General features: G+C 49.4%; 3 protein-coding genes across 3 annotated transcripts; all 3 read left to right on the top strand.

Annotated features, from left to right (window-relative positions):
- The first annotated feature begins 16628 nt into the window (after positions 1-16628).
- Positions 16629-23315, top strand: LOC115324235 (nicotinamide N-methyltransferase). The gene is made up of 3 exons (XM_040214737.3): positions 16629-16758; positions 20553-20763; positions 22860-23315. The coding sequence occupies exons 1-3, from the start codon at positions 16629-16631 to the stop codon at positions 23290-23292; spliced, it is 774 nt and encodes a 257-aa protein (XP_040070671.1). The 3' UTR covers positions 23293-23315.
- Positions 23316-31794: 8479 nt separating this feature from the next.
- Positions 31795-45494, top strand: LOC115324228 (nicotinamide N-methyltransferase-like). Its single transcript, XM_040214732.3, has 3 exons — positions 31795-31924; positions 42216-42429; positions 45062-45494. The coding sequence occupies exons 1-3, from the start codon at positions 31795-31797 to the stop codon at positions 45492-45494; spliced, it is 777 nt and encodes a 258-aa protein (XP_040070666.1).
- Positions 45495-50522: 5028 nt separating this feature from the next.
- Positions 50523-64554, top strand: LOC115332991 (nicotinamide N-methyltransferase-like). The gene is made up of 3 exons (XM_029995500.2): positions 50523-50652; positions 61270-61483; positions 64122-64554. The coding sequence occupies exons 1-3, from the start codon at positions 50523-50525 to the stop codon at positions 64552-64554; spliced, it is 777 nt and encodes a 258-aa protein (XP_029851360.2).
- Positions 64555-70617: the final 6063 nt, after the last annotated feature.

Here is a 70617-nt window from a genome sequence, read left to right as displayed (position 1 = left end):
CGCCGCGCTCGTCCAGCAGGCGCCGCGCTCGTCAGCAGCCGCCGCGCTCGTCAGCAGCCGCCGCGCTCGTCAGCAGCCGCCGCGCTCGTCAGCAGCCGCCGCGCTCGTCAGCAGCCGCCGCGCTCGTCCAGCAGGCGCCGCGCTCGTCAGCAGCCGCCGCGCTCGTCAGCAGCCGCCGCGCTCGTCAGCAGCCGCCGCGCTCGTTAGCAGCCGCCGCGCTCGTCAGCAGCCGCCGCGCTCGTCCAGCAGGCGCCGCGCTCGTGAGCAGCCGCCGCGCTCGTCAGCAGCCGCCGCGCTCGTCCAGCAGGCGCCGCGCTCGTGAGCAGCCGCCGCGCTCGTCAGCAGCCGCCGCGCTCGTCCAGCAGCCGCCGCGCTCGTCAGCAGCCGCCGCGCTCGTCCAGCAGCCGCCGCGCTCGTCAGCAGCCGCCGCGCTCGTCCAGCAGGCGCCGCGCTCGTCAGCAACCGCCGCGCTCGTCCAGCAGCCGCCGCGCTCGTCCAGCAGCCGCCGCGCTCGTCCAGCAGCCGCCGCGCTCGTCAGCAGCCGCCGCGCTCGTCCAGCAGGCGCCGCGCTCGTCAGCAACCGCCGCGCTCGTCCAGCAGCCGCCGCGCTCGTCAGCAGCCGCCGCGCTCGTCCAGCAGGCGCCGCGCTCGTCAGCAGCCGCCGCGCTCGTCAGCAGCCGCCGCGCTCGTCCAGCAGGCGCCGCGCTCGTCAGCAGCCGCCGCGCTCGTCAGCAGCCGCCGCGCTCGTCAGCAGCCGCCGCGCTCGTCCAGCAGGCGCCGCGCTCGTCAGCAGCCGCCGCGCTCGTCCAGCAGGCGCCGCGCTCGTCAGCAGCCACCGCGCTCGTCCAGCAGCCGCCGCGCTCGTCAGCAGCCGCCGCGCTCGTCCAGCAGGCGCCGCGCTCGTCAGCAGCCGCCGCGCTCGTCAGCAGCCGCCGCGCTCGTCCAGCAGGCGCCGCGCTCGTCAGCAGCCGCCGCGCTCGTCGGCAGCCGCCGCGCTCGTCCAGCAGCCGCCGCGCTCGTCAGCAGCCGCCGCGCTCGTCCAGCAGGCGCCGCGCTCGTCCAGCAGGCGCCGCGCTCGTCAGCAGCCGCCGCGCTCGTCAGCAGCCACCGCGCTCGTCCAGCAGGCGCCGCGCTCGTCCAGCAGGCGCCGCGCTCGTCAGCAGCCGCCGCGCTCGTCCAGCAGGCGCCGCGCTCGTCCAGCAGGCGCCGCGCTCGTCAGCAGCCGCCGCGCTCGTCAGCAGCCGCCGCGCTCGTCCAGCAGCCGCCGCGCTCGTCCAGCAGGCGCCGCGCTCGTCAGCAGCCGCCGTGCTCGTCCAGCAGGCGCCGCGCTCGTCAGCAGCCGCCGCGCTCGTCCAGCAGGCGCCGCGCTCGTCAGCAGCCGCCGCGCTCGTCAGCAGCCGCCGCGCTCGTCCAGCAGGCGCCGCGCTCGTCAGCAGCCGCAGCGCTCGTCCAGCAGCCGCCGCGCTCGTCAGCAGCCGCCGCGCTCGTCAGCAGCCGCCGCGCTCGTCCAGCAGGCGCCGCGCTCGTCCAGCAGGCGCCGCGCTCGTCAGCAGCCGCCGCGCTCGTCAGCAGCCGCCGCGCTCGTCAGCAGCCGCCGCGCTCGTCAGCAGCCGCCGCGCTCGTCAGCAGCCGCCGCGCTCGTCCAGCAGCCGCCGCGCTCGTCAGCAGCCGCCGCGCTCGTCCAGCAGCCGCCGCGCTCGTCAGCAGCCGCCGCGCTCGTCAGCAGCCGCCGCGCTCGTCAGCAGCCGCCGCGCTCGTCAGCAGCCGCCGCGCTCGTCAGCAGCCGCCGCGCTCGTCCAGCAGCCGCCGCGCTCGTCAGCAGCCGCCGCGCTCGTCCAGCAGCCGCCGCGCTCGTCAGCAGCCGCCGCGCTCGTCAGCAGCCGCCGCGCTCGTCAGCAGCCGCCGCGCTCGTCAGCAGCCGCCGCGCTCGTCAGCAGCCGCCGCGCTCGTCCAGCAGCCGCCGCGCTCGTCAGCAGCCGCCGCGCTCGTCAGCAGCCGCCGCGCTCGTCCAGCAGCCGCCGCGCTCGTCAGCAGCCGCCGCGCTCGTCCAGCAGGCGCCGCGCTCGTCAGCAGCCGCCGCGCTCGTCAGCAGCCGCCGCGCTCGTCAGCAGCCGCCGCGCTCGTCCAGCAGGCGCCGCGCTCGTCAGCAGCCGCCGCGCTCGTCCAGCAGGCGCCGCGCTCGTCAGCAGCCGCCGCGCTCGTCAGCAGCCGCCGCGCTCGTCAGCAGCCGCCGCGCTCGTCCAGCAGGCGCCGCGCTCGTCAGCAGCCGCCGCACTCGTCCAGCAGGCGCCGCGCTCGTCAGCAGCCGCCGCGCTCGTCAGCAGGCGCCGCGCTCGTCAGCAGCCGCCGCGCTCGTCAGCAGCCGCCGCGCTCGTCAGCAGCCGCCGCGCTCGTCAGCAGCCGCCGCGCTCGTCAGCAGCCGCCGCGCTCGTCAGCAGGCGCCGCGCTCGTCAGCAGCCGCCGCGCTCGTCAGCAGCCGCCGCGCTCGTCAGCAGCCGCCGCGCTCGTCAGCAGCCGCCGCGCTCGTCAGCAGGCGCCGCGCTCGTCAGCAGGCGCCGCGCTCGTCAGCAGCCGCCGCGCTCGTCAGCAGCCGCCGCGCTCGTCAGCAGCCGCCGCGCTCGTCAGCAGGCGCCGCGCTCGTCAGCAGGCGCCGCGCTCGTCAGCAGCCGCCGCGCTCGTCAGCAGCCGCCGCGCTCGTCAGCAGCCGCCGCGCTCGTCAGCAGCCGCCGCGCTCGTCAGCAGCCGCCGCGCTCGTCAGCAGCCGCCGCGCTCGTCAGCAGCCGCCGCGCTCGTCAGCAGCCGCCGCGCTCGTCAGCAGCCGCCGCGCTCGTCAGCAGCCGCCGCGCTCGTCAGCAGCCGCCGCGCTCGTCCAGCAGGCGCCGGCCGGACTTACAACGTCAGTCCGCCCAACAACCCCATCCACCCCTGACGGCCACAACGTCTCCGTCATCGACATGCCGGACGAAGCGTGAGGGGGGGGGAAGTGTGGGCACCCTGGCGGCTCCCAAGCCAAGTTGCCCGACTGCGAGGCTCAAGCCGAACTTTTCCCGCGTGGCGGCGACGTCACGCCAGCCACGCGCACATCGGATGTGCCGCCTTGATAAGGCAGATCAGAGGCGGCGCACGGAGAGTCGCTGCCTGGACTCCGGCAGCACCGGTAGCAATGTTAATCGTCTTGTCCATGTCCAATTAAATGTAGTTTCTTGTTGTTGAAACCGTTGGCTCCGTGTTATTCCTCCGGGTCGGGTATGCAGCAAGGCAAACCGACCACACCCTTTCAGATGTGAGTGGCATGACCGATGACCTTGGGCGTTTTATTTTGTGTGACTTTAATTTGATGGAAGAGCAGTAGAGAGTAATCTACATCTGTGCCCCTTGTAAAGTTAGTCAACGGGAGGCATTCTTCAGAGGGATTTGACATTACATTAAATGTGATCGGACCACTATACTTCTAGGCGACTTTAATTGCATTTGTGAAACAAGGGACAGAACTCCATTCACGCACGTGATTCCAGTGCGAATGTCCTGAGTGAAATAATCGCTGAGAATAATTTGGAAGATGTTTTTTTCATTTCAAAAAGTATAAAAAAATTCAGTTCACACATTTTCAGAAATCCTCTCACGCACGCCTTGACCGCATTTATTTTTCTAGCGACATGGTAAATAACATTGGATCTTATCACGTAAAACCTGTGTTCTTTAGTGACCACTGTCTCGTAAATGTTACAGTTGGAGAAAAGCAAACCCCTAGGTCAAAGTTTAACTGGCGATTGTGGAAGTTGAACGCAGGCCTACTTAAAGACAAGTCATTTGAAGCTGCAGTGGACGATCTCCTTGATAAACTGGTTGAGCAAAGCGGGATGTGCCCCTTAGAACGGTGGGAGCGGTTCAAAGAGGAGGTTAAAATGTCGGCAATCGAAAGATCGAGCACGCTCAAGTTTTACGCCAGGGCAGAAGAGCGAAAACTGGAGCACAATTTAGAGGCCCTAAGTGAAGCAGAATGCATACTAACCCTGGTCGAGGAGTAAAAGACAGGAAGTATTAAAGCACAACTCGAACACTTTCACAAAGCGCGATATAAAGGCGCTGTGGTGCGCGCAAGAACGCAAAAATTTCTTTGCGGCGATCAACCTACCAAGCAAGGTTTGATAGCTGAAAAAAGATATGCAATGTCCAAAGAAATAACCGAAATCGAGAGGAAAGGCACCCTCACCGCGGATAGCACAAACATCGAGGAAGCGTTTGTAGGACATTACCAACGGATATTTTCACTGACTTCAGGAAGGCACGATTGTGAAATGAAAAACCTTTTGTCTCTTATGCCGAGGCTAGACGACAACACGCGGGAATGGCTGGAGGAACCCATCAGCGTTGAAGAAGTAAAAAGAGCAATAAGCGACTTGCCCGGGGGTAAAACGCCAGGCCCTGACGGACTTTGTTCAACTTTTTACAAAAAATTTAAAAGTCGGCTCTGTCCCATTTTGCTCGCTTTCATCAAAGAATCTTATAAAAGAAAAGTATTGCCGCTGTCTTTCATGAGAACTCACACGGTTTTAATTCCTAAATCTGAGGATATCGCCAAATTGCGTCGTGTAGAGGGCTATAAGCCAATAAGCCTCTGCAATGTATAATTATAAAATATTTGCAAAAAATCTCAATAGAAGGCTGCAGCATGCAATATGCCAATTGGTAGGCGATCATCAAACATGTGGTATAAAGGGTAGAACAATACAAACAAATATTTACGTAGCCAGAAGCATTCAAGACTGTTGCGTACCGATAGAGAAGATCAGATTGCCATGCTACAGATTGACCTCGTGAAGGCATTCGACCGTGTGCACCATAAATTCCCCTGGGCCGATTTGCGACATGTTAATATTGGACACGTTTTATATGACGGAGTGCGAATGGCATATCAGAACTGTTCTACACGACTGAGAGTAAACCGCAACGTAACTGAGAGCATTCCCGTACTGTCTTCAGTGCGACAGGGTTGCCCCCTCTCACCATTGTTTTTCGCACCTTATTTGGAACCTCTGTGTTTGAGCCTCGCGAACAACGCGAATGCACAAGTTTTTCTGTTCAACGCGCTCGAAGTCAAGGTATTGGCGTACGCCGACGATGTTGCAGTTTTCTGCAGCGATAAAAAAAGTGTGACCAACGCTATCGCATTGGTTAAACACTTTTGCGACTTTAGCGGTGCGGCTGTAAATCTAGAAAAATGCTATGGTTTTTGGCACGGCTCATGGGCTACAAAGCCATTGAAGTTTGAAGGAATCAAATGGGGCTTGACGCCTACAAGATACCTTGGTGTACCACCCCAGCATATGCACAATCCTAGTGTTTACTGGTCCGAAGCAACAGCCGAACTGAAACGGAAAGTATCACGCTGGCCGAACCGTGACTTGTCAATTTTGGCGAGGGCAACGGCCTGTAACATCTTCCTTGTCGCCAAGCTCATGTATCTGCTTCAAGTGTTGCAATGTGCTCGAAGTAGTATGCAAAAAGTCCATAGAATCAGTGCTATGTTTATCTGGAAATCAAGCTGGGAGCCGATGAGAAGGGATAACCTTTTCCGTCGCATCCCTTTCGAGGGACTGGGCCTTGCACACCTGTTCGTACGAAAACTTGTGTCACGATTCTTTTTTCTACGAGATATCGAACAACCATTTATGCGCACTGTCATTCAAACAAAATTGACGTGGCACTTGCCTACTTTTTGGTCTCAAGCTGCGGGGAGAAACCATCCAAAACAGGAGGGTTTCTCAAGGAGCTTGTCGATACGTACAATTTTTTGTCAGTTCGCTTTTCTAGGGACTTTTTGTCATCTGTAAATAGGAAGGGCCTGTCCAATGCCCCTTATGACACCCTTTTCCCAGAGCCCTTGTATCGTATTGTATCTTTGTCGTGTTAAGAAAATGGCGATCCCGCCGCGTGCAAAAGGTTTCTTCTTTAAACTTCACACCTCGACCCTCCCAGTGAAAGCATGGCTCCACGAGAAAGGTATTTTTGTTCCTTGGACCACCAACGGCCTACTGTGTAAAACACCTGACACCATAGAGCATGTATTTATTTTTTTGTTGGGACGCCCTTTTGTTTTGGGACGTGTTACAGAGGACATTGAAAAAGGACTTAGAAATAACGTCACAATCGATTCGTTTTCTTCCAATTACTTCTCATGAACTTGTGCTGTACGACCTCATAATGCTAGTTGGTCTATACAGTATTTGGTGCTCGAGGATGGTAGTTAGAAACGCAGACCTTAATCCACGGCCAGTTGAAGCATACTTCGTGGAATTTGTAACACAAATACGCTTTACCTCCACAGATCAAGATGACCTACCTCCGCGGGTAAAGAAATGTGAAAAACTATGTGAAAACTCTAAACCTTCCTAATGATATGTGCTAAGCAAATGCATATGTAGCCTGAACATGTCATTGGTGAATAAAACTGTTATAAAGACAAAAAAAATTTGGAGTGTAGCGTCGTGGCTAAGACGTCTGCCTCGTAAGCAAGCGGTCCTGAGCGGACCCCGTGCGGGCGTACGTACTTTTTTTTTATTTTTTTATTAAGTGGGCCGATTCCGGAGGCAATGCAATCGATGTGAGCACGGACGCCGGATGAATGGACAAGGCTATACCCTAAGGAGCTTCGCCCTTAAAAATCATTTGGCATGAAGCAAACAAATACAAAATCCGCCTAAAATATTGCATTCAAGAGAAAAAAGAAACTCAAGTCTGCGACTAAAGCGTCCAGGTCATAAGCTTCTAACACTAGAATATTTCCTACTTACCAGCGTCGTTCTCAGGAAATGTAGCTAGGCAGACAACGTAAAAAATGGTAACCGTGCAGGCTTTGAACGGGTCTCCTGGCTTGATATTTGCTGACATCGTAAAGATGAAACAGTTCAGGAAGCGATACATAGCAGGAGAAGCACTGCCCCTTGCGTAGCGCGATAAGAAAATATTCACTGGAAAGTTTCGCATATTCCCCGATGCAGCTGGCAGAAAGCTGCTGCTGACGGACAAAGCACACTGTTAAGAAAGCATTTTCATCAGAAGCCCGTTTCACCTTAAGTCAAACTTGTTTATTTTTTTTAGGCTTGCCCTACTGAAAAAATTAATATCCCACATGTCCTATAATACCACATGTAAGAACAATACGACATATTATACGCATTTTTGCTCTATAAGGAACGTATAGGTAAATGGAATACTTGGCTATGATTGTTTACCGTACTCTTCCAATGAGATGGCACATACATGACATTGTTTTCTTTCGCCTGTCTTTGGTCATTTTCCATGTAGCGGTGTTTCGACGAAATAGATGCGGCGCAGGCCACCGACGACAACATCTTGTGTGTATTCGGACGGCTGAGGGTGTTGGTGCGTACTTAATGAAAAAGAAAGATGGACATAGAAGACATATTATTTTGTGAGCGACGTCCCTTTTTCGCTTTTATAATTTTATGTATAATTGTATGTATGTACCACCCAAAAAAAAAAAATACAGGATATTATTATTACTTATCTTTTTTAAAAAAATAAAGTACGCATCTTCGAACGCTGATTTTCCGCTCAAATGTGTCGCTAGCTTTTCGAAACAAATGCTAATGTTACAAGACCAACTCTTATCTCATTGGAAAGTTATGCTATTTTCTAAAATATTCAGTGGAAAAATTACGGCCAAAGGAACTTTCGAATATTTGGAGCTGGAGGGCGCCATGCCGTTACTCAAAAACGAAAGAAAACGAACCCTATTTTTTCATTACATGAAAAAAAAAAAAAAAAATCACTCACCGCTTCTGAATAAAGGTTGAACCTGAAACTTTGGCATCTAATTTGAACTGCTAGGACTACATTTGGGCGGAGATTAAGCATTCGGTAATGCGTTGTTTATTTTTGTGACAAAAAGCTGTTTTTTTTTAAAGCACGCTGTATATTACGACATGGAAATAACGACCTTGTGAACCTCCTCACCCTCTAATACTAATCCCGTCTTGTGTGGTCAATCAACACTGAAACTCTTCCGTTTTTCTTCACTACGCATTAATGTGCTCACAGATCTTTTCTCCTGCAGTCCTATCATTTCGATTTTTTTTTTCCATCATCCACTGCACTCAGGCCCTACCAATCTTGGCCGGGATAAGAGTAGATGCCTCTCCTCGTCTTTCCTGAAACATATTCCGTTTCGATACTACGCCAGCGAGTGTGTTCCCCCTTTTCTTCGTCCAGCTGTGTTCCCTTAAGGTTTCTTGTCGCCCTGCTATGGTTGCCTTAACTTCACTGTCCCACCAGCTTTTCGGTGTGTGTTTCCTTCTCTTTCTTCCTCTTTGTTCGATTTTTAACTTCTCTAACTCTCTTTTAAAAGTTCTTACTAAATCGTCATATGTCCGTTCTGTCCCCAGTGGTCTGGATACAATAGTCTCAATTCGTTCTGATACTTCTTGTAGTTGGGCATGGTTTAGCATTGTCGCCAGACCTAAAAGTTGAGAATTGTTTTTTCCGGGCGAAAAAAAAAACGTTTTTAGGTTTATTTTTATCTCATACTGACACAGGTTTTCCCAGATAAGTTGATATTCTGCAAGATAATTGTATCGGTGTCGTCTTTGCGTGTTTACTGGCAACTTTACAGCGACCTTTTTCAAAAGTGGTGCGACAACAAAGTTGGGTGGTAGCAGGGTAGCGTGCACAGTCACGATACGTGAGTTTCGGTTTTGAGGCCTCATCAGCTCAAGCCTGCAAGGGTGTACATACATTTCTGAAATGAATGCGGTAACACTGTGTTCTAACTTTTCCTGCGAGTCACCGTTTCGTGCACAAAGATGAATGCAACGGCTGCTGGGCCTTCACCAGAATAAATAACAATGTTATTGTAAATACGCTTGTTTTTGTTTTTCGTGTTTGAGCCACTTCAACTTTTGCACGAAAGTGCGCGTCTCATATTCGAAACGTCTTTTTAACTTTTAAAATTCGGTTTCTGATGTTAGGACACACGAGGACGTTTAGGAGTTGGGAATGTCTCCGCTACCGTCCTCTCCATTCTTCCCTTTCAATTTCCCTATTTGTCTTTTTTGCGCTCATCGGTCATTCTTTCTCTCTGAACTGAACGCCTAAGAAACAAGGACAGGATGAAGCAGAGATAACAGGTTGGCGTTTTCTCCCTTCTTCTTGCTCTTTCGCTCCCTCAGACGCGCGGAGCGCGATGCAATACCCAAGGCTACAGCTGCGCCGCCCGGTCCCGTGACTTTGAACACCGCAGGAATGGATGCAGGTTGCAGGATAGAAAAAGAAAAACAAAAATAAAGTGGATTCGAACGAGATGATGCAAAAGGGCTCCTGTACGTGTTTGTGCAGTTGGTAGAGTTTATGCGTTCCGTTAGAGAAACATCCGGCAGCGATAGAGACAAGGTTGAAGCCAACCCACCAAGTAGGTATGGTTTATTCGTCGAATCCTACAAGAGCGCTGAGTAACCTCAGTACGACAAAATTTCACAAAATAATTAAGCGTTTTTAATATAATCTTTTGATAACTCTATCCAATTGATTATCTTTTCTTGCAATTATTTTAACCCAAAAAAATACTATTTTGTTTGACCTTCAAAGAGCAACTCCACTTCGTTTTTGTTTTTGAAAGAAACAATGCAGTCCTCTTCAGTATGACCTGGGAAGACTACAGGTCAAATATCGCGAGGTAGTTCTATTTAAATGTTTCTTAAACGGTCCGGCAAAGTTTGCAAATCGGCTGACTCGAGCGGGCAAACTGAGGTGCAGCAACCAACAGCGCACTCGAGGCTACGGCGTGGGCGATACCAACATAGGCCTCCTGCGCTGAAGCTTTGAACGAACTGTGGCTCCCTCATTTTGTGTAGTAGAAGCTCACCTGATAGGGCTTCGCCTAGGGAGCCTTCATGTGCGCTTTGCTAGCGTGATGCCACCCTTTGTAATACCACTCGCCGACAAACCAGCAGCCATTTTGTTCCTCGGCGATAATCCGTGGGGCTTATAACCCTCCCGGAAACAAGCACCTTATCTCAGAAGTTCGGAGCAGCGTTGTGGAACCCACGGAGAGAGGATTAGCATTTTCCCCCTCGGATGGGATTACCGATGGACACAAAGGCCACTTTCCGGCGCACGGGGAAACAATGAGAGAAAAAAAATGGCGGTGGAAGAGGGTGTGGGAAAGGGAAACAGGCAGTTGGCATCACTCTATGCGAAGCGCACATGAAGGCACTCTACGTACGCCACATTCGTAGAGCTTTTTCCTTTCTCCGTAGAGCTCAACGAGGTAGAGGGACTTAGAGTGATAAACCGGAAGCTCTGAAGCGGCACCGTGCCGGTTGCCGCCATGTTGTACGCAAATCTGACCACTCGTCACGTGACCTCACAAGAACCGTGACGTCATCGGTAAGATGGCGGCGCCCAGAGCAGGCGGAGGCGAGTTTGTTCGGTGCGCGGTAGCCGTGATGTGCAGCTGCTTTCCGACGACTTCGGGCTTTTTCGTGCTTGCTGACGCAGGTATAATGTGAAAACATGAAGGAATCAAACTTTATACCCTTTTTTAGCAAGATCGCTCTTGATCATCTGGATACTAACCAGGGACGGCGCCAGGCTTTTCTTAGTGAGGGGGCAGTAGGGAGGCGCACGGCATTTTTGGGGAGGCATGAGCTTTCGATCCGACTAAAAGAACAAACATCCAGGGACGATAACTTGGCACTTAGGGAGTTTTTAATAGAAATCAGCTCAGTTTATTTCATTATTTTACAGCCTATGTACAACTCTGGTTAATGTAGCATTTCACCTGCAAAATATTCAGGCATGTTTACATTCCGCAATACTAAATAAGCACGCTCACGCTTGTCGTGACTCATCATCTGCTCTTTAGGCAGTCCCCTAAAACCGGAGCACGTCAGCGATCATGCAGATGTAGTGACGATTCTCCCTTCTTTGCTGAATACGCCTGGCAAAGGTACACGGCGACTGTTTAGCCGCGCCACTTTTCTTCATCTCCTTGAAGGAAGCCGATATGTTTGGGACATCTTGCGTGCCGCACTGTTGGAGTGGCATCGTAGTCCTCCTTCCATCTGAAGAGCTTTCTTCCAGTTTCGATAGCCCTCTGTCAAAACACAGCACTTCCACTGTTTTCCTCCGTCCCTCCCTACCTCCCTCTCTCCCCCCCTCTCTCTCTTTCTCTCTCCTCCCCCCCCCCCCCCCCCCCACACACACACACACACACAATACAGAAACACTTTCAGCTTTCCTCCAACCTCGAGGGATCGTCCATCGAAGGGACTCCGTGCCTGCCCCAGGGTCACTAATGATGGGAGCATGGCAGTTCTCGAACCGCCAGGCTCACCAAAGTTGCTTCAAGGACCCCATAGAGACTTGAAATAAGCAGGATGACCTAGACACATCAAAGCCGCCCCTTGGGAACCCGCATTCGGCCCGAGCGTGTCAGGACTTTGGGAGATTTCCTCAGTCAGAACATGAACAGTGCCCTTGAGTTCCTTTGTCTGGCAGGTACGAAGCGACGGTGCAGTGCAGATGGGATTTCAAGCCTCTCGGAGTAATCACTTGGGTGAAGCTACTTTCAGAAAGTCTTTTTTTGGTTGGCGACAGAGAAAATGAGTGGTCGACGACGCTTCTTAGCTTCGGCAGGCCATACCGATATTCATGCATCGTTCTTCACGGGGTACGGAAAGAAAATAAAGTGGACGGCACGAAAAAGTTGAAAACGTCCGGTGTGAGGCCCCTTTAGGCTGGCTATCCTTCAAGCCAATGCTATTTCCATGGGACGAGGAAATAAGGAAAATGACGAGCCATGTAGCGTATGCGGGTCTGCGCGCGAAAATTAAGGTGAGGGGGGGGGGGGGGGGGGGGAGGGTGTAAAGGCTGGCATATTTTTGGGGTGGCAGGACAAATTTTAGGGGAGGCGCCCGCCACCCCTCGCCTCCCTTTGGCGCCGTCCCTGATACTAACGCTTGTGAGACAGCATCAGCCGTATCGCCGTACCGGTGCTCGGATTCCCGGACGTGTTCGAGGATCGATAGAACTTTGAGTGCTTTTGGCATAAAATCTTCGCATTCTCTTAGCTTTGTTTAAACGTTGGAATGCCTTAGAATCCACGCGAGGTGTATGCGTCGGACGTAGGGCCTAGGGGAGTTCGTTTCGGCCCTAGGTAACTGCATAATCACAGCCAACTTTAGCGAGGAAGCTCCTGCGATCTTTACGTTTTGTATTTGTCAACAATTTTACGATATAACTCCTAGCATAAAATATTCGCATTTTTCTAGCTTCGTTTGAACGTCTGAGGATCGAAGCGAAAGGTACACGTCGCGTTAGGGCCTAGGCGAAGTGCCCTGCGCAGGGCGAAGTGCCTTCAGCCCTGCGTCACCGAATAACCATAGAAACCTTTGGCGAGGAAGCTCCTGCAATCTTTAACCTTTTGTGCTAATCGACGATTCTACATTCGATCGCTTTTCTTCCTTTTTTTGTGAGTGCGAAGTGCACACTTATTTTCAGCTGCGAGGATGGCGTTTTATTGAGTGTGGGGATGACTAAATCGTTGCAGGCACCTACTTCAAAGCTATTCGTCTTGCTATAAGAACAACCGTTTTGGTGTACGCATAGCTTAACTGCACATTTTTCTCTTTCGTAGGATTTATTGCAGCAATGCTTTTTTTTTTTCATCAAGAGTACATTGTATCAGTCGATCAATTATTTACTTGTTTTAATTACCTGGACAAGATTACTCATATTTGTGTTTATCCCTTGTCCGAAGAGCAGTCTTGCTGAAAAATTTTGACTATTTTGAAAAAGTCTATTGATTTTGAAATTTTAAAAAAGTCTATTGAAAAGACCTTTCGGTCTTTTCAATAGACTTTTTTTCAAAGTATGGGGCTGCCTATGCTACGTATTACCGTAACTTGTAAAATGGCAACGGCCACAGCCCCCTCGTGCCAATCAGAGAGACGGAGTGAAGGTGTGTGAAAAATCTGTGCTGACGAGCACTCTTATATGTTGTCATGTGCCTCTCTCCAACGTGAATATTGACTCACCGAGACTGTAGCCTTTGCTGTTTGCCAAATTGTGATGGAACGAATTACAGCAGCTGCTACTCTAATTGCCCAAGGCCTTCATACTTTGGGAATTTGTTCAACAAGAGCGTTATGTCCGCCATCACTGTGAACTCGGCTAAACGCCTATTGGACTCAAATTCTGCATTAGCGTTCGACGTGAACTGGGGCCCGTTCGTGTGCTTTACGCCGAAAAAAAATGGCGACAGTCGTGTGGCTTGATGGGGTTTTCAAATGGTCTATTGTGTCATATGTATAGGAAGTTTCCTGATATAAAAGAATGCATCAACACATACTGTTAAACTAGATGCTCAGAGGTGTGTTTGTTTTTGCAATTAACAAGTTACAGCAGTGTGCTTTAATGTTATTATCATGTGTGTAGTTTTAAGTATCCTCTTTGGAATGCCTACAAAGGCCCCTGGAGGGAATAAATTAATAAATAACATTTTCACATCACTGGAGTTGGCTTTCGGATGTGCCACATGTTCGGGAGAATTGGAACGAGTGCAGCCCAATGCAACCAGTCTGCCAGTCTGGTATCTCTCATTAATTAATATTGAGGGGTCAGAGATGCGAGTGTCCTCAAAAGGTCCAGCACGCGCGGTGAACACAATTCTTAGTGTATAGACTTTGAAGGCGCAAAAACGAGCGGAAATATGTTTGTTTGGTTAGTGTATTAAATATGTTTATTTCCACTTAATTGCATAATTATTGGTTCTTTGCAAATGGTTTCATAACGAGTTCTTTCTGAGACAGTCTTGTGTCAGGTGTTCAGTCGTAGTACCTGTGGTCTTTGTTCTCGGATGACGCTCCTGGCACATCGGTGTTCAGTTTGGTCGAGTGACAACGTTGACCGATTGATGCCGTCTTGTAATCATACCGTATACGTCATGCGCGGCCACTGATATCTGACGCACTGAAGCTGCAGGGCTGGCTTCTAATCCGCAAATTTTCCTGGTAGTTTTCTGCATCAATGCAGCAAGCTCGGGCATGTATGAATGCTTCGGCGGTGGGTTGTCTCGTTGAATTGGCATTGAATAGTAACGGGTGGCTGGTGGCGGTCTTAGTGACTTTGTGGCATAAGTCGCCCTCGGTTCGTCAGATGCCGCTTCGCTCGAAGAAGTATCCCGTTGAAATGCCTGTCGAACTTGTTCCGAAACAATCTCGGCAGTCAAAATAAAAGCCGGGCAACTGATGGCAGGAAGTAGCTTCCTGATCTCCTCCCCGACAACGTTGTGGATGATGTCGCGGAAGCCTGGGAGGCTGGCGTCGAAGTTGCAGCTGGACGACTCGAGTATCGAGAGGATGGGGAGCTGTTGATATTGGCAGGCTTGGGCCTGCAGTGTGCATTCAATGTTGGAAGCCTCGGTATTATGAACCCTTCGACTGTTGTAACTTGTCCTGTAGTTGCGGATAAGGGTGCCGAAGGTGTTGTCCCTCACATGAGGGACATGGGATTCTTAGCTTTTAGTCTTCTGCAGCATCAGGGTTGGCATGGGTGCTCGATCAGGCGCAAAACATCCTCCACGAAGGCGGCAATGCTCTCGTTGGGGCCGTGTCCTGGACAGAATAAGGAATTCGGTACTCTCTCATCAATGCTGGTTGATGAACGTGCACTTCAGCTCGATCTTGCAAACTTTTCACGACGTTAAGCAGGATGCGTGGTTCTCAAACCAGTGCCTGGCAGTTTCTTCCATGAGAAGTATAGGTTCTGCAGGAGCTGGTTGTCTGTCTACCCACTGTGGCGAGCGACACGGTCGTATATTTCAATCCAGCCCTCGGCGTCTTCATACACCTTGCGTGAAAGGGCACCGGAGTGCGAGGTGCGACGGGCATGCAAACGATGGCGGGAGCGGACGCAGTCTGCTCAGGTTTGTCATTGTTGGCTTAGTCAGCTTTGGTTTTTCTGGCAAAAGACCAAATTCCAATGGTTATTGCTGGTATAGCAGCGACTGGCTCGGATTTCAGGTTCTTCGTTGTCTGTTTCCGAGGTCCGCCCTTGTGGTACTCACTCGTCTTGCGGTTTTTCTGCCGGGCTCGGGATAGGACTTGGTTCCCGGCTCGCCGGGGGTTTAAGACGCGGGATAACCTGCCACCCGTGTCTTGTTATCGGGCAACTCGGCTGAGGAGCCACCAGGGTCCACACAAAGTGAAGGGCTATAAGTAAGGTGCGCAGCACCTCCACCAGGACATACAATGACAGGTGAGCATGACCTGCAACTTTTCAGAATAGTAAATATTGATAGAAAATAGGACTGGAGCAAGCATCCGTGACAATATAACAAAACAGACAGAAGAGAGTCTATCCTGATTACTAAAGAAGCTGCACTGCTTTATACTGGCATTCTGTCCGAATGAATCGTCTCCTTCGGGGTTTGGCGACTGCTGTGGACGAGCTGAACTGAAATGGATGTGGGATCACTTTTCTGGTAATGAGCCGCTGCAGACTGTTGTCGCAAAGCGGCGTGAACGGGTGGACTGGCTCGGTTACACGCGCGATGAAATGTCCATACAGCTTGCAATTCGCGTAACGAGTGTTGATGAAACTTTTGTATCGACGAAACGTGCGACAGACCAGCGGAATCAATACCAACTGCAACACCTGTGCTCCGTGAAAGTGAAAGTGCACGTCTACACCGGAACAATTTGGGAAGCAGCACAGCATCATTTGGCACGGCACGGGGACTACCAGCTTCAAGGCAGCTCTCCGGTTCACCGCACAACCAAAGTGAGCCTTCGGTTATTTGAACGAAACGGCACCACGATTGCACACTGCCAAGCACGACTCACGTAATTTCCGTAGCTAAACTGTGCATCCAGATACATGGCACACGCTTCACGGCAGACCTCGAAGATTCCGATGGTCAACGAGAGCACAGGAACGTCGCCTTGAAATTCATCCTAATGGTATCCGAATCAATCAGAGGTCCGAGCAACGTAGGGCCGATTGTCTCTTTCCTGGCAATATCCCCGCCGGTCACCAGCGAAATGCACACCGTTCCTTCGTATTTTTACGTTATACCTACGTCATACGCCACGCTGAACTCTGGAGTCGTTTTCAGCCGGCCTCATATAAGGGCTTCCGCGTCTGAAATCAACTCGCCGAGACGAACGACAACCAACAAAGCATCCAACAAGCTCCGGCCCAGCTGGGGCCAGGCACTGCATGGTAGCTGCCATCTTTCCTGTGACGTCACGTATTTGGTTTGGTCATGTGACGAGTGGTCAACTTTGCGTACAATGACAGCCGCCTTATGGGGGTCACTTTCGAGTGCAGACCGGAACCCCGGTTTATCGCTCTAAGCCCCTCTACCTCGTTGGTTCGTGTAGACATCAACACACTGCTGCGGTGGCGCTGCTCGGTTTCACTTTCCACAATACAAAGGAACTGCGCGTCTAGAAGCAAAAACTGTTTCAAAACGTTCGCCGATATTTTTTTCTTTCTTTTTGCTCTTTTTTGTTGTTGTTGCAACTGTTCTATTGATCCGTTTGCGTTTCAGGTTGAAACAGGAATTGACCGCTAAACGTTATTTCGACGGGACCAGAGGCACCATGAGCAACGAGGAAATCAGAGAACGGTACGTCCGAGACTTCCTGCCTCGAGTTTCCGTGAAGAAGCTAGGAGGTCGCACTGGTGTCCGCTCATTCTACCAGAGGGAGCTTCATTCTATCTTTGCTTCTCGTAAGTACGCAGATGTCGAGTTTACTCCCCTATCAGAAATCGGTTGGCTCCAATGATAGGTTTATCGGAGCAGTACAAGTTTAAAACGTTTATGTAATTGTATGTGGCATTTGTTTCATGCACAGCAAACTTTCAAGGCACGGCCCACTTAGAGCACTATATAGCTCCTGCGGAGCAGAGTAGCGCAATCCTTTGAACCCCGTGTTTTGCCGACAACATGGCCGACAGAGCGGCTCGGCGCGAGTCACGTGGTACTCAGGGTTCCAGGAGGCGGCCCGCCCTATGGGAGAATACATGGAGATCGACACAACACGGCTGATTAAAAAATGAACGGCGAGTTCACGCTTTTCAAAACTAGTCTGTCGTGAAGTTAGTAAAGCACTTAACACTTTATCAAAGTTTTAATAATATCGGATGCGTGTGAAAGTTTTGAGAAAGCAATCTCCAAGGCAATGGCGTTTGAAGCAGACGATTTTTGCTCGCTGCGGAGATGGGCTTTTCGGGTTGGCCGGAGTGGGTCACGTGAATGGTGTGCCGTCGCCGTGTCGTCTGCTGCATGATGCTGCTCAGGCGATTTTTAAAAAAAAAGTTTCGTCCTTGCGTGAAACAAAACTTAGCGCAAATTATTCTAAAATGTTCCATTATTATGTCAAAAACGATTGCCATTCCGTACATCCCCACAATACTGAAGAAACAACGATTTTCTCAAATTCTCCATGCATTTCTGACCGCAGTTGGAACCTCCGGGCGTTCGCCGCTAGTCGCCGAGAGACGGCGTTCTAGATTGCGCTACTCTGCTCCGAAGGAGCTATATAGTGCTCTAGGCCCACTTAGCTCGAACGCAACATTGACAATTCTTCACATTTCACTAGGACGAGAACAATGTTAGTGCAAAGTTAATATTCCGGACGAGTATACATATTTCATCAGGTTAGGGTCCGTTGCACGCTCGGACTAGCAGGACAAGCCCGCCCACAAAGTTCTCTCCTTGCCGTAATTGGTGGTTTCCTCCTCTCCGTTCGCCTCCTCTTCAGCCTTCGCTCCATTAATCTGGAGAAAGTTTAGGGCTTGGCAGGAGGAGCTTGCTCGCTATTTGCAGCCTGCAATAGACTATTAATAGTCTCTATGACACCTCCGCAGTTGCGGCCAAAAAGACGGATATTCCTCGTTCGGGCTAAACGCACGACGCCCAACGCGAATCGGCAACTTTTTTGTCGAGCAAGGCAGAAAAACGTCAAAATTAGTGCTTCGTCATAGAAAACAAGAAGTTCAAAAACATGTCAAGGAGCTCCAGGGAGACACATTAGAACAGATGGTTCATGTTTGACTTTTAGCCCGCATGTTGCAACGCTGTTACCTAAACTTCTTTTCTGTAAGCCTAGATGTGCAAATGAAGTATAAAGTCACGCTATGATGAAAAAGCTACAGTGAGGCTACGAGGCAAGGGAAGGCACTGAAAAACACGAGGGAGAGGTCAGGCTCTTGAACCCTTGCCGTCATATACGAGTTGGAACAGAGAGGGTGTTGGCACGCTCTCGGTAATGTCCTAACGGTACGACATGACAATAGACCGATATCACCAGCCAGTTTCGCTACGCCACCGCTGCCGCAATGCATCGTGGGAACTTTAGCCTTTTAGCACGTGGGACAACCTCGCTAAAGCACTGCGCGTGCCGAGCATGACACGGCACGAGGCGTCTCGAGAACATGCCGCCGGCCTCCCATTGAACTAAAGTTATGGCGGCGTCACGCCTACGCCAAACACTCGGTGAGCCTCGGTTTATTGATTTCGCTTTCAAACGTTCCATTCTCCAATTTTCGCGCGCTGCATGCGGAGCGATCGTAAAATATCAGCCCAGCCTCGCGCATTGTTTCGCGTAGCAAGAAAGGTAGTCATCTTTTTATTTTGCGTCACGTTCGCCCCTTTTAATAAACCTTCGAGAACTTGAAGGACAACTGTTTTTGCACTCTCGGTAAATACCACCTAAGATTATACTTCGACATTCATCACCAATTAAACACACGTCAGTTTTTTTGTTTTTTTTTCTGCGAAATAAAAGTTGCAGAACAAAAGTCGGTAGAAACGTGAAGCGTTCAACTTCACCACCTGAACTAACAGCCCGAACAAGCGGCCGCGTGATCTGCAGCCGATCATATTATATGATACTATATGCCGCCAATAATAAAAATACTACTACTAATAATAATATTAATAATTTTTATACTTTTTAGCAATACAGAAAATCGGGTCCGTCAAAGCTTAAGCCTACAGGCTTGTACGACGTGGCCCCGCAGCCGCGAATAGTAATCTAAACAACGCTGCCATTTCCGTTGAAAAAGAAACAAAATAACAATACACCAATGACAGTGAAAAGACGGTGAGAGTGCAGGCGAGCTGGTAGTAGCTAATCATGTCGTATTACACCTGAGACTGCGGTGGAAGAAATCGGAAGAACTTTCAGTAGAAGGAACAGACACAGAGAACGTCTTTGAGACGTTCTCTGTGTCTGTTCCTTCTACTGAAAGTTCTTCCGATTTCTTCCACCGCAGTCTCAGGTGTAATACGACATGATTACCAATGACAGGTTGACTCATTTTGGAAATATACATATTAAAGCAACAAAAAAAGGATACTTTGTTTCTTTTATTATCAGAACCAAACAGTTGATATACAAAAAATCACGCCCGCCGAAAAAAACAGGAACGTTCTCTTTTTATCACAACCAAACAATAAAACGACAACTTTTAACCGTAAGCGTTTAGAGCAAAACAATTCTGCCTCGCAATACAACAGATTTAGGCGACACATATAAGGTGAAGTGATTTATGAAAGAGAACATCAAAGTATATAAAAATGTTTACATTTTATTTTGCAAACACTGTTATGAATTTGTTTTTTAACTTCTTTAAAAGAGTGCTAGACTAATGAGTTCTGGTATCTCACTGATAATATAAGGAACATTAAAACTTCTCATTCTTTTTCCGTAATGCGTATGTATCCTTGGCAAAGGATATCTGTCTATATTTCTGAGAGGCCGTTTCTGTACCGGATGTTTGTATTCTGTTCTGGAGAAGTAATTTGTTGTTATGGCTATATATTTAAATAAAGCACTCAAAGGCATTATACTAAATGCTTCGAGTTTGTTGATCAGGTCTAAATGTTGAACTTGTGTATCATATGCAATATTGTTTACTCTACTATATATTACTTTATTAATTTACATTTTACAGTTTAATTATTCTTTATAATTTTAACTTTATCATTTTATTTTACAATTCATTATTTCAATTTATAAATTTATGTTTATCATAGTCACGCGCTGTGGTTGGCAAAGCACTGGGCGCGGGCTGAGTTTGCCGATTCTTTCACACAGTCAGCGGGCACGAGTCCTGAATGCATGTCAAGGCATTGATTATTACGAGCCCAAATCGAAATCTCACGCAGTTCACTGCATCGGCCGCGTTCAAATATCGTCACCGCGGCAATCGCAAAGTTTGATAAGAAAATCATGGGGATCGCATTGTTAACAGCGCTAAGGATGCCATCCCAACCGCTTCGTCATCCAGTTTTCGCAAGCGTAAGATAAAAAAAAAGTCCTGTTTTATACTTAAAATTAAGTAGCGACAAATAAGATTCTTGGCCAGTGAGGTTGCGTTCGAGTATACTTGGGTCCCCCTATATAGTGCCACTAAGCTTGCGTAAAATGAGAAACATTCCGAGTAAATACCGTTGCACGGTCCCTCTAAAATAATCAGCGGCTTTGATTATGATGGCACCCGTCTTCTTTGTACAGCGGTGTCCGAGTCCTGGCGAACGCTTCTGGAAGTTGGCTGTGGGCCCACGGTTGCCAACATCTTTCCGGCGACGAGAAAGATCCGTAGCATTGTCCTCAGTGACCTGGTACCAAGAAACATAGAGGAAGTAGAGAAGTGGGTTGAGAAGGCACCGGATGCCATGGACTTGTCCTTCATGAGCGAACCATTGGCCATCTTGGAAGGATACAAGTGAGAAGGGTTTTCACGAATTTGTTCATAAACAGTTGACCCTTGACATGGAGATTCCTTTGTCTCTAGTTTTTTTGAACTAGGGCGTACCTTATCAATTTACATAAAAATTGTTTCATTATTCTAATCAAGTAGCAAAATGGGCTCCACGCGCCAGTTACCCGCCCGCGCTTATCGTCGTCTTTATTTCATTTTTACCAGTGAGATCGGTCATCCCTCCAGCCTGTAACTGCTCGGCGCTCGCTTTCCTCCTTGGCTGAACGGAATAAATTCCGATGATTGGTGTTTCAAAGGCGTCCTGGTACTAAGCTTTCAGCGACCTCTGAAAATGAAATTATCGTCTGCCTTCGTGCGAGGACATAGCTTTCTGTAGCAAAGCACGATCGATAGATGGATATGGCTGAACCCCTTTAACCGGGCGGCTGCTTGCACCATTTAGTGAAATATTTTAATTTCGAATAAAAAGCAAACACTAAGATTAAGCCTTTAAACGGTATAATAAATTTAAATTTTAAATTAGTGGAGCAAGGTAAGGAGTCTCATATCGCTCCTAAGCACGATCATTCTCTTGCCATTCTCCACTGCTAAAAGTGACATCCCGTGTGACCGTGGAGCCTCTTCACAAGCTGGTGCGCGCACGCGGTGGTCCAGTCGGCGCCGTCTGAGAGCACGTCCAGTCAATGGCGAGGCGTATAAAATTAAAAAAAAAAAAACCTCGACTCGTAAACGCGATTTACAACGAAACAATGAGCAAGCGGGGAATCGAGTACCTTTAATATTGTCCCTGACAGTGAGTACTTTCTTCACGTCAAATTATGTGTTAGAAACATCCTTATCTGGTCACGCTTTATTGACCACAATATATAGCCCCATACGAATTTCATAGAAACGTATGGGCGACTGAAAGCTTTTGAAACGCTAGGCATGGCTTACAATGTTCGAAATCTACTTTCTAATTCGTTCGTCAGCGTTGCTATCAGCCAATGTCTCAATCTCATCGGTGTGATGATAAGATAGTCAGAACTCGCCAGAAAATGTGTTTCATAGCAGTGGGTGAGTGTCGAGTCATGACAATAATCGTTTATTTGGGGCTACCGCGCCTTCGTTGGGCTGTGGATCGCGTCCCAATCATGGCAATCTCTCACTTCGGAGAACCCTTGTGTTGCGAGGCGTGTAGAGCCCTGAAAATGTGTGACAGCGCACTTTTTTTGGGGTTCCGAGCGCTGGACAGCATGTTCTCTCCACGCGCAGGCATTCCTAGGACTGTGGGAGTGCCGCTGCTCTATCCGTTCAGTATATATACTGAAAAACTACGAACGTGTCACGGATTAGTTTTAGTTATGCCCGAGTCCCACTCGAGCGATAAACAGAAACAAACGACAGCGACAAGCCTCTAACACGAGTCGTTCGCAATTTGACAGGCTTTGTAGAATAAAGGAGGCTATGTACTACGCTCAAACATGAGCATCAGGCTCGTGAGGATATATTTTTGGCAGGCTTGCAATGACTAGTGCTTACTTCACGACCACCGAACAACGAAACGACTGCCAAAGGTTCCATCGCGAGCACGTTGCATATTTTTTAGGCTTGTCGACTTCGTTTGGTTCTGTTTGTCGCTCTAGTGGAACTCGGGCATAACTCTACAGTGCCTGGCGTGCGTCTCTGACTGGTGTTTTGAACGGGTCCACAAACGTAGTTCCTAGATCTCCGCCTGATGATATGAAACAAAGTGTCATGCTCTCGCCCGTCGCGATCCTGACGGTGTTACAGCAGCAGAGGGATTGCGGAAGATTCCCCTTTTTCTGCAGGTTGCTCTATTTCCAGAGAGTCGATAGAAATCAAAAGCAGAATGTAGTTGGGACGCCGCGCTTACAGCGATCCTTGTTTCCGATCGGCTTTCTAGACAACATTTTTTTTTTTGTTTACAACCAACCGCCATTGTGGAGACATCCGATAGCATGACACACAGGCCCCTGCGACGCAATTGGTTGTTCCTTTAGAAGCGCTTTAGATGCACGGGTGGTATAGGAAGGTAAACACGCCAGTCGAGAACTCGTTCCAGGCATCGTGCTAAAAACACCAACCCTTTGACGCAGGGACGCGAAAATAGGAGTCGAGGACATCGAAGAAAGGACGCGTGCGGCCGTCAAGAAAGTGATTTCCTGCGACGTGCTGAACCCGAGTGTCCTTCCAGAAGGACACAGGGAAGCCTTCGATGTCGTCCTATCGAGCCTGTGCCTCCAGTCTGCAAGTCAAGACGAAACCAGCTATCAAAGGGCCACTCGTAACGTCTCAAGCCTGATCCGCAAGAGAGGGCACCTGATACTGTGCGGCATTGCCGGATCGACAGACTACACTGTTGGCGACGTTACCTTCCCCGAAGTTTGCCTTTCTAAAGCCATGGTGGAGGATGCACTGAGCAGGTCGGGGCTTGAGATCAAACGCTGGAGCTCACTTGACAACCCGGTCTCATCTGAGAGTCAGAAAAGATGGGACTTCGCGTTTGTCGTCCTAGCCGAAAAGCTTTAAAAAGCCGTGACGAGAATATAAAGGAGGGGAATTGTGCTGTATTTTTGTTTTTCCAGCCAGAAGTCAGTCTCTCATCTGATGATGGGAAGTTTCGCAAGTGCAATACAATAGCGATGGCGTTAAACACCCCAGGCTAGCTCTCTGATTGTCCTGAGAGGTGGTTTCCTCTCCTCCAAGCTTGACCAAGGTCAAGTGCGGAGTCGGCCAATCACGGCGGCCAGATTTCTCGCCGACGTTTTCGCCAGGTGTCCCGATTAGGGCCCCAACTCGCGTACGGCTGCTTCTGGACTTGGAATAAAACCAATATTTTCTCTGTCGAAGCTTGTTTTAACATCTCTGGAGGACTCAAAAGAGTTCTTTTGTGTGTGTGTGTGTGTGATTTTAGTTAAAGTATTAAATTACAGGCAACAATGATTTTAAGCGCAAGGGTGACTAACGTATCATCGTTCAAAAGCGTTGCATATATTTAGTGGCTCTAGTTTCTACTCTCGACACCACAGAAGACGAACTTAACCGTTTCTACAATGGGCACAGTCGATGTTAAGAACAAAATATCGCTCAAGTCGCTGTCACGGTGCATCACACAAAAGCCAGTTTGAAGACACTGTCCGAGGCGAGCTTCATCCATATATGGCGGTCCTCTAATACAATAACTGCATTCAGACATGTTCGAACATGCCTACGAATGAAGGAACAATACGTCGAGCTATATATGCTTCAGGCGTCTCCGCGGAAAACTCTGTCATCGTCTCTGCAGAGAACTCCGCGGGTCTTCCGTGTGATGCACGAGGAGTGAGGCCGCGGCTTTCAGACTCAGAGTATCGGCACTCGATGCTCCGAGTTTCTTGTGGGCGACGCCATTTTGTGTGACGAGTCCTGAGCGGGTGCAGTTGGTGGTCGTTGCTCTTTAAAAATACGAGTGCCAGGAGTTTAGTGTTGGCGTCAAGAAGCCGCAAGCGATATCGTTCTGTCTCTGTCGCGAACTGTTTTTCACATTTCTGGAGGTGGGAAAGCCGTTTTCTCGTGCGATTTCAAACGAGGCTTACTTCAGATCAGAGCCACAGTGATTTCAAGCACCAAGATGGCTGTAATATCGTTCCGGTGAAGCGTAGCTGCATTTAGTGTCGCTACGTTGAAACTCCGATGAACGGCATTAAGCGGGTTATTTGCCGTCAAGAGATGTGTTTTTTATGACTGACATTTAATGGCCCGTTTTGTCCCGTGGGGCAAAATGGAGCACTTGACGACAAAAAGGGATTTGCGCCCAATATTGTTCCAAATTATATTGTGCGCCGAAATCACCACGATGAACACACACAAAAACAGAAATAAACAATTAAGATATATACAAACGAAAGTCCTTCTTCTGAGCCTTTTGGTCGGGCATTGTGAAAATGTTTTTTTGTGGATTCTTTAGGTCCTATTCGTTTCCCTCGGCTCCACTCCCGCAGCACTTCCGCTCCAATGCCCTTGGATATGAAAGATCTTCGTATCTGCCATTAACGTATAAATGTATTTTCCTTCAATCTGAAACTTAGAGCAATCCTTTTTGTGGTGCATTTGTGTCCGGTTTTTCAAACTGTAGACCGTTCTCACCAGCCAGTTTGACTACGCCAGCGCTGCCGCAATGCATCTAGGGAACTTTAGTTTTTCTGCACGTGCGACAACCTCGCTGGAGCTCTGCGCGTGAGGAGCACCAGACGGCACAAGCCCCCTCGTGCACTGCAGCCCGACTCCTGTGAACTAAAGTTATGGCGGCGTCACGCATGCGCAGAACGCTTGGTGAGATCGGTCTATTGGGGGGAACTAAGCCCGCCCGTGGCCTCCGCAGCCCTGCGCCTACCGGCCACGATCCATGCTTTGGTCAGCACGAGCACCGTCTGCGTCGCCCGGAGAAATGGCGCCGTAGATTGAAACAGGTGGTCTATTTTTTTTTTGCTCTTTTTTGAACGAAACAAATATATTGGTTGTTATTTTACCTTATGCGTGCACCACCTCGGGCCAGACAATGGAGAGTTTTAGTAGATCGTTCCGATACCTCCGATAGCCCCGATAACGATACTATGCATGCGCAAGGGAGGCGGTGGCGGAGTATCGGGATATCGTTATCGGAGTCATGGGAACGATCTACTAAAACTCTCTAGTAGGGCAGCACGCCTTGCGATTTCTATACTGTCTGCGACTAGCTATGCGGAGCGCAAGTGTGTCTGCTTCCTGCGCCGGGGTTGCGGTGACGTCAGAACGCCGAGCTCTGATTGGCTCGATTGGAAGGATAATAGGTAGACATCAAGGCAGCTAACATTAGAGAGTTTTAGTAGATCGTTCCGATACCTCCGATAGTCCCGATAACGATACTATGCATGCGCAAGGGAGGTGGTGGCGGAGTATCGGGTATCGTTATCGGAGTCATGGGAACGATCTACTAAAACTCTCTATTGAGGTCTACCCACTATCCTTCCAATCCGAGCCAATCGAAACTTGGCTTTTTGACGTTCCCTCAATCCCTGAGCAAGAAGCAGACGAACTTGCGCTCAGCATATAGTATCATACAGTTATATCCATTCAACTCAACTCAATTTAATGTTGATTTACCATTTTATAACGGAATGGCCTGGTAGAACAAAGCCGTGAAAACAGCTCGACGGCCTCTGACATACAGAGTGAAGTTCTGCGTGTATTCTGTCACTCTGTGGGTATGTCCATCGCTGACATACATGAAGTAGATTTCTGTGCTCGGCGGGCAGACTTTGAGCACCGCAATAGCCGCGTCGCACTAGGGCGACAGACAGCAACAAACGACAGCGACACACGACAACGAGCGATAGACGACACCGACAGACAGCCTGTTTGTCGGAGCCCGCCGTCCCACTTGGCGGACACGACGCAGATTTGCAGAACACGGGGACAAGGAAACTTCGCTCTCAAGAAGTTTGGGACGCTTCCTTGGGACGCTTCCTCCCGGAACGAAAAGCCAAGGGCTTCTCCTTTCGGGAGGAAGGGTCGAATGGTGGGAATAGAGTGCCTTCATGTGCGCGCACATGAAGGCTCCCTAGGTGGGAAGGGAGGCAACACAAGGCACAAGCGGGCGAGGAGGATAAGTCTGCCTCCGAGAGACGCTCCTCAGTGGGACTGCTTCCTGCGCTTCAAGTCTAACGACAGACAAGAATTCGTCCGTTGTCCATAGTTTGTCGTCGCATGTCGCGGTGATTGTCGCGGGTGTTGGTCGATGCAGTAGGACAGCATCGGCGACACGGAACTTTGTGGTGTCGCCGGACAAAAACCGGTGTTTGTCGCTCTAGGGGGACGAGGTTACAACCATCTTTTGGTGCCTGTCGAGAAACAACTGCTTTCGCGTGGGTGTCCGAGACATTTGAGTTCCCATTTGACATTGGATAATCCGGCCCTGGCCTTACAAGTACTTTGTCGCCAACGCGACCTTGACCACGTGTCCGTACGCCCTTGGCAACGTTTAAGGACGATCCATCGTCACAGTTGTCGTAACCAAGTCACGTGATGTCAAGCACCGCTGGAACGGATGCAGGATGCGGGATAAAAAAAAAGTGGGGTCAAAGGAGGTCATAAATTACGATTCCCGGATGTGTTTTTGTAGCGAGTTCAAACGACCAGAAACAACATCTGGTAGCGATACAGAGAAGACGTCAGCTCTCCCGGTAAGTAGAGCTGATACGTTGAGTTATACTTCTGCACCATCGAACGCAGCGATCGGAGTGTCCTGAAGAGTTGATACTCCGGGTGGCTACATCGTGTTTTGCTAAAGCTACGGTGCGTTGAACGGGTCTTCGACTGTTGCCGGCCAACTGAATAGCTGGGTAACTCTGTTTATTTTTATTTAAATATAAAGTGAAAAAAATATATAGACGCTTTTAGGTGGTTACGCACGGGCTCCACCATTACCGACTTTTAGTTTTTGTTTCCTCTTATTCCGTTTGCTTTACTTCATCATTGCCACAGTAGGACAAGTTATAGCCTCTTTAGGTGCTACTGTGTCCTCCCTTGCATAGACCTTTGTAGAGGCTCGTCAATGCTCGCTTCAGTGGCTCGGAATCTCGGTCAGACAGGAGAAGGTTGGCAATGGCGGTTCAATTTGGCGCGTGTTTAAAGCTTCTATAGCCACCACCTATAGACGCTATAGACACAAAGCGTCTATAGCGTCTATAGACCAGTAAAAATAATGGACAGCGACACAGATTGCTTCAAACCGAAGCTTCGTTTTTAACTTAGAAAACCTAAGTTTATATACAAGAGAAACCTCTTTGATGGTTACAAATCAGTAACTCAGGATTTGGGAGTTAGTTCGCCAGGTTGCCTAAGTATTTTACCACGCCCAGCCAGAACTGAATGAATAGCCCCGCCAAGATGAATCTTTTTCAACTAACGGAGAAGGGAACCTAAATTGTAGCACTACATAGTGTTGGGCACACTACGTTATGACGTCTTTGTTTCTTCGCTTCGTCTTCGTCGTTTGAGCTGTTTTTAATCATGTATTACGTTTTCCAGCTCGCCCAATTCACCCCGTAAGTGTTGACGTCACAACATAGCTCTCCGCTCCAAACAAACAGCTGCTAGGGCCGTTCTAATGGAAAAATGCATAGGCGCTCTACGTAAGGTTAGAAATTGTCTGCTGGAAAATGAAAGACGTTTACAATTCCCTGTATTGCCGAATCAGAGCACAGCTCTTGAGAAGGAGGAGGGGGGGTACGGAGAGGAGGGTATGCCCCTCCTCCTCCTCCGTGCCCTCTCATTTTCCCCTTCTCCTTTGATAATAATAGTTTATTTCCATGAAGCATGGTGGAGCGAAGGGTAAAAACCTCCAAACAATGGCATTAAAGTAAAAAAAAAGCGCACGAAATTACAAGACAGCTATTAATCACCTAAACAGTTGCATGCACAGTCCGTGCAAACGAGGAATCAGAAAAAAAATGAGTGCATTTTATGTAGCCTAAACGAATTTAAAAAATCCATTGAGTGGGCGGAGATAAATCACTGCTACAGATAAAAAGAACGCAAAGACTTAAAGGACATAGTGTCAATGCAAACTTAATTTTTTTAAGGAAATGTAACAGTTTTGGTATGCTGTATTGCAACGTTGGCCTACCATAGTTAGTAGAACACTAGACAACCTTCCAATATTCCATGTGTCTAGTTAAATGACCATGTTGATTTGGTGTCATGGCCGCCAGGGTTGACAACGATTTATTATGTTTCATTTTTTTTTCTAATTTTGAGCTCTGGGTCAATCTGTATTCATAAAGACTATACATTTTTAATAAGCTAAATCTTTTAAACAAACTGCCTGTATGGAAATCATAAGGCAGGTTGCACATTATTCTCCTCCTCCCACTCTCCTCCCTTGTGACGGGACTCGTGAAGGCCTCGTGAAGGTCGTGACCTTCACTGTGAAGGTTGTGAGCTTCGTCGTGACCTTCACAAGTGACCTTCGTGACGTCACTTGGGACCCTCGTGACGTCATACGTCACGTCACGTGTGACGTTATTATGTGAAACATCCCATAATGCAATGCGCGGTTACGCCGATGGCGACGGGGATGCCGTTCAAGCCGGTAACGGGCGTCTAAGAGCTGAGCTCTAAAAGTAAATCATTGTTTGTACGCATACTGTCTTTTCAATATCTAGTCATTAAGACTTTTTCTATCGTCCCAGTACCACAAAGCGATCACAAAAGGTCACAATAAAGTTTTACAGCCGGTTTTGCCTTGCTAGCAGACAACAGGGGCTTCGCGGGTTCAATGGTCCTTTCTGAGGGAGTAGGCGACCGCGTTGAATGAAGTTGGTGATGATTGACGAAACTTCTATTCTCGGGGTCAACTTCTCTGGGATCTTTGGAAGCGAAGAGTGCCCGGCACAGCTTCGACCAACGCTCGAAGCGCACGAAAGCCCTTCCGTGGACCTGACTTTCGCAATATTTGAAAAGGTGAAGACACCGTGAAGCCGAATTGACCGAATCACGTACGACGATGACGTTGAGTGAATCAAGGTCGAAGTGCAGGACCAGCACACGCTTTAAGGATTTCTGACAGCAGAGTTGCTTCAGTGCACACAATGCTGCCAACCTTAGGGATGTTCCCTGGATCTAGGGATTTCCATCGTCGTCTAGGGGCAAAGAGAAATTTGTTCGAATCTAGGGATTGTTTTTTAATGGGCTTCAGAGGGCTTTAGAGACACGTTCCTTCCCTTTTTCTTCCTCGTTCCGGCCGACTGCAGGGGGGGAAAAGGCTTCTTTGTATATTGTCGGGGCCAGACATTATCTACAATGGTAACAACAACGATTTTACGGGGCCACACAATGCCAAAGTAACAACGTTTAATTATCTAGAAAGGTTTTAGCGACGCAAATTTAGCACTTAAATGTCCACCCAACTAAGGGAATCTATTCTTAAAGGGGCACTGACACATCAAAATTGTAATTTATTTTATTATCCGAACCGATTGAAAATGATGCCGGGACATTACCCTCAAAATTCGAAACTTGGGAATTCAGTATTTGTGAACTAAAAAAACAATTTCCAAATGCCGAATTTGAAGTTCCCGCGCGATCCGCGCCAGCGCAGTGAGTCAAATTTTGCGGTCTCCTGCGACTCGACTTTCTTTCGGACCTCCGCGCCACGCTGTGAAGCAAAGCGCCGTTGCTACCGCGACCCGAAGCGAGGAAAAGGTGAGGAGCGGGATAGAAGGGTGCCGGCGCGGGGAAAACCGGTTTCTTCCCCGACTCGGCGATAAGCCTCTGCTCGAGCGCCGCCAAGTTTTCCGAGGGAGAACACAAATCCAGGAAGCGACATCACACCGAAATCTGATTTTTGGTATTTCAAAAAGAAAGGCCGTAGTGCGTTCGTCATTGCGTTAAAAAACATGTTTTACGATTGCCGTTATTAAATGTTATAGAAATGTCGCCTACAAAGCTTCTAAATTTCCTGATTTTTGACTTCACCGATCAAAAGAAGCAAGGAGGTAAGCGCGGGAAATATAAACGCCCAAAAATAAAAAGGCGCGCGCCCGCGCGGAGAAATTTTTTTCCCGATGCGTTTTTTTTTTTGCGTGTCTATGACTTCAACTTGCATCGTTTTAGACAATAAAAAAGAGTACGACCTTTGGGGTGTCAGTGCCCCTTTAAAGGGTAACTGCAAAAAACAAAAAAAGAAGTGTTTTTAAACAGTCTTATTGGGACAAGCATGTCACAAAACAAATCTTCCGCGAAAAAAACAAACATTTTTTTAGCAATATTTACGCCACTGGACGTAATTTAGTCGGAGTCACAATTTCTCCACATTTCAAACTCCCGCTCTTTCTACGCGCGCGGAGTGGCTGTTAGACGTGACTCCGTGACGTATAGCAGCTACTCCGTGACGTATGATACCAACTTTGTGGCGTGCCATTTAAAACGGACGAAAAAGCCGCAAACTAAAAGTAGTCTCGCACAAAAAAAAATGTAAACAATTGTTTTTCGCGGAACATTTGTTCTGTGACATGCTTGTCCCAACTAGGCTGTTTAAGATTACACTTTTTTTTCTTTGCAGTTACCCCTTAAGCTAGCCCATAAGGATATTCTCAATATTGACGTAACTGAACACATCTTCTGAAGAGCTAGGGAGATCTAGGGAATTTGCCGATCAAATTCGGGGAAGAAACGACTGAGGAGGTTGGCAACTCAGTGCACATCTTTGTTGTCAAACGAACTTTCTGTAACAGATATAGATTATCGCAGATGGAAGCGGACCCGGAAGCTTTAAACAAAAAAAAAAAAAATTAAGATTTTTTTGTTCTTTTGTTTTTCGAGTTCTCTCCGAACGCTGACAAGACCCTCGTTCCCAATATGCTCAGAGTACGCGATCAAACAATGTCGGACTTAGATAACTAATGTAGCAGCTGCTAGATGGCGTGCGCGCTTTTGAAAAAGGTTACATTGTCCTCAACTTTTTCATCGGTTTATTTTTCTTGTCAGGTTAAAGCACGAAACTTTACCTCTCAACAAAAATCGACAAAAAAATGAAAGCCGTTAGAGCGCAGTTCTTGAGGAGGAGAAGGGAAGGGTACTGAAGGGAAGGTATACCCCTCCTTCCTCCCCCTCACGACCTCATCCTGTCTGCTACTCCTCCCTCCGAGCGGCGTCGCCGTCGCCTCACGAGGGTCACGTTACGCCAGCGGGGTCACGTGACCTTGCGGGGGCCACGTGACGTCACCGGTGTCGCGTAACCTCACGGGGGCCACGTGACCCCTGTGAGGTCACGTGACGACGACAATGACGTTATCACGATGATGTCATCGTCATTACGTCATCAGTAACGTTAGGCGTGACGTCATCGGCATCGTCCCTGATGACGTCATCAGTGACGCCACGCGTCCCATAATGCACCGCGCGGTTTCGCCGACGGCGACGGCGACGCCGCTAAAGCCGGAAACGGGCACCTAAGAGACTGTAAAAAAAATAATAACGTCATCGTCGTTGTATTGTTGGAACCGCAGCACCATGAGCAACGAGGAAGTGAGAGAAAAATACATACGGGAATTCCGGCCCAGAGAATACCCGGAGGCAATGAAAGGGATCCCCGACGTGCACTCCTTTTACCAGAAGGAGCTTCACTTCATCTTCAACTCTCGTAAGCACACAGAGCTCCATCTCTGCCGATGTTTCGGTTAACGTCGAGATAAGTTCTAGCTGTAGTAGAAACAAAGCGCACTTGCCGCTCATTCACACAGAAAGTCGGCGTTCGCAAAGCGGTTGCGAACGCAGTTGTATAAAAAGATCCAGTACAATTGCACGCGCATTTGACGTCATCGAGTGCGCGTGCAATTGTTGTGGATCCTTATAGAACCGCGTTAACAACCGCTTTGCGAACGCGGATCCGCTTCCAGTGTGAATGAGTGGTTACAGTTGTCAGCGGGCTCACATGCGGTGTCTCTCATGTATCTCTCGAACACCGACACCTATAAGCCTCGTGCACGTGCAGCAGGCACGCGAGGGTAATTTTGTCAAGCTTGCAGTCACTCGTGTTTACATCACGAACAAAAAGCCAGCCATAGGCGTCTTCGCGTGCATGCTCCTCGTGCTGCAGGATTGTCGGTGTTGGTTATTTCTGTTTGGCGCTACAGTGAAACTGGTATAGACCTTTCCAATGTTTACAAATCCACAGCTCAGCGTGCGATCTCCACAGCTCAGCACGCGCGTGTGCGTCGCTTCGGAAAGCGAGCAAATCACGCGTGATACGCACGAACACTGAAAATGAAACCGGCCAGCAGCCCTTTTCTGGAAAGGTCTATAGATGCTTTCAGGCAGCTGTGCACGGGCGCCGCCATAACTGACCTTCAGTTTTTGTTCCGTATTATTCCGTTCGCTCCACTTCATCATTACAACAGCAGGACCGGTTATTGCCATTTTAACTGTTACTGTGACCTTCTCCCCAGCATAGGCCTTTGTGGAGGCTCGTCAACGCCCGCTTCAGTGCCTCGGCATCTCGGTAAAACAAGAGAAGGTCGGCTATGGCGGCTCAATCTGGCGCGCGCTGAAAGCGTCTATACTTTGTCTCACCTTATGGACTAGCCGCGAAAGCTGCGAAAGCACGAGCGGCTAGCCTTGACCGGAACACTCGCTGCACGGGCGCTGATGCAGCCGTTCATCCAAAGCAACCAGCTCGCGCTTTTAGCATGCACGGCTAACAATAGTCCATGCTAAGCTGAGACGAAGTATACATTCGATAACGCTAATCATATTGTTTGTCGTTCTTTCTTCTGCATTTGATAAAACAAGAAAAGCCCGCTCAGATTTCAAGATTGTCCTGTAGCGACCCTCCCATGGCATAGTGGACGGCACTAGGCTCCGCGTCCAGCAGGCAATTGTTAACTTTCGCCGTTCTTTGGCTGCCCCTGTGACGATCCCCAACTTTCGTGCACACCAACGCCTCGGCGCAGGCACTAAAATCAGAATTTCAATTGAACAACAACAAACGTCACAATGTTCCTCGGGAATATTTTAGATGACAATCATAAAATATTAATAACCAGTAATTAAAACTTGGACGCGTATAAATTTTATTCCATGGCCCTCCAATTTCTTTTGTTTTTTCGAGGTGAATAATATGGGTTCAGTTCACAAAATTATGCATTTCTGCTTTTTTTTTTGACGTAATATTGTAATGCTCCCGAGTACTGTAGTTGCTTGGGCATCATATAACTTAAAAATCAATTATAATCTGGTATTTTTAAAAAGCTTTCTGGGACACGGAATGTCCCAGAAATGTGGCCATGCAATAAAAGGCCGGCAGACCGCGCTCCAGATGGAGTACCCACTGAGGTCTTGACGTGTCACCGACTATAAGCGTCGAGATGTTTCGGTGGCCCCCTCTTACGCCCGAGTCCCTCTAGAGCGACAAACAAGAACAAAGCCGACATCAACAAACCTCGAGCACGTGCAGCCTGCACACCAAGGTACTTCTGGCAGGCTCTCGTCTCCCGGGCTTGCTTCCCGAGCCTGACTTTGGGTCCTTCACGTGCATGCTGAACGTGTTGGAGGCTTGTCGGTGTCGGCGGTTTCTGCTTCTCGCTCTAGAAAGACTAGGGCATTATGGTTTCCATTCCTGACAGCGTGATCGGAAGTTTCCTTTATATCGCGTCAAAAACCAGCCAGCGCCTGCGCTGGCTGGTTTTTGACGCGATATAAAGGAAACTTATATCGCAACTTTTGACGATATAAAGGTTTTTGACGCGACAAAACCAGCCTGCGCCGCTGGCTGGTTTTGGGGCTTCCGCGGTGTCGGCCACGACCCACTAAAGGGATTTCCCAGTCCTCCTTCTTTTTCTTTATTTTTTTTTTCTCCTTTTGGTGCTGGGTGCTGCAGGCCTCTGGCATGGACCCTCGGTCTTTCTGCTCTCCCCGGCATCTCTTTCTGAGTGCAAATAAATATTATCAAATATATTATCAAAAAAAAAAACGATTCCTCGCTACTTATCAGCAGTAGCACACTACAAGTTACTTGGGTCTGTTTAAAAAACACGACGGAAGCATAAAGGTATCTCATTTTAAACTCTCACCGTCAACGTTGAGAGTCTGACATTTTGATATCAACGTTACAATTTTGTTGTCTTCGTCCGTTTTCTTTTTTTTATTGTTCTCCATCTCAGGGTGTACAAGATTCCTTACCAGCTCGTCTGCACTCTTTCACTGCTGACATTGTTCTTATCTTTGTCGATAAAAGCGAAATTAATAATAAAAATGGGCATTATAGTGACACAGACAGATGCGCTAGGCTCGCAATGCTGGCTATCACGATCGCCAGCCTCTGCCAGCGCTCATGGCTTCGGAGCCAGGGTAATAAAGAGAAAGAAGTTGACTCGAGCCAAAGCTCTGGTTCGGACGCCTGCCTTTTTCCTCCGGCGTTTATAGCACACCGCCGACATCATAGTGAGCCTCTGACCAATGCGAATGCCAAACTAAAGGCCGGTTCAGACACTTGCGTTTGAGTGCGTTTGACTGCGTTGCGGCGAAAACCGAAAGCGAGTCACCGGCACATCTGTGCTTCGTATGAAGCGTGGAATCCAATTCAAAGAATCTTCTTGGCACGCGATATAAGCAGCAGGGATGTCCTGGTGTCTCGCTGCCGCAACGCAGTCAAACGCAGTCAAACGCAACTGTGTGAACCGGGCTTAAGCAACACCTTTCATCGTGCACCTTAATAGACATGGCAAGCTTAGCTCCACGAAAAAATAAGAAAGCAGAAAAGGAAATAGAGAGGAAGCCGGAACGCTTCGAGAAGACTTCGCGAGTCGCCAAAACCTTACGGAAAACGCAAGGCAAAAAAAGTGGTAGAAAAGGAGCACCTGGCGACGCTTTGAAAAGACACGGCGGCAAGCGTCAGCAATACCGAAACTGAACGTAAAGACAAACACCGGTTATTACTGCGATAGTTGTTAGTGGGACCCTTCGCGGGTTTCGCGCCACGGACCGCGCTCCATATCGACTCGGGCCATTTTCGGCACTCGGCCAAAGGTATCCGCATTGACGACAGGCCGCCGACACCCCGTCGCCCATCACGTCCCCTGTTACCTGGCGTCAGCTGATGCCATGACGTGACATTGTCATCTCAAGTCACGTTGTCTGCAGTGACGCCAAGGGACTCGACATCGGATGACACCGTGAGTCAAGTAATGTCATGACGTCACGTGAAATTCAGACGTCACTTGACAACACGTCGTCACGTGACGGCACCATAACGGCACGTAGAAACATAAACATGAGACTGCTGCTAATGGAAACAATAAAAACATAATGTTTTCGCAAACTGTGTTAGGAAGGTTCTCGGGTGATAAAACCAATAAAGCTAGATGGGTGTTAAGCCGGCAAAACCACGGGCGTGAGATTAGCTGGAGCTATAGATTAAAAAATTCAGTGCGCAATTTTGGAAGTGTTCTTCAGTGACCACAAGGCGGTGTTAGTTTGCGTCCAATAACATTGCATATTGCCGCGCGCAAGGCTGAGAAAGCAACGCTCGGTCACGGTCCTCCAGCAAGTTCCCGTTTATTCATGTACCGCACGTAACTTCTATCATTTATCCCTGCTTTTGTTTTCTAGAAAGTGCGTGTTCATTCTCGCCCCGATCACGCGACGCTCGAACCGCTTTCGCCGAATCTTCGAGATAGCGGCGCACTCTAGATAAGAGGCCGCCCGCGACCTTGTCGAGTCGGTCTCGCCCCAGCGTTCGACTCTGCTGCCACGCCGACTTCGACGCCCGCGACGCTCTATTATTATCTTTTGTACTCTTTTATTTTTGGCACAAGTTCGCCACATTAAACGTTTATTTCTTCTTGTTTATTTCCTGTTTTCTTTTGGTCACCACCCGTGACATTTTGGTGGAGGTGCGGGGTACCGCATGCCCGTGCAGCGTTCTCCTCCAAGGGACCGCAGTGCAAGTCCGATTCCCGGCTCGGTGAGAAGACCACTCACTGCAGAACCTGAAATTCGGACCAGCCGCCGCACCAAGGGAGAGGATCCTGAGTACGGTTTGCTCCTGGACAAGCCCAAGCCGCAGAAGACGACGATGGCCAACCAGTCGCAAGCCCCCGCCGCTTCTCCCGTCGTCTACATGCCCGTCGCACCGCGGACGGCTGCCCCCTTCCACGTTGAACTCTACGAAGACGTCGAAGACTGGATTGACCAGTATGAACGCGTTGCCCGCCACAATGGCTGGACCGACGAGCAACGCCTGCACAACGTTTACTTCTCGCTTGAGGGAACCGCCAAGCACTGGTACGAGAACCATGAGTCCTCTTTGACGTCGTGGGACATCTTCAAGACCGACCTGAAGGCTACGTTCGTCAACCACCACCGCCGAGAGAGAGCCGAGGACCTACTGCGAACCAGGACCCAGGGCCCCAATGAAAGCGTCACGAGCTTTGTGGAAGACGTGCTCCGCCTGAGCTCCCGCGCCGATCCTCAAGCCACCGAGGGAAAGAAGCTGCGCATTTTGATGCGGGGCGTGAAGGACGACATCTTCGGAGGCCTCGTCCGCAACCCGCCGGCAACCGTCGACGCCTTCGTCAGCGAGGCGACAAACATCGAGCGCGCCCTCCAAGCGCGCGCTTCCCACTACCAGCGGCAGCCAAGCGTCACTGCAACCGCGCTGCTTAGCGGTGAAAACGTGCCTGGTACGGACATCCGCGAAATTATCCGGGAGGTTGTCCGGGAGGAACTGCGAAGGTTGCTGCCAACCACCAGCCGTCCGCCAACCATTTCCATCGCCGAGGCTGTCCGAGAAGAAGTGCATCGCGCGCTCCAACCAGAGGTTCCCGTCACCAGGGTGGCACCGGAGGAACCGACGTTGAGCTACGCCGCCATGGCCCGACGACCGCCGCAAGCTTCCCGCCAAGCCACGGCGCCACCCCGAAGAGACGCCCCAACGCCGCAGTACCCCCGACGGCCGGAAGATCAGGCGCACGTTCCCCCAGAGCGACCTGCGCCGAGGAAGACAGACGTCTGGAGGACGGCCGACCGACGCCCGCTGTGTTACCACTGCGGGAAAGCTGACCATGTGTACCGCCGATGCCCATACCGACGACTCGGGCTGCGCGGATTCCATCCAAGCGACCCGCGCCCCCGGTATGGTGAACGCCCTCGGGAGATCGACGAGTACCTGCGACGACCCCAGTCCCCCGAGCCTGCGTCACGCCGAGAGTTCCGGTCGCCGTCACCACGACGTCCAGCTTCGCCGATGCACCGACCCCGACGTGAAAGCCTGTCACCCCTCGCTCCACGCCGGGGAAACTAGGCGCGGCAACCCCTGGAGGTGGAGTTGCCGAAGACGACCGACGCCAAGATCCTCCACGAACGTCGGAGGGCCCCCACTCGAACGCTACCGGAGACCGAAACGACGCTCCTGAAACGGTGTCCAACAACCTAAACGTCATCATCGACGGCCACGACGCATCGGCACTCGTGGACACCGGAGCAGACTACTCAGTTTTGAGTGGGAGGCTCTCCCGCCGCCTTCGAAAAGTCACGACGCCGTGGGAGGGACCTCAAATACGAACCGCCGGTGGGCACCTCATCACACCAGTCGGGCGATGCACCGCTCGCGTCGAGATCCACGGTGAGACGTGCCCTGTAAAGTTCGTCGTTCTGCAAGACTGTTCGAGGGACGTTATCCCCGGAATGGACTTCCTCTGCGAGTATGGCGCCGTCATCGACCTCGGAGCAAACCGGTTGACGCTGCGAAAGCCTGTTTCACCACCGGAGGAACCCAAAGCGACGTCATCTGCGGTCCGAGTCCTCGCCAGCCACGTGAACTTACCGCCGCGGTCGAGTGTTTTCGTACCCGTCGGGATCACCGAAGATTTCTGCGGCGAAGTTCTGCTCGAAGGAAGCCTGCAGTTGCTTCTGGGAAGAGGAATAGGCGTCGCAAGAGGAGTTGCTGAACTTCAGGATGGCCGCACTGTGGTCCTCGTCACGAACTTCCGAAATGAAGCGCAACACCTCACAAAAGGTGCAGCCGTGGGCCAGGTCGAGGAACTCCAGAACTCCGCCGCTGTCGCCGCCATTACTGACGAATTTTCGCCACCTCAGCAAGACAGTGCGTCGCCAGCGCAGCTCGACATTGACCCTAAACTCCCGGGCCCGAAACGACGACAGTTGATTAACCTTCTCGCCGAATACCGCGACTGCTTTGCCACGTCGTCGAAGGTGCGCCAAACCACCGTTGCGAAGCACCGCATCGTTACCGAGGACGACGCGCGCCCGGTGCATCGATCGCCATACAGAGTCTCCGTTAAAGAAAGGCAGGCGATCCAGGAGCAAGTTCAAGAAATGCTGAACGACGACATAATTCAACCTTCAAGCAGTCCTTGGGCCTCTCCAGTCGTACTGGTTAAGAAGAAAGACGGGACGCTTAGGTTCTGTGTAGACTACCGGCAGCTGAACACGGTGACGAAGAAAGACGTCTACCCACTCCCCCGCATCGACGACACTCTAGACCGGCTGCGCCACTCTCGTTATTTCTCATCGATGGACCTGAAGAGCGGCTACTGGCAGATCGAAGTCGACGAAAGGGACCGAGAAAAGACAGCCTTCGTCACGCCGGATGGACTGTACGAGTTCAAAGTGATGCCCTTCGGACTGTGCACGGCGCCAGCAACTTTCCAACGTGTCATGGACACCGTACTGGCAGGACTAAAGTGGCAGAGCTGTCTCGTCTACCTCGACGACGTCGTCGTGTTTTCCAGCGACTTCGACGAGCACTTGCGACGACTCCGAGCAGTTCTCCAAGCCATACGGACCGCCGGACTCACCCTGAAGCCGTCAAAGTGTCGGTTCGCTTATGACGAACTGAAGTTCCTCGGCCCCGTGGTTAGTAACGAAGGTGTCCGCCCAGACCCCGAGAAGACTCGTGCCGTCGCAGCATTTCCAGCGCCAAGAGACAAGAAGGCCGTCCGAAGGTTCCTTGGGCTATGTGCCTACTATCGGCGCTTCGTTCGAGATTTCGCAAGAATTTCCTCACCGCTCACACACCTCACGAAGGACGCCGAGAAGTTCGAATGGGCCGATGAACAGCAGCAGGCATTTGACGAGCTGAAGCGACGACTACAGACTCCTCCTGTTCTTGGACATTTCGACCAGGATGCGGAAACCGAGATTCACACGGACGCAAGTAACGCAGGGCTTGGCGCGGTTTTGGTTCAAGTACAAGAAGGCACCGAGCGAGTCATCGCCTACGCAAGTCGGACATTGACCAAGGCGGAGAGAAATTACTCCACGACTGAGAAAGAATGCCTTGCGGTCGTCTGGGCAATCACGAAGTTTCGTCCGTACTTATACGGGAGCCCGTTCCGGGTAGTCACGGACCACCACTCGCTCTGCTGGCTTGCGAACCTCAAGGACCCGTCAGGACGCCTCGCGCGGTGGAGTCTCCGACTACAAGAGTTCAACATGACCGTCGTCTACAAGTCAGGCCGCAAGCACAGCGACGCCGACTGCCTGTCCAGAGCTCCCGTCGCAACACCTTCCGGCAGCAGCGACGACGATGACGACGAGTGTTTTCTGGGCGCAGTGAACATCGACGACATGGCCCGGCGTCAACGAGACGATCCTGAGCTGCTCGCACTAATAGAGCACCTGGAAGGGCGCGGGAGTGCGATGCCACGTGTTTTTTCACGAGCGCTGCCGACCTTCGCCATTAGACAAGGTGTACTCTACAAAGAGAACTTCGGGAACAACAACTCGCCATAGCTGCTGGTAATCCCGACCGACCTTCGGGAGGAGATCTTTCAAGCCTGCCACGACGACCCGACGTCCGGACACCTTGGTTACAGCCGGACCCTGGCACGTATTCGTGAAAAGTATTACTGGCCCAAGCTCCCCAAAACCGTCCACCTGTACACGCGATCATGTCATGAATGCCAGCGACGAAAGAAACCTCCGACGAGGCCGGCCGGACTCTTGCAGTCAATTCCTCCGCCAACAGCACCCTTCCAGCAGATCGGAATGGATCTACTTGGCCCTTTTCCGCCGTCGACGTCGGGAAATCGCTGGATCATCGTCGCCACAGATTATCTCACGCGGTATGCCGAAACGAAAGCCCTTCCTTCCGGAACTGCTGTGGAAGTTGCCAAGTTTTTCATTGAATCCATCGTCCTCCGGCACGGCGCTCCCGAAGTCCTGATCTCAGACCGTGGATCCTCATTCATGGCCCAGCTGACGCAAGAAGTCCTTCGTCTCAGCCACACCAGCCATCGCCGCACCACGGCGTACCACCCGCAGACCAACGGGCTAACGGAGAGACTCAACAAGACCATCGCCGACATGATCTCCATGTACGTCGACGTAGAGCACAAGACATGGGACGAGGTGCTGCCGTACGTCACATTTGCCTACAACACGGCCGTACAAGAGACCACCGGAATGACACCCTTTCAGCTGGTGCATGGGCGCAAGGTAACGACAATGCTGGACGCTATGTTACCCCACGAAGCGGCTGTCGATGCAAGCGACGACGCCCAGGTGGTTGCCCAAAGGGCAGAAGAAGTCCGTCAGCTCGCCAGACTTCGGATTCAGGCTCAACAACGTGTCGACACTGGCCGCTACAACCTTCGTCGTCGGGACGTCCACTTCCAACCCGGAGACAGGGTGTGGGTGTGGACACCGATCCGTCGCCGCGGCCTCAGTGAGAAACTGCTGAAACGGTACTTTGGACCATACAAGGTACTTCGTCGTCTCGGCGAGCTGAACTACGAGGTGATGCCCGACGGAACACGAACATCGTCACGCCGCCCACCACGACCTGAGGTCGTCCACGTCGTGCGCCTGAAGCCGTACTACGCTCGATAGGACTGTGGACCTTTTGTGCTCCAAAAGACTCTTTAGTTTATCGTTCTTTTTTATTTTGATTTGTTTTACACTGCATCGGGGCGATGCACTTTTAAAGGGGGGAGTAATGCCGCGCGCAAGGCTGAGAAAGCAACGCTCGGTCACGGTCCTCCAGCAAGTTCCCGTTTATTCATGTACCGCACGTAACTTCTATCATTTATCCCTGCTTTTGTTTTCTAGAAAGTGCGTGTTCATTCTCGCCCCGATCACGCGACGCTCGAACCGCTTTCGCCGAATCTTCGAGATAGCGGCGCACTCTAAATAAGAGGCCGCCCGCGACCTTGTCGAGTCGGTCTCGCCCCAGCGTTCGACTCTGCTGCCACGCCGACTTCGACGCCCGCGACGCTCTATTATTATCTTTTGTACTCTTTTATTTTTGGCACAAGTTCGCCACATTAAACGTTTATTTCTTCTTGTTTATTTCCTGTTTTCTTTTGGTCACCACCCGTGACAATATGACGTTCAGGCAACCGCACCAACGACATGGAATGATTCACGCATACATATGCAATTCCGTCGTTTATGGAAATGCAACTTGGGCGCGCGATTTTGGATGTGTTCTTCAATTACCGCAAGGCACTCCTAGTTTGTGTCCAATAAAATTGTTTAACCGACTCACGAAGGGCTCTCTACTTAATGCACCCTTATCGATTCCAAACAACGCTATGGAGATTTCGTTCTGTAAGTTACTTGATTTAATATATACGAAACGTCTATACGGACTCAATAGTGCGCGATCGCACCTCTGCCGTTCATTCAGTTCATCTCTTCGGAAATGACACCTTAGCGGCTGCGACGTGCCACCTGCAGCTGTCGGAGTGTTTCACATTACGGGTTGCGTAAGTGCCTTGACTTTTTGATTATTTATGGCTCAGTTATTGTCTTGTCTTCCAACCCTGTGAGTTTCACATCCCACAAACGACTCCGATTCATGTAGAATGTGATTTACTTTTGCTTCACGATATATTCGTACCTCTCTCAAATTTAGAGGAAGTAAGATCTTTGCGAGCCTTCGAGTGGTTCAGTGAGATCAATTCTTACAGCGATGTCCGACTCCTGGCGAACGCTTCTGGACGTTGGGTGTGGGCCCACTGTTGCCAACGTCTTTCCGGCGACAAGAAGGAAGATTCGGAGCATTGTCTTCAGTGACTTGGTGCCCAGAAACCGAGAGGAAGTAGAAAAGTGGATTCAAGGGGCTTCGGATGCCATGGACTGGTCCTTCATGAGCGAACCACTGGCCATCTTGGAAGGATGCAAGTGAGAAGGGGTTTTAACAGATCTGTAGACTTGCAGCGAACTAATAACAGGTAGGTTCCTTTAGCCGCAGCTCCAAATACATCTTACAAAAGAAAGTCTCCACTCTCTGTCTCAGACGTGTTTTCTTCTTGTATGATGGTTCAGTCCTGTTGGTCATACCGAAACCGTCAGCAGACATTTTCCAAGCATAGACGTATGTATGACGCAAACATGGCTCGGACACACATTAGACGTGTCCTCGGATTATTTTGTCATCCTGTCTACAACGAATACCATGTTTTTTTAATGATGCGCGAGAAAGGTGACTGTGGCTTTTGTCTTTACATTCTAAAAACTTGTTCACACATGTAGCGGAGCGCTACAAGAATAGCGCTGACCTCGCGCTAAGCGCGTGCTGACGGGAGCGTTCACCAGCTTTGTGTCGCACCGTCAATACTGTTTGTTGTTCATGGCAGACAATAAGTAGCAAACGACACCTGAGAAGCGCTACATTAGCGCTTCGCTGCATGTGAACTGGCCTTAAAATCACACCCCATTTGGACTTCTTTTTCTACGGCGATATTCGTTATTGGCGAGGTTAACGCAGAAGCTTAGATGCGTGCTTCATGCTCGTCGCCGACGGCTCAATTTATCGGGAAATCAGACTGCCAGGAGATGTTCCAGGGCCGCATGAACACCCTCCGCTAAATTCGCCGGTTCGAAAAGTCCGCTGTATTTTAAACGCGGCGGTAACTGCTGGCAGCAGTGTGCAGCATCTCGGCGGTCGCCGCCGTTCATTCGATGCGCGCTCCGAGCAACCGGAACTTGTTTCTTACTCCGGTCAGTGACAATTTGAGAAACTATAGTTGATGCTTGGGCGAGTTGGTACATACTTCGGAATTAAAAACAGCGCGGAAAGACGAGGACCAGACAAAGAAGTGACACGGACGTAGCGCTGACTTACAACTGAGTTTATTGAACGCAAATCGCAATATATATTTGCGGCGTCACGAACAAAAGAACAGAAAAAATTCAGCCCATGTGATGTATCACCAATAAACTTAAAACAATGATAAAAAATATATATATATTTATATACATATGGTATAAAAAGGAAAAAATGATAATAAAATAAAAAATAAAAATGCGCCATCACACAGCCGTAAAAAGTACGTGCTAAAAAAAAAAACGAGCAAGTCAGAGAACCAGAGAATTCATCTCTTTGCCTGATAGGGCCACCGAAGGACTGCTTACACATGCTGCACCCAACCTCGCTATCTCTACAGCCTCTAGAATTTCCCGAGTAAGCTGGTCCCTATGACGCTTAACAACCTCACATCGTTGGAAGTCGGGTAGGCAACCACAGTCGCGGCAGTGAATGCCCAGATGACCGGACGCGGTTGTGGAGACACTGTAAGCGTGCTCTCTTAACCTCTCGTTGAGACAGCGGCCCGTCTGGCCAACGTAGCGCCTGCCACACGCCAGAGGGAGAGAATAAACAACCCCCTCAGAACACGAGACGAAGCGATCTCGATGCCTCGTACTGCAAGCCGTGGTTGCCCTCGAAGATGGGTTAACAGCTCTGCACAACCTGGACAACTTGTCCGGGGCAGAGAATAAAACATCGACGTCACATCTGCCAGCAATGCGTTTTAGGTTGTGGGACAGGCCGTGTATGTAGGGAATGATCACAAACTTTCTTCTTTCCCTTCCCTTTCTGTTGTCGGCCTCTTCTTCGCTTGTCATAGGGCTGCTCTTGATAACTTTCAGCAAAGACTCGGCGACCCTTCTTCGAGGGCAACCACGGCTTGCAGTACGAGGCATCGAGATCGCTTCGTCTCGTGTTCTGAGGGGGTTGTTTATTCTCTCCCTCTGGCGTGTGGCAGGCGCTACGTTGGCCAGACGGGCCGCTGTCTCAACGAGAGGTTAAGAGAGCACGCTTACAGTGTCTCCACAACCGCGTCCGGTCATCTGGGCATTCATTGCCGCGACTGTGGTTGCCTACCCGACTTCCAACGATGTGAGGTTGTTAAGCGTCATAGGGACCAGCTTACTCGGGAAATTCTAGAGGCTGTAGAGATAGCGAGGTTGGGTGCAGCATGCGTAAGCAGTCCTTCTGTGGCCCTATCAGGCAAAGAGATGAATTCTCTGGTTCTCTGACTTGCTCGTTTTTTTTTTTTTTTAGCACGTACTTTTTACGGCTGTGTGATGGGGCATTTTTATTTTTTATTTTATTATTATTTTTTCTTTTTATACCATATCTATATATATTTATATTTTTTTTATCATTGTTTTAAGTTTATTGGTGATACATCACATGGGCTGAATTTTTTCTGTTCTTTTGTTCGTGACGCCGCAAATATATATTGCAAATTTGCGTTCAATAAACTCAGTTGTAAGGCAGCGCTACGTCCGTGTCACTTCTTTGTGTGGTCCTCGTCTTTCCGCGCTGTTTTTAATTCCGAAATTTGAGAATGGCAGGGGCGTGGCCTATTCTGTTAACGCTTCTTGCTTCGTAATTTGCCCTTCGGCGTTCTATCGCCTAATGCTGCAACGCAATTGGCTGCCGCGCAATAACGGATGTAAAGAACTCGCCACGCTCCTCGTTTGTTGAGTTATCGGGGACTCTCAAAGCAACACCCACGTAACGCAGGGACGTAAAGAATGGAGCAAGGGACATCGAAGAAAGGACACGGGCGGCCGCCAAGAAGGTCATCCCCTGCGACGTCCTGGACCCTAATGTCCTCCCCGAAGAACACAAGGAAGCCTTCGACATCGTCCTTTCCAGCCTTTGCCTCGAGGCGGCGAGTCGGGATGAAACCACCTACCGGGCAGTCACTCGTAACGTCTCAAGCCTGATTCGCCAGGGAGGGCACCTGATACTGTGCGGCATCGCAGGATCGATCGAGTACACCGTTGGCGATGCTACGTTCCCCGACCTTGGCCTGACTAAGGCCATGGTAGAAAATGCGCTAAGTGGATCGGGGCTCCGGGTGAAACACTGGAGCTCGCTTGACAAGCCCATCTCTTCGGACAGCCCGAAATATTGGGATTTCGCGTTCGTCGTCCTAGCCGAAAAGCTTTAGAGGGAACGCAAAGCGGAATCTGATGGCGAGAAGGCTGTCGAGATTGCAAATAAGGCTTAATTCAGATTATAGCAACAATGATTTCCGGCACCCAGATGGCTGTATTTTGTGGCTCTACGTTGAAACTCCGATGAGCGCCACTAAGCGGATTATTTGGCGGAAAGAGAGTGGAATTTTTCAGACTGTCATGTAATGGCTCATTTTGTTCATTTGGGGCGAAATGGGGCAGTTGAGGAGGAAGGGGGATGTGCTCTGTGTCTCCAGAATCTTTTGCGCCGAAAGCAGCGCGTAATAACGAAAATAAACGATTATGCTCTCGACAAACGTGAAGTCTTTCTTCTGAACATTATGGCCAGCTATTGTGAAATAAAATTGTTTCGTGGACTCTTGAGCTCTTATTTTTTTTCCCTCGACTTCACTCCTCTAGCTCTTCCGCCTATAATGCACTTGGATACAAGCGATGGCCGCATCCACCATTCACGAATAAATGTGTTTTCGATCAATCTTCAACTTAGAGCAATCCTTTTTGTGGTCCAATGCTGTCTGGCATTTCACTCCTTTCGGAACTATGATCTCGGCCGTGGCCTCCGCAGCGCTGCGCCAAGCGGGCAACGACCATAGTTTTAGCCAGCACGAGTACCGTCTGCGTCGCTCGGGAAATGACACCGTATATATTGCCCGAGACAGGTCTTTCTTTATAGAGTGCAGCTCTTAGGCGCCCGTTTCCGGCTTGAGCGGCGTCGCCGTCGACGTCGCCGTCGGCGTAACCGTGGGGCCCCGCAAGGTCACTTGACCCCCGCAAGGTAACGTGACCCCGGTGCCGTCATGTGACCCCCGTGAGGCTATGTGACGCAGTGACGTCACGCGACCCCGGCGATGTCACGTGACCCCCGTGAGGTGACGTGACCTTACGGGGGTCACGGATTCCGGCGACGTCGCGTAACCCCCCTGAGGTCACGTGACCCCGGTGACGTCACGTGATCCCCGTGAGGTCACGTGACTTCCGTAAGGGCACGTGATTCCGGTGACGCTACGTGACCCCCGCAAGGTCACGTGACCCCGGTGACTTTACTTGACCCCCGTGAGGTCACGAGGGTCACGTGACGTCACGAGGGTCACGTGATCTCGCGGCTATACGGCGACGGCGAGGCCGCTCGGAGGGAGTAGTAGCAGGCAGGATGAGGAGGTGAGGAGGAGGGTTATACACATGTATTCAGTGTAAGTTTAATTTAAACACATCGTTAATTCGAAGTGCTAAAAATTAAATTACCCAACCAAAAAGGCAATATTTGCACTCATTTTTGTAATTTATTGTTCTGCTCTTTTTTTTTATATTTTAGTTCCATGCTCGTTGCATACGACTTTAGAGAAGAGTGCCCAAAATATTATTTTTAGCTGTATTTGAAATACTCAATTCCAGGTATTTAGGTACAGGTGACAAACACATTCCCAATATGTAATTAAATGCTAAATACTAAATAATTCAAAGCATTTCTAATACGCTTTTCAAATACTCGTATTTAAAATGATGCCCATCTCTGCCACATCGACCTATTTTTTTGGGCGTTCATCAGCATCCTACGGGCATTCGTGTAACACCCTAAGGGTGTTCGCTCTGAAACAAGCTGATTGCTGATTGAGAGTGTAATCAGCTTGTCCCAGGGCTAACGTTAGAAGGGCACGTTACCCCTGACAACTCATCTGAGAAGTAGTATTACACCCTTGAAAAGTTTAAAACGTTTCGTTAATTTCTGGTTCCTGAGAACTTATAAGAATTTTAAAAAAAAAATGAGGACGTGGCGAGTTTTAAGAATATTATTATTGCTCCACACAGTCCACAGCCAGTAAGTGTGCGGAATTTTCTAAATAGGAACGCCGAAAAACGTACCGCTAAGCAAGAAGCCTGAACATGACAACACACGCCCTGCGTTTCTTTAAGTGTGAGTGACTATAAGAGTCACTCACACTTAAAGACGTAGCCACTCACATTTACCGGGGGTGGCTATGTTACGTTCTGCTAAATTTATAATATGCCCAAGCCATGAATCAAGGACTCCTTCAAAGCAAACAATAGACAGAAGTTTGACAGGGGAAATAATTATTAAAATAAGACGACCAACCAATCCCTAAACCAGGGGCCCAACGTTTCGAAGCCTGTTCGGCTTTTTCTTCAGGGGCGTTTATAGATGAAATGAGCCACAATCTTCTTTTGCGTCTATGTCGGTGACAAATGCGCACTATCCCTTCTGCTCCCTCTATGGCTGTTTTTTATGACACCTGGTGGTGCCCGTTCACATACACAGATGACAGTGCGTCTACAGCCCTATTAATGTTTGTTCCCGTGGTCTGAATGTGCCAAGATTCAAAGAAGAGCCTCCGGTGGGGGTTAGTTTTAATGTCCAAGATGCGCCTGTGAAGAAAATCAATGCGGTGGTCGATTTTTTTTTCTTTTTTTTTCAGTAATCAGCACCCGCGCTGCGCTCTTGATCGAAGTTGCGCGCGTTTACCTTGTGTTGACGAATCCGTTTATGATAGTTCTTTTTTTCGCCGATATAGGAGGACGGGAACTCCGCGGAGGGAATCTGGTACACCAAACCTTGATCTTTTTTTTAGGATGCCGATCTTTCGGGCGTAGCATAAAGCGTCGAATGGTTGAAATTTGGTTAAGGGCCATCAGAATGTCCTTCTTCGCTAGCACCCGTGCCAGAGCTTCCCTTGTTCCACTGATGTAAGGGACGCTGATGTGCGTGATTGGCCGGCGAATTGTGGATCAACCTGCGGCTGGCGGTGTTGTCTACTTCGGTTCTCAGGACGGGTAATGCGGTGTACAAAGCTGCCCATGCATCCATCATGGCATGTGATGTCAAGCACCACAGGAACGGATGCAGGAAGCGGGTTAAAAAAGGGTGGCTACAAAAAAAGACCACAAACGACGATTCCCGCAGGTTTTTTTTTGTGGCGAGTTCAAACGATCAGACAGAACATCTGGCAGCGATACAGGGAAGAAACCAGGGTGCGCGGCAAATAGAGTTCATACGTTGAATTATACTTCCGCATCATCGAACGCTACGATCGGAGTGCCCTAAAGGTTTGATACTTTGGGTGGCTGCATCCTGTTTTGCTAAAGCTATATGGTGTATTGTACGGGTCTTCGACTGTTTCCGGCCAACTGAATAGCTGGGTAACTGTATTTATTTTTATTTATATATAAACTGAAAAACAATATAGACGCTCTTAGGCAGCTATGCATGGGCTCTGCCATGACCGGCCTTCAGTTTTTGTTTCCTCTTATTCCGTTCGTTTCACTTCATTATTCCCACAGTAGGACAAGTTATTGCCTCTTTAGGTGCTACTGCGTCCTTCTCCCTAGCATAGTCCTTTGCGAAGGCTCGTTAAGGCCCGCTTCAGTGGCTCGGCATCTCGGTAAGTCAAGTGAACGTTGGTAACGGCGGTTCGAATTGGCGCGTGTTTAAAACGTCTAAAGCCACCTTCGAAACGACCCTGCGACCAGTAAAAATATTGGACAACAACACATATTTTCGGAAACCAAAGTTACTCTTTTAATTTAAGAATACTCAGCTTATTTACGCCTGAAATATATTCAATGGTTACAAATCATTGACTAGGGATTTTGGAGTTAGTTCCCCAAGTTGCCCGAGTTCTTTGCCGCGCCTATAGCCAAAACATTGTTAATACCAAACCAAGATGAATATTTTTTAACGTAATGGAGAAGAGAACCCCAAGTGCTACACCACACTGTTATGCACAGTTCAACCTGTCGTGTTTGTTAGCTCGCTGATCATCTTCGTCGCTTGAGCTGTTTTCATCATGTATTCCGTTTACCGACTCGCCCAATTGATACCGTAAGTGATCACGTCACAGCATGGCGCTTCGCTCCAAACAAACAGTTACTGGGGCCGTTGTAATGGACAAATGCATAGGCGCTCGATGAGAGGTAAGAAATTGTCTGAAGAAAAACTAAATAATTTTTTGTGAGCATTCTGTCTTCTCAATATATCATCATTAAGACTTGTTCTATCGTCTCAGTACCATAAAGCGATCACAAAAGCCAACAATAAATTTTCACCACCGGGATTGCCCAGGGACAGATCCAGAACTCCGTTTTTCTTTTCTTTTTTTTTTGGGTGGGGGCGCAGAAAATTTGTAACGATGCTATTCTCCCATTCTTTCGTGTGCACCGGGAGGTCCACCCATGTGAAATTGCCCTCCAATAAGGGGGGAGGGGGGGGGGGGTCGACTTTGTTTGGGGGGGGGGGGGTGGCCCCCCCCCCCCCCCCCCCCTCCCTCTTGGATCCGCCCCTGGGTTTGCCTCACTAGCAGAGAACAGACCGGCTTGGCAGGTTCGGTGGTTCTTTCTGAGGGAGCAAGCGACCTCGTGGAATGAGGTTGGTGACCATCGACGAAACTCCTATTCTCGGGGTCAACTTCTGTGGGATCTTTGGAAGCGAAGAGTGCCCGACACAGCTTTTACAGACGCTCGAGGTGCACGAACGCCTTCCCGTGGAGCTCGCTTTCGGAATATTTGAAAAGGTGAAAAACACCGTGAAGCCGAATTGGCCGAATCACGTACGACGACGACGTTGAGCGCGTATCAAGGTCCAAGTGCAGGACTGCCCACGCTTTAAGGATTTCTGACAATACAGTTGCTTCAATGCCCATCTGTGTGATCAAATGAACTTTCCCTAACATATATAAATTATCGCATATGGAAACGGATTCACAAGCGCAAAACAGAAAATAAATATTTTCAGTTTTCCGAGTCGTCTCGGAACGGTGACGAGACCTTCGTGCCCAATGTGTGTATGCGATCAAACAATGGCCGACCCAGATAACTAGTGTAGCAGCTAGCTGCTAGATGGCGTGCGTACTTTTGAGAGAGGTTATATTATCCTTAACTATTTCATCTTCTTTATATCTCTTCAGGTCAAAGTACCGAACTTTTCCTCTTGACGAAAGTCTAGGAAAAAAAACAAGTCATCGTCGTTGTATTGTTGGAACCACAGCACCATGAGCAACGAGGAAGTGAGAGAAAAATACATACGGGAATTTCGGCCCAGAGAATACCCGGAGGCAATGAAAGGGATCCCCGACGTGCACTCCTTTTACCAGAACGAGCTTCACTTCATCTTCAACTCTCGTAAGTACACAGAGCTCCATCTCTCTCGAAGCTTCGGGTAACGTCAAGATAAGTTGTAGCTGTAGTAGAAACAAAGCGAACTTACAGTTCTCTGTGAGTTCTCATGCGGCCTCTCTCATGTTTCTCTCGAACACCCCCACCGATAAGCCTCGTGCACGTGCAGCAAGCACGCGAGGGTGATTGTGTCCTGCATGCAGTCCCTTCTATTTACTTCAAGAACATCGAGAGACTGCACGCGAGTCGTAGGCGCCTTTGCGTGCATGCTGCACGTGCTGGAGGCCTGTCGGTGTTGGTTGTTTCTGTTTGGCGCTACAGTGAAACTCGTGCATTCGAGAACGCTAATCATGTTGTTTGTCGTTCTTTTTTCTCCATTTGATAAAAAAGAAATCGCATTCCAACAAAAGCCCGCTCAGATTTCAAGATTGTCCTGTAGCGACCGTCCCGTGGCATAGTTGACGGCACTAGGCTCCGCGTCCAGCAGGCAATTGTTAACTTTCGCCGTGCTTTGGCTGCCACTTGTGACGATCCCCAACTTCCTTGCATTTTAGTGCCTTGGCGCAGGCACTAAAATCAGAATTTCAATTGGACAACAACAAACGTCACATTGTTGCTCGAGAATATTTTAGATGACAGTCGTAAAATATTAATAACTAAATATCAAAACTTGGACGCGTATAAATTTTATACCATGGCTCTCCAGTTTATTTTGTTTTTTTCGCGGTGAATAATATGGGTTCAGTTCACAAAATTATGCATTTCTTCTTTTTGTTTTATGAAAGATTGTAATGCTCTCTGGTACTGTGGTTGCTTGGGCATCATATAACTTAAAAATCAATTATAATCTGGTATTTAAAAGAAAAGACTTGCAGGGACACGGAATGTCCCAGAAAGTTGACCATGTAATAAAAGGCCGGCAGACCGCGCTCCAGATGGAGTACCCACTGAGGTCTTGACGTGTCACCGACAATAAGCGTCGAGATGTTTCGGTGGCCCCCTCTTACGCCCGAGTCCCACTGGAGCGACAAACAAAGAAGAAGCCGACATCGACAAACCTCGAGCATGTGCGGCGTGCACACCAAGGTACTTCTGGTAGGCTCTCGTCTTTCGGGGCTTGCTTCCCGAGCTTGACTCTCCGTGGCGCAGAAGCAAGCACTAGGAATTGCAAGCCCACCAATGGTACTGTGGTGAAAGAAACAGGCAGGAGACGGACGTTCCAAAACAACGTTCTATTTCAGTGGTGTCTCGGCAGGAACTGCTCTTCGTGAGCGCGTGAGCGCGTGAGCGTATAGCTAGCGCGCGCGTCTCTTTTTCTCTTTTTTCCTGTGTCGAGACTGGACTCGCTTGTCGGTGCGTCCAGTCCCTACAGATATGCCCCCCCTTAGAGAGGAGGTAGGACGAACGATCAAAGCACAGAAACATTCGAGTGCCAACGAAGTTGGCTTTTCTCTGTCGTCTGGTCGATGTCACGTAGCGCTATTCCCTGCACATGCTCTTGCTCAATATGTGCCGGCTTTAGTCTCTCCAATGCAATGGTGTCATTCTTGCCGTTGACACGCAGGACAAACGTGTCGCTTCTCTTTTCGACCACTGGAAAAGGTCCGATGTAATGTGGGCGCAGTGGCTTCTTTTGCGATTGTCGTACGAAAACATGAGTGGCGTCTTGGAGGTCCTGGGTCACGTAGGGAGACTTTGAAGTTCCTTGCCGTGTAGGCACCGGTCGCAAATTGATAAAAATTTGCTTGAGTTGTTCTACATAGTCCAACTGCCTTTGTTGTTGAGGCAGTTCCACTTCAAAAAAATCTGATGGCAAGCGAAGTGCAGTGCCGTACACCAGCTCGGCGGTGTACGGCCTTCAAGGCTGTCCGGATTCCAAGAAGCACAAGGGGGAGATGACGAACCCAATCCGAGGGACCACCCTGAGCTGCAAGGGCCGATTTCAAATGTCGATGAAATCGTTCTACCATCCCGTTGGACTGTGGGTGGTAGGCAGTCGTTCTCAAGCGGTTGGTTCCGAGCAATCGAGTGAGCTCGGCAAAGAGTGCCGACTCGAATTGTCGACCCCTGTCGGTGACAATCTCTGAGGGGCAGCCAAACCGGGATACCCACGTAACGATAAACGCCTCAGCGACAGTGGCGGCGGTGATATCGGGCAGTGGGGTTGCTTCTGGCCATCGTGTGAATCTGTCGACACACGTTAGGATGTAGCGCTGTCCCTGAGAAATCGGTAGGGGTCCTACTAGGTCCAGATGGATCTTGTTGAAACGGCTATCAGGCTGTAGGAATTGTCGACTTGGTGGCACCGGATGCCGCTGTACTTTCGCGCACTGGCATGCGATGCAGGAACGCACCCAATCACGAACGTCGGATTTTATCCGGGGCCAAACGTAGCGGTCGCACAGGAGCTTCTGGGATGCTCGAATACCCGGGTGCGACAAGCAGTGAATCGCTTCGAAAAGCTGTCGTCGCAGTTCACGTGGTACAAAAGGCCTAGGCGTTCCCGTTGACAGGTCGCAGATCACGGTGGTGCCTTCTGGAAAGCTTACATCCCGCAGTTGCAGTGACGTGGATGAACTGCGCAGGGCTTGCAATTCTTCGTCGGTGGTCTGTAGACGAGCCAGCAACTCCAAGTCTACAGCAGAACAGGCTGGGGTGTTCACGGCGTCGATCCGGCTGAGGACATCAGCGGGGACGTTGTCAACTCCTTTAACGTGCCGAATGTCCGTTGTGAATTCGGCCAAGAAGGCTAGCTGGCGAATCTCACGTGGTGTGTAATGAGAGCCGGCATTGCTGATGGCGTAAGTTAGGGGCTTGTGGTCAGTCCATATGGTAAATGGCCGTCCCTCGACGAAATGTCGAAAGTGTCGTACAGCCAAGTAGGCAGCCAAGAGTTCACGTCCGAAAACGCTGTAGCGCGTTTGCGCTGGCTTGAGCTTCTTAGAAAAGAAACCAATCGGCCGCCACTCTCCGTCGACTTTTTGTTGTAGCACCGCTCCTACGGCTGTGGCAGATGCGTCGGTCATCTGCGATGTTGGGGCATCATGCTTAGGATGTACTAGCATTGTTGCTTCTGCCAGTAAGTTCTTTACCTCGCCGAAAGCGCGTTCCGCATCTTCGTTCCAAATAAGGGACGACTTTTTTCGCTCTTGTTTTGTTAGAAGGACCTCAAGATGTTCGAGCAGTTTGGCGCAGTTCGGAACGAAACGTCGGTAAAAATTGACCAAACCGAGAAACTGGCGAAGTTTGGTGGTGGAAGTCGGCCTCGGGAAATCTTTGATGGCCTGTACCTTTGATGGCAATGGACGGATGCCCGAGGAGTCAAGCCGATGACCAAGAAATTCCAATTCCGGAACTCCGAACACACTTTTCGCGGCGTTGATGACAATGCCGTGGCTGCGCAGTCGTTCGAAGAGGAGGTCTAAGTGGGTCGTGTGCTCTTCCGGTGACTTGCTGGCTATGAGCAAATCGTCTACGTACGCGAAGACAAAAGGTAATCCTCGTGTGACAGCGTCGATGAACCGTTGGAATGACTGAGCCGCATTTCTGAGGCCAAAGGGCATGCGGAGAAATTCAAAAAGTCCAAACGGTGTCGTGATCGCTGTTTTCGGGATATCTTCTTCGGCCACGGGAATTTGGTGGTAGGCCCGCGTCAGATCGATTTTGGAGAAGACCTTCGCGCCTTGTAGGTTCACCGTAAAATCCTGGATGTTAGGTAGAGGATACCTGTCCGGTACAGTGTTCTTATTTAGGGCACGATAATCGCCACACGGCCGCCAGTCTCCATTTTTCTTCGACACCATGTGTAATGGAGACGCCCAGCTGCTAGACGAGGGTCGGATGATGCCAAGGTCCAACATGTGTTCAAACTCTTGGCGAGCATCGCGGAGTTTCTCTGGGGCTAGACGGCGGGGACGACAGTAAACAGGTGGTCCTGTCGTCACGATGTGGTGTTGCACGTCGTGCGAGACGGGTTTGGTCCAATCAGGTGACTGAGTAAGGCTCGGAAACTTACTCAGCGAAGTCTTGAACGCTTCTTCCGGGATCGTGCAGGCAGAGGTGTAGACTGAATTGTCGTCCGTTGCGATACCATGGATGGAAAGTCGCGTGGTGGAGTCTATCAGTCGCCTGCTTCTAACATCCACGAGGAGTTTGTAGTGGTTGAGAAAGTCCGCGCCGAGAATTCCTTGACTGACGTCGGCCACCAGGAAGATCCACCGGAAAACCCGCCGGAGGCCGAGGTTAAGGGTGATCGACCGTTCTCGGTAGACTGGGATGGCGCTGTTGTTCACTGCGCGCAGAAAATAGATCGGTGTCAAGGAACGGTCGGCACGCGTTGCTGGAACTGCGCTGATCTCGGCTCCGGTGTCAACGAGGTACCGGTTCTTGGTGGCTCGGTCACACACGTAGAAAAGGCGACTTTCGTCGGGGCCCTGACCACTCGTCGCCTCTAGAGGTCGGCCGGCCTGTTTCCCTGCCATGAGCAGGGGCGAAGGCAATGCCGGGCGTTGGCACCGAAGCGGCGGTGGTAGTAGCAGACCCCGGCAGGGATCGGTGATCGCGTGTTTTCGCCGCGTGTCCGACGAGACGTCGAACGTCTTCGATGTGACTCACGAGGGTGCGGGGTGCGGCCTCGTGTAGCTGCGACGACGATCTCCTCCAAACGTTGGCAAAGCTGCTCGATGTTGGCCTGGGGAGGCTGGCTGTTAGCGGCCGATCCAGAGTCCAGAGCTGTTGGTTGCTGTGGAGCCACGGTAACATTGGCGACGGATGGAGTGGTCACCTCCATCACGGCGTCGGCCAGCGCGGCAAGTCCGGTGAGGTCCAACGTTGTTGCTGTTGCCAAAACCATCTGGACATTGGAAGGTAGCCTTTGCAAGAACAGCTCGCGGAGGAATACGTCGTCCAGATTGTTAGAGCGCTCTCCAAGAAGCTGGGTCATGCGTCGCAGCAACTGGCTTGGCCGCCGATCCCCGAGCTCTTCCGCCGAGAGAAGCTGCTGCACGCGGGAGCGTTCCGAAATCTCGGTGCGCTGGAGCAGAGCATTCTTCAGTTGGTCATACGGTGTTGCTGGACAGGGATTTGCCAGAACGTCGTAGACTTCGTCGGCTGCAGCTGGTGAAAGAGCCGAGACGACGTGGTGGTACTTCCGACCTTGTGTGGTGACCCCAGCGAGGTGGAATTGTGATTCCGCTTGCAGGAACCAAACTCGCGGATTGCGGTCCCAGTATGGTGGAAGGCGGACTGCGGCTGCTGCAACAGTGGCTGGCGGCGGGTCCGAAGGCTCTCCTTGCTGCATTTCACCCGTTCTAGTCGGCGATCACGTCCGGGTCACCAAATGTGGTGAAAGAAACAGGCAGGAGACGGACGTTCCAAAACAACGTTCTATTTCAGTGGTGTCTCGGCAGGAACTGCTCTTCGTGAGCGCGTGAGCGCGTGAGCGTATAGCTAGCGCGCGCGTCTCTTTTTCTCTTTTTTCCTGTGTCGAGACTGGACTCGCTTGTCGGTGCGTCCAGTCCCTACAGTACCTTCACGTGCATGCTGAACGTGTTGGAGGCTTGTCGGTGTCGGCTGTTTCTGCTTGTCGCTCTAGAAAGACTAGGGCAGTATGGTTTCCGTTCCTGACATCGTGATCGGAAGTTTCCTAGGCATCGCGTCAAGAAGTGTAATCGATTCCTCGCTACTTATCAGCACAGTACAAGTTACGTGGGCCCGTGCAAAAAACACGACGGAAGCGTAACGGTATCTCATTTTAAACTAATATGTACTAATATGTTTAAGTTTAGCTTTTTCCCTCGCACTATTAGCGACTGGAACGGTTTACCTCTCGAACTATTTATCGACAAAAACTTTGTAGAAGGTCTCGAGCGTCTTGATAACTAACATGTTTTGCTTTGTACATTGCTGCACCTTCATCTTTTTCGCATGGACATTAGGATTGTATAAACCTTCATACTACATCTGGATAGGTCATTTTGTATTAGTGCATGATGGAATTACATACTGCTTGATGCTTGCTTTCCCCCCCCCCCCCCCTCCCCCTTTTTTTTAAAAATAATATATCCTGTATATTTGCTAGTTAGTTGTAAACCTTTTTAATGTCGTGTTATTTGCTTTCGTTTTATGGGTGAATGTATATGTTGTATCCCACACCTACTTGGGCCTTCGATGGCTTGTAGTATCCTCTAAATAAAAAAAAAAAAATAAAAATAAACTCCGTCAGCGTTGAGAGTCTGACCGCCGAATTCAGAAACCTCACTCAAGTCTCAAATTACTGACACTGTCAGTAATTTGAGACATGAGTGAGGTTTCTGGAATAGAGTGCAGGCGAGCTGACATTGTCAGCTCGCCTGCATTCTATCACTACTGACATTGTTCTTATGATAATGTATTGAGTGCGCAGGCGAGCTAGTGGATGTTAACCATTTTGTTCTTAGCCCGAGACTGAGGCAGGAAAAGTATGTCTTCGTCGATAAAAGCGAAATTAAAAAAAAAAATTGACATTATAGTGACACAGACAGATCCGCTAGGCTCGCAATGCTAGCTATCACGATCGCCAGCCTCTGCCAGCGCTCGTGGCTTGGGTGCCAGGGTAATAAAGAGAAAAAAGGTGACTCGAGCCAAAGCTCTGGTTCGGACGCCTGCCTTTTAGAGCGCAGCTCTTAGGCGCCCGTTTCTGGCTTGAACGGCGTCGCCGTCGCCGTCGCCGTCGGCGTAACCGCGCGGTGCATTATGGGTAAATTTCCCCCCTAAATCTAGCGGAAAAATTTCCCCGCTAAATCTAGCGGAAAAATCTCCCCGCTAAATTTAGCGGAAAAATTTCCCCGCTAAATTTAGCGGAAAAATCTCCCCGCTAAATTTAGCGGGAAAAATTTCCCGGCTAGATCTAGCGGAAAAATTTCCCCGCTAAATCTAGCGGAAGAAATTTCCCCGCTAAATCTAGCGGAACAATTCCCCCGCTAAATCTAGCGGAAGAAATTTCCCCGCTAAATCTAGCGGAAACATTTCCCCGCTAGATCTAGCGGAAATATTTCCCCGCTAAATCTAGCGGGAAAATTTCGGTCACGTGACCCCTCCCCCTAGGTCACGTGACACCCCCAGGTCACGTGAACTCCTCCCGAGGTCACGTGACCCTTTCCCCTATGTCACGTGACCCCCCCCTCCCCGAGAACACGTGGCCCCCAGTACCCTTCCCTCCTCCTCCTCAAGAGTTGCGCTCCAATTCGGCGTTACAGGGAGTTGTAAACGGCTTTCACTTTTTTCCTCCGGCGTTTATAGCACACCGCCGACATCATAGTGAGCGTCTGACCGATGCGAATGCCAAACTAAGCAACGCCTTTGATCGTGCACCTTGCCAATAGACATGACAAGCTTAGCTCCACGAAAAAATAAGAAAGCAGAAAAGGAAGAGAGAGGAAGCCGGAACGCTTCGAGAAGACTTCGCGAGTCGCCAAAACCTTACGGAAAACGCGAGGCAAAAAAAGTGGGAGAAAAGGAGCACCTGGCGACGCTTTGAAAAGACACGGCGGCAAGCGTCAGCAATATCGAAACTGAACGTAAGGACAAACACCGGTTATTACTGCGATAGTTGTTAGTGGGACCCTTCGCGGTTTCGCGCCATCAGACCGCGCTCCATATCGACGCGGGCCATTCTCGGCACTCGGCCAAAGGTATCCGCATTGACGACAGGCCGCCGACACCCCGTCGCCCATCACGTCCCCTGTTACCTGGCGTCAGCTGATGCCATGACGTGACATTGTCATCTCAAGTCACGTTGTCTGCAGTGACGCCAAGGGACTCGACATCGGATGACACCGTGAGTCAAGTAATGTCATGACGTCACGTGAAATTCAAACGTCACTTGACAACACGTCGTCACGTGACGGCACCATAACGGCACGTAGAAACATAAAGATGAGACTGCTGCTAATGGAAACAATAAAAACATAATGTTTTCGCTAACTGTGGTAGGAAGGTTCTCGGGGTGGTAAAACCAATAAAGCTAGGTGGGTGTTAAGCCGGCAAAACCACGGGCGTGAGATTAGCTGGAGCTATAGATTAAAAAATTGAGTGCGCAATTTTGGAAGTGTTCTTCAGTGTCCACAAGGCGGTGTTAGTTTGCGTCCAATAACATTGCATATGACGTTCAGGCAACCGCACCAACGACATGGAATGATTCACGCATACATATGCAATTCCGTCGTTTATGGAAATGCAACTTGGGCGCGCGATTTTTAGATGTGTTCTTCAATTACCGCAAGGCAGTCTTAGTTTGTGTCCAATAAAATTGTTTAACCAACTCACGAAGGGCTCTCTACTTAATGCACCCTTATCGATTCCAAACAACGCTATGGAGATTTCGTTCTGTAAGTTACTTGATTTAAAGGGACACTCAAGCGGTTTTTGGAGAAGCTACTTTTTGGTGCGATGGTGTTAAGGAAGTGTCAGTGAATGAGTATCTTCAGTTTTAGAAGGCAGAAACGCCTATTAATCACGCAGGAATAAAATACGTGCGGACTCTTTTCTGTACTTGCGAGAACCAATGAAATTATCGTATGTTTGAAAATTGTGGCGGTCTTTTTAAAGTTTCGCTAAAAAAACAATTTTCAGTTCATTTAAATATGTTGTGCATGATAATTTCACAAGACGTAAAATATTTCTAGTTTAGAATATGCGATAGCGCAATTATCGTTTCACAAACAAGGGACTACGTTTTCTATTTGCCTTCCTCCGCGGGGGGTGAATTTCCCGTTCCCCAGGGATGCGCGGAAGCGCACGTATCTCCGCGCGTTGCAGGCCGGCTCCTTCTATCCGCAAACTTGGCGTCGGTGGTGATCGTCGGAATGGACGGCCTGGTGAAAGCTGATCGTTCCGCCTAAAAGCGCTATCCTTGACTGTGAATTTTCGTCGTGTTTCGCTATGATAACCCAGCACGTACTAGAAGGGAACATCCACCTACTCGTGCGGCGATGTCGTGGCGGCACTCTCAAGATAGCAGAAACGCCCGTGCCGTCGTGTTTGTTTACTTCGACTACAGTGGTGCTTTCTAAGCATTTGTGTCCTCGAGCATTGCCCGGATTTCTGATTTGGCGCATTTCATGCGTGTGCTCAAGTTCAAGGTTTTACTGGCGCGTACCGTATAAAGGATACGAATTTTCACGCGTTTTCATCACCGGAGAAAAGTGATTAGTGTTAGCAATCCTGAACGCTCGCAACGTCTATCTGATCACGAAATCATATTTCTACGTTGCTATATCGCTGCTAAGATTACATTGTCTTTTATAACCGTAGAAAAGGCGTGTGGCGATATTTGTACTATTGCAATGTCGTGTATTAGAGTCGTGATCGTCCAAGACGGCGCTGCATCTTTTTATTTTATTTTTTTCATTCGCTGTACCCTGCAAGCCTATCAAAAAAAAAAAATAATAAAGCTTTAGACTACAAAACTGTCTGTCTATATTCTGTTACGGCATTGAGTAGCAGTGCGTCCCCTTTTTTAGAGGGGCCGCTGACACAGCTGACGGCGGCGTACAGAAGCGGTCGCCGTGCTGACGACCCGCTGCGCTTGTTGTAGTGGTTGCAGGTGTGTGTACGCGCGGCGCAGTGCGGTCGTTCCGGTCGCTCCGGTTGCAACGGACGCAGTCGTAGGTACGCGCTCGTTGCACATGTCTGAACCAGCCTTCCCCCCGTTCTCCCGAGGCGAAAGTCAACGTGGCGACATCGTTTGACATCACGTACCAGAGGTAACGCTGCGATGTCAAACGTTGGTTTGGTCACGACTTGCCCCGACCGCAAATCGAAGAACGCCCAAAAAGGTCTGCGTTTCGTCGTCCTCGGAACCCGAACATGACTCCGAAGCGCTGCTATCGTCCACATCGCACGTCGGATCGAGTGGCGTCATAGGAAATCATCCCCAGGTCGGCTGTCCGCCGAAGAACTTCAACCTCTAACGGCGTCAGGTCCTCGAGCGTAGAGAACTCCGCCATGATCGAAGCTCGAATGACAAGGAGGTTCGGCCGATGCGGCTACCTCGGGATCACTGCGCGACGGAACGTCGTCCAACGCCATTGGCCCGAGATCCTTTTGATAAGCGTGCGACGACCAATGAGAGTGGTTTCGTTTTCGGATGGATCCGAGGTTTGGCGGCCTTCAATTACATTTTTATTAAAGAAATAATCACCGTATGACTATACTTTTTGGTTTTTAGGGATACTTAAGGCGTCTAAATTCAGCAGTCATTATCAAAACACGAACTCAAAAACCACTTGACTGTCCCTTTAATATACGAAACGTCTATACGGACTCAATAGTGTGCGATCGCACCTCTGCCGTTCATTCAGTTCATCTCTTCGGAAATGACACCTTAGCGGCTGCGACGTGCCACCTGCAGCTGTCGGAGTGTTTCACATTACGGGTTGCGTAAGTGCCTTGACTTTTTGATTATTTATGGCTCAGTTATTGTCTTGTCTTCCAACCCTGTGAGTTTCACATCCCACAAACGACTCCGATTCATGTAGAATGTGATTTACTTTTGCTTCACGATATATTCGTACCTCTCTCAAATTTAGAGGAAGTAAGATCTTTGCGAGCCTTCGAGTGGTTCAGTGAGATCAATTATTACAGCGATGTCCGACTCCTGGCGAACGCTTCTGGACGTTGGGTGTGGGCCCACTGTTGCCAACGTCTTTCCGGCGACAAGAAGGAAGATTCGGAGCATTGTCTTCAGTGACTTGGTGCCCAGAAACCGAGAGGAAGTAGAAAAGTGGATTCAAGGGGCTTCGGATGCCATGGACTGGTCCTTCATGAGCGAACCACTGGCCATCTTGGAAGGATGCAAGTGAGAAGGGGTTTTAACAGATCTGTAGACTTGCAGCGAATTAATAACAGGTAGGTTCCTTTAGGCGCAGCTCCAAATACATCTTACAAAAGAAAGTCTCCACTCTTTGTCTCAGACGTGTTTTCTTCTTGTATGATGGTTCAGTCCTGTTGGTCATACCGAAACCGTCAGCAGACATTTTCCAAGCATAGACGCATGTATGACGCAAACATGGCTCGGACACACATTAGACGTGTCCTCGGATTATTTTGTCATCCTGTCTACAACGAATACCATGTTTTTTTAATGATGCGCGAGAAAGGTGACTGTGGCTTTTGTCTTTACATTCTAAAAACTTGTTCACACATGTAGCGGAGCGCTACAAGAATAGCGCTGACCTCGCGCTAAGCGCGTGCTGACGGGAGCGTTCACCAGCTTTGTGTCGCACCGTCAATACTGTTTGTTGTTCATGGCAGACAATAAGTGGCAAACGACACCTGAGAAGAGCTACATTAGCGCTTCGCTGCATGTGAACTGGCCTTAAAATCACACCCCATTTGGACTTCTTTTTCTACGGCGATATTCGTTATTGGCGAGGTTAACGCAAAAGCTTAGATGCGTGCTTCATGCTCGTCGCCGACGGCTCAATTTATCGGGAAATCAGACTGCCAGGAGATGTTCCAGGGCCGCATGAACACCCTCCGCTAAATTCGCCGGTTCGAAAAGTCCGCTGTATTTTAAACGCGGCGGTAACTGCTGGCAGCAGTGTGCAGCATCTCGGCGGTCGCCACCGTTCATTCGATGCGCGCTCCGAGGGACCGGAACTTGTTTCTTACTCCGGTCAGTGACAATTTGAGAAACTATAGTTGATGCTTGGGCGAGTTGGTACATACTTCGGAATTAAAAACAGCGCGGAAAGACGAGGACCAGACAAAGAAGCGACACGGACGTAGCGCTGACTTACAACTGAGTTTATTGAACGCAAATCGCAATATATATTTGCGGCGTCACGAACAAAAGAACAGAAAAAATTCAGCCCATGTGATGTATCACCAATAAACTTAAAACAATGATAAAAAATATATATATATTTATATACATGTGGTATAAAAAGGAAAAAATGATAATAAAATAAAAAATAAAAATGCGCCATCACACAGCCGTAAAAAGTACGTGCTAAAAAAAAAGAACGAGCAAGTCAGAGAACCAGAGAATTCATCTCTTTGCCTGATAGGGCCACAGAAGGACTGCTTACACATGCTGCACCCAACCTCGCTATCTCTACAGCCTCTAGAATTTCCCGAGTAAGCTGGTCCCTATGACGCTTAACAACCTCACATCGTTGGAAGTCGGGTAGGCAACCACAGTCGCGGCAGTGAATGCCCAGATGACCGGACGCGGTTGTGGAGACACTGTAAGCGTGCTCTCTTAACATCTCGTTGAGACAGCGGCCCGTCTGGCCAACGTAGCGCCTGCCACACGCCAGAGGGAGAGAATAAACAACCCCCTCAGAACACGAGACGAAGCGATCTCGATGCCTCGTACTGCAAGCCGTGGTTGCCCTCGAAGATGGGTTAACAGCTCTGCACAACCTGGACAACTTGTCCGGGGCAGAGAATAAAACATCGACGTCACATCTGCCAGCAATGCGTTTTAGGTTGTGGGACAGGCCGTGTATGTAGGGAATGACCACAAACTTTCTTCTTTCCCTTCCCTTTCTGTTGTCGGCCTCTTCTTCGCTTGTCATAGGGCTGCTCTTGATAACTTTCAGCAAAGACTCGGCGACCCTTCTTCGAGGGCAACCACGGCTTGCAGTACGAGGCATTGAGATCGCTTCGTCTCGTGTTCTGAGGGGGTTGTTTATTCTCTCCCTCTGGCGTGTGGCAGGCGCTACGTTGGCCAGACGGGCCGCTGTCTCAACGAGAGGTTAAGAGAGCACGCTTACAGTGTCTCCACAACCGCGTCCGGTCATCTGGGCATTCATTGCCGCGACTGTGGTTGCCTACCCGACTTCCAACGATGTGAGGTTGTTAAGCGTCATAGGGACCAGCTTACTCGGGAAATTCTAGAGGCTGTAGAGATAGCGAGGTTGGGTGCAGCATGTGTAAGCAGTCCTTCTGTGGCCCTATCAGGCAAAGAGATGAATTCTCTGGTTCTCTGACTTGCTCGTTTTTTTTTTTTTTTAGCACGTACTTTTTACGGCTGTGTGATGGCGCATTTTTATTTTTTATTTTATTATTATTTTTTTCTTTTTATACCATATCTATATATATATATATATATTTTTTTTATCATTGTTTTAAGTTTATTGGTGATACATCACATGGGCTGAATTTTTTCTATTCTTTTGTTCGTGACGCTGCAAATATATATTGCAAATTTGCGTTCAATAAACTCAGTTGTAAGTCAGCGCTACGTCCGTGTCACTTCTTTGTCTGGTCCTCGTCTTTCCGCGCTGTTTTTAATTCCGAAATTTGAGAATGGCAGGGGCGTGGCCTATTCTGTTAACGCTTCTTGCTTCGTAATTTGCCCTTCGGCGTTCTATCGCCTAATGCTGCAACGCAATTGGCTGCCGCGCAATAATGGATGTAAAGAACTCGCCACGCTCCTCGTTTGTTGAGTTATCGGGGACTCTCAAAGCAACACCCACCTAACGCAGGGACGTAAAGAATGAAGCAAGGGACATCGAAGAAAGGACACGGGCGGCCGCGAAGAAGGTCATCCCCTGCGACGTCCTGGACCCTAATGTCCTCCCCGAAGAACACAAGCAAGCCTTCGACGTCGTCCTTTCCAGCCTTTGCCTCGAGGCGGCGAGTCGGGATGAAACCACCTACCGGGCAGTCACTCGGAACGTCTCAAGCCTGATTCGCCAGGGAGGGCACCTGATACTCTGCGGCATTGCAGGATCGATCGAGTACACCGTTGGAGATGCTACGTTCCCCGACCTTGGCCTGACTAAGGCCATGGTAGAAAATGCGCTAAGTGGATCGGGGCTCCGGGTGAAACACTGGAGCTCGCTTGACAAGCCCATCTCTTCGGACAGCCCGAAATATTGGGATTTCGCGTTCGTCGTGCTTGCCGAAAAGCTCTAGAGGGAACGCAAAGCGGAATCTGATGGCGAGAAGGCTGTCGAGATTTCAAATAAGGCTTAATTCAGATTATAGCAACAATGATTTCCGGCACCTAGATGGCTGTATTTTGTGGCTCTACGTTGAAACTCCGATGAGCGCCACTAAGCGGATTATTTGGCGGAAAGAGAGTGGAATTTTTCAGACTGACATGTAATGGCTCATTTCGTTCATTTGGGGCGAAATGGGGCAGTTGAGGAGAAAGGGGAGTGTGCTCTGTGTCTCCAGAATCTTCTGCGCCGAAATCAGCGCGTATTAAAGAAAATAAACGATTATGCTGTCGACAAACTTGAAGCCTTTTTTCTGAACATTATGCACAGCTATTGTGAAATAAAATTGTTTCGTGGACTCTTGAGCTCTTATTTGTTCCCCTCGACTCCACTCCCCCAGCGCTTCCGCCTTTAATGCACTTGGATACGAGGGATGCCCGTATCCACTATTAAAGAACAAATGTGTTTCTTTTTTTAATTTTATCTCGTCGGTATTTTGAAAATACTGAAACTACTATTTTCTCAGACCCTGCTTATCGTACCTATGCACTACAGTTGTGTAAACACATTGTAATGTAATTTGAGATATGGGACGGAGTGTCTACATTCTTATTTCGTGTGCAATGCCGGCATAATATTCCTTTGCTGCGAGAGGCTCAAAAGAATGGCAGGGTCGGCAGCAAAAACCATTTCAACGCCCGAATTATGATCAAACACCAGTAAGAAGATAAAATAGAAATCACGTGGGCACAATAAAAAGATTGCTACGACAGGATGGTACGCGGGGCACAAACAATATTCGGAGTGACGTTGACCGAACGCGACAAGCCAGTTCTTTCCTGGGCCCGTTTTCTCGAACGCGAACCGTGGTTTAAAGTTAACTATTGTCCCCAGAAGGGGGAATTCTAGGTCACGTGACTTGGAGAGCAGGGGCGCCATGGGAGGAGCAGTACCTAGAAGCAAAATGGCCGTGGCGTCGCTCAACGAGGGCTAATAATTCTGCTTGGTTCTGCTGAACATTCATTTCGATCTGGCTGTTATTTTAATGACTCACCATCAACCTATTAGCACGTCAAGCAAAGCGGCAGTTCAGAGGGACTACTAAACTAACCGACGGCAGCATTCCGCGAACGCATCACTCTTCAGCACTCCGGGATCCAAGACATATGACGGTACCTAAGCCTTGCAAGTGTTTTTATGGTGAGTAAAAAAATGTTTTGCGAACCAGTGTTGGTATATATTTATTCTAACACGTTTAATTTGTTACACTATGCATGCCAACTCGTGAGCCGCGCTTACTTTGCGGAGAGAGGGGGTTATCTACAATAAAGTCTTCGTTCCTGGTGAACAGCTGGGACATTGTACTGTTTTTTTTTTGTTCGCAGTGCGCCGACAATATGCCGACAGCATCGAGGTTTCTACATATCCCCGGTGGCCAGCGATTCAACGGTGACGAGAAGCTTAGCTTTTCGTCGCCGGTGGATCGGTTGGGCAAATGGAAGAGAGGGCAAACAGTTGAGATCAGCAGGAATCGCAGAAACGTGCGTTGCAAGGAACAAAAACCAGACTACAGCACCGGCGTTGCCAGACTGGAAGGAACACGGGAAAGTTATGCATTGTTTATGGCGAAACATATTGAAGGAAATGTTTTTTAGATTTTCGAATATTCGTCGACAAACTACGGCATAGTAGCGAAAATTTCTTCGTACCATCGGAAGCAAATAAATTGGTTTTCAAGTACAACATTACTATATTTTGACTTAAAATACCATACTAGATCGATAACAACCAACGGAAAAAGAGGATAGACAAAATGACTGGCTTGTTTCAGCGATAGATGGCGCACCTTATTGGCCAATCAAAAATAATTATTGTTCTATATCCAGGCGCTTATTACAGTACCTAGGTACTTTTTCTTTCCTAGGCACCGTGGTTTACCAAAATGGGTTTACCATCGCTTCGAGAAAACCGGCCCTGATGGCAGTCGTCAAAGGGAGCTAGCTAAACGTTGATCTGGTGCCTTGTCTTGATCGGCGTTGCACGGAAAGTCGCTGATTACCGACTATCTTGTCAGTGGTGAACATAGTGAACATAATCTGGATGATGTTTTTGTTTCTGTAGCTAAATCAGAGTATCGAAATATGAGACGTCCGCTGACGCATGCGTCGGCTAACAAAACCTCAATCGCCGATCGCGGCCGATGTCATGGGTGTACACAAATACATCAAGTCGTCTGGGCGGGAGCAATTGAAGCACCGCACTTCTTTTGCCGGTCAGTAGAGACTCCGCGAATTCTGACTCGAGGCTACTCTGTGCGGAGGGAGCCGCTACTGAACGCGACCAATCGGAAACCAAGAATGGCTGAAATTTCCTAATTGCCGTGTGATGTGCGAATTCGTTCCTCCAATCGTAGTAAATTCGTCCCAATCGCCATTCGATTTACTAGTCGATTATTCGTATGAAAGGATATATTTTAATATTCGTACGTGGCCCGCCAAATGGAATAAAAATTGGCATAAGATTCCAAAACTATATGTCACCCTAATTTACAAACTTGTTTCACTTCAAATTAGAGTTGACGCGCAAGCGAGCTGGTGGAAGCTTATACTTGTAGCAAGAACGATATTCTCATTTGCTAACAAATTGTATATTTACATTATTTACAAAAGAGTCAAAATTTAAAGATCGTGGAACGTGGACTGCGTAGCCCTTCGCCTTGTCATCTCGAGGCCCCGCGTGCAAGTGATGATGTTTTTCTCGAGCTGGTGTTCTTCGTCTTCTTTACTCGTTGTATAGCGTGCCGCTACATACTAAAATAGCCAGAAGCGGGAGAAACAAAAAAAGTAATAAATAAGAGCGGGATAAACACAACACAGTCTCAAATTACAACTGAAATGGTTTACTTGGTGAGTGTAAATGTCCAGACTTTGTATTAGTAAAATATATATATATATATATATATATATATATATATATATATATACAGATTTTTTTTCACTATTTGATGACGGTCGAAACTAAGCTACATGGTTTTCGCTAAAGGCTACTGTTATTTACGAAATATTACGAGCGTAGTTAATATATTTGCAATAATTTGATAGCAGAAACGTAATTCGATCAAGCATTGTCAAGCTACTTGATGAGTTGGCGTTCACTGAAACGGCGTTCGATGAAATGTACACTTTTCGATGAAACGCCAGTCAATAAAACAGAGTTTCATCGAGCGACGATGCCAAGCTGTTGTGAGCCGCGATATTTCGTGCAAAAAAGAAAGAAAACAGAATAAACAACAAGTAAAACCCCAGAACTGCCCTGCCTCATATCACCCTCAGTTGGAGCTCGACTGACACATTGCGCCGATCAAGCATCACCAACAGCTCAACACATAAACGCCACGGTGTTCACTATCTTTGTTTGGGTGTTTCCGCCCACTAATATAACAACGCACCCAATGCGCCGTGATAAAGGGCTTTTTGTCTTTGTAAATGTGTTTCCGGGACATCTAGCCTTCGTTTGCGCTCCAAGAGTGAAACCAAGTATACTAAAACATCGATAGTTGTCTTTCTTTTAGCAACGCTCGCACATGTGAACGATGTGCTCGTCTTTGACGCAATAGCATTCTCCTCTCCCATACACGGACAATTGGACAAAATAGGTTGGTCGGCCTTCACTCATTAGCTGCGGAACGTTTTGACCGTGACGTATCTATAATTCAAAGAAGCACCGACAGGCGGGCGCCTCTTTGAAAACAAATCATGCTCGCTAGATATATTTAGCGGCTATAGAATTGTCAGTGGGTTTTTTCTAGGCCAACTTGTCGGCGTCAGTAGGTACAGGCGCTGCAGGCTAGAACAAAATGCTGGCAGATGTCGGCTTGACGAGCCCCACACTCTCCCCTCGTGGCAGATGGCAAATAAACCAAGAACAATATTTGTCGACGGGCATTTGATTGAATAGGCCAATCGGTAGTTGGATGACTCATCGAAGGGTAATTCATCAAAAATTCCAACTCGTTGACAATTGTCTGCGAGGCCATTCAGTTGCAAAGGCGATTCTTCAAATGCGCACTGGTCACACAGGCCGACTGGTATGTTTCGTCGCATTGTAATATTTGTCATAGTGTGACTCATCCATCGGATTGTTTGTCACAGCGAGAGTGCAGGGAAGGATAATAATCTGTCCCCGATGTCGTGCAAAAAAGAAGAATATTAAACAAAAAACAAACGAAGAGAAGCAACTTTATACCGTTATTCAGTCACGACTCACGGCAATGCTTGTAACGTAGCGGAAATTCCGATCTCCCTTCTTGTGAACGGGACACTGTCGGTGAACGTGGTTTCCTGGTTTCATTCGTTAATGTAGCAGCAAAGCGGCATTTTACGATCGAGCGAGCACTACCGTCAGAAAAACTGCTCAAAATAATTTTATGTGGAGTTTTACGGCTTTCCACTTGATATAAGCACGTGGATGAAAAACAAATATTGACAACACTAAATGTCGAATATCTTTGGCACGCTCACACCTGTTTTTTCTTCATCATTTGATGACTCATATGCTGATTTCGGTTGCGCATGCGTACCTCTGACCGGCAATTTCATTGCGTACGCGAAGCTTTTGCGTACGATCCACTAAAACTCTTTATTTTGTGTGTCCAAGTTCAACGGTGCGTGTTGTTTTTCGATCTCTGTCCGAATGGTACGAAGTTTCACGTTTTCATCTTGTGAGTGAAGTGAGTTGGTTAGTGCTAGCATCGAAGGCATACTTCGAACTCTAATTTGGAAATAATGTCTCTGCTGCTGCATCGCGGCCAAAAATATATATGCACTTATCACTTTAGCAAAAGAATCTGACAGGATTTGTGCTCTTCTTATGATCGTGTACCATTGTAGTCGACATCATCCCAGCACGGTGTATCCTCTTTGTATTCTGTTCAGCCTTACGAACCACACCTAGAAAAAGAAAAAGAAAAGTTCGCGCCTTGTTTGTTCAATGTTTTGTTCTGCTGCAGAAACGCATCGCGTCCCGTGTTTTTGAAGGCACGGTTGACGGTGGTGAGGTCGCCGACCCCCAGGTCCGTGGCGGCTCGCTCGACTTCACTGGTGACTGGTGTATACGTGGAGCAACTCCGCGCGCATTGCGTTCTCCATCTCGGAGAACGCAATACATGACTCAGCTCTATCTCGCCATTGCTCCAAAATGACCAGTGGAATTTGCAACTTGTGACGAAATTAATCCCTGGAGAAGGAGAACATTGCATTATCAATCTTCGCCACAAGGAAAGGACTTTTCGCACCCTCTCTACTCCTTTTGTTGCGTTACGGCTTATTGCCAGCAATGAAGGCGCGCTAGGTTTGCCTGCAGAGTTTCAGGTCCAGTCAGGGAGGCGAAACGATCTATGAAGATACTCTAAGTGTATAGGGTTGACTCGTTTTTAGGCGATTTTCCGAACACTAAAATTTGAAGTCTTAATACACCTCATGGGGTGTTTTGTATAATTTTGTGTGAGAGAGCTACTGTATATTTTTTATATATATATCTTCATGGCGATAAAACAGATTTTTATTACAATATCTGGATTGCGGCACTTCCACTTGTGGAATAATTATAGGGGATATCTCACCTGAAATCGGACACCGTTACCGGGTGCAATTTTTCTTTCTGTTTACAACTAGAAACGTTGCGAGAACTACGATTTTGACGGAAACATGGCATTATTCAACGAAGCGGCAACCGCTGCTGAGCCAGCAGGCAGTGCTGGTTTCGGGGAATCAAGCTGCGAGTGACGTTCAAGGCGGCCGCGGTCCCCGTGCGCTGATGCGCCTTGCGTGAGCCACCAACGGCTCACACAAGAGCCACGAACCAAGACCTCGCTCCCTTCACCCCCCCCCCCCCCCCCCCCTTTTCCCCTAAAAAAACAAACAAAAAACATTGCACGGTGGCAGTCTAGGGTTGACAACACCCTGCCCACTGCCGCTCCGTTTAGCCATCCCTAGGGATCCTTCATGTGCGTTTTGCTAGGGAGATGCTTCGTCACACA

Source organism: Ixodes scapularis, unplaced genomic scaffold (assembly GCF_016920785.2).
Source record: "Ixodes scapularis isolate PalLabHiFi unplaced genomic scaffold, ASM1692078v2 PGA_scaffold4__175_contigs__length_147842914, whole genome shotgun sequence".
Classification (NCBI taxonomy): domain Eukaryota; kingdom Metazoa; phylum Arthropoda; class Arachnida; order Ixodida; family Ixodidae; genus Ixodes; species Ixodes scapularis.
The sequence above is the reverse complement of the archived record's forward strand: the minus strand, read 5'-3'. Positions and strand labels throughout refer to the sequence as shown.

What these genes read in the sequence shown, in the direction of transcription:
- LOC115324235 (XM_040214737.3), top strand. Translation starts at nt 16,629, where the DNA reads ATGAGCAACGAGGAAATCAGAGAACGGTACGTCCGAGACTTCCTGCCT. An exon ending in TCATTCTATCTTTGCTTCTC is followed by an intron (nt 16,759 to 20,552) that starts GTAAGTACGCAG and finishes TTCTTTGTACAG; the next exon opens with CGGTGTCCGAGTCCTGGCGA. An exon ending in GCCATCTTGGAAGGATACAA is followed by an intron (nt 20,764 to 22,859) that starts GTGAGAAGGGTT and finishes CCTTTGACGCAG; the next exon opens with GGACGCGAAAATAGGAGTCG.
- LOC115324228 (XM_040214732.3), top strand. Translation starts at nt 31,795, where the DNA reads ATGAGCAACGAGGAAGTGAGAGAAAAATACATACGGGAATTCCGGCCC. An exon ending in TCACTTCATCTTCAACTCTC is followed by an intron (nt 31,925 to 42,215) that starts GTAAGCACACAG and finishes CAATTCTTACAG; the next exon opens with CGATGTCCGACTCCTGGCGA. An exon ending in GCCATCTTGGAAGGATGCAA is followed by an intron (nt 42,430 to 45,061) that starts GTGAGAAGGGGT and finishes CACGTAACGCAG; the next exon opens with GGACGTAAAGAATGGAGCAA.
- LOC115332991 (XM_029995500.2), top strand. Translation starts at nt 50,523, where the DNA reads ATGAGCAACGAGGAAGTGAGAGAAAAATACATACGGGAATTTCGGCCC. An exon ending in TCACTTCATCTTCAACTCTC is followed by an intron (nt 50,653 to 61,269) that starts GTAAGTACACAG and finishes CAATTATTACAG; the next exon opens with CGATGTCCGACTCCTGGCGA. An exon ending in GCCATCTTGGAAGGATGCAA is followed by an intron (nt 61,484 to 64,121) that starts GTGAGAAGGGGT and finishes CACCTAACGCAG; the next exon opens with GGACGTAAAGAATGAAGCAA.